General features: G+C 38.0%; 4 protein-coding genes across 6 annotated transcripts; 3 read left to right on the top strand and 1 right to left on the bottom strand.

Annotated features, from left to right (window-relative positions):
- Positions 1-10,986: 10,986 nt before the first annotated feature.
- On the bottom strand, positions 10,987-24,940 carry LOC108703043 (vacuolar protein sorting-associated protein 8 homolog). 3 transcript variants are annotated; one of them, XM_041578950.1, is made up of 7 exons: positions 24,741-24,940; positions 21,808-21,959; positions 20,922-20,989; positions 17,963-18,116; positions 16,655-16,714; positions 13,425-13,526; positions 10,987-12,334 (listed from the first exon to the last, which is right to left on the bottom strand). In XM_041578950.1, the coding sequence occupies exons 2-7, from the start codon at positions 21,838-21,840 to the stop codon at positions 12,203-12,205; spliced, it is 549 nt and encodes a 182-aa protein (XP_041434884.1). In that variant the 5' UTR covers positions 21,841-21,959; positions 24,741-24,940; the 3' UTR covers positions 10,987-12,202. The 3 variants fall into 3 exon arrangements, with proteins under 3 accessions (XP_041434884.1, XP_041434885.1, XP_041434886.1); XM_041578951.1 differs by having other exon boundaries at positions 10,987-12,165; XM_041578952.1 differs by having other exon boundaries at positions 17,963-18,071.
- Positions 24,941-25,097: 157 nt separating this feature from the next.
- Positions 25,098-29,645, top strand: rpe.S (ribulose-5-phosphate-3-epimerase S homeolog). The gene is given in 6 exon segments (NM_001094495.1): positions 25,098-25,241; positions 26,303-26,382; positions 27,869-28,008; positions 28,596-28,730; positions 28,855-28,941; positions 29,268-29,645. Coding segments are annotated over 6 exon segments (687 nt in total). The 5' UTR covers positions 25,098-25,119; the 3' UTR covers positions 29,391-29,645.
- Positions 29,646-32,704: 3,059 nt separating this feature from the next.
- Positions 32,705-44,408, top strand: dbr1.S (debranching RNA lariats 1 S homeolog; the record flags this gene model as incomplete). The annotated part of the gene is given in 9 exon segments (NM_001086899.1): positions 32,705-32,718; positions 34,534-34,791; positions 36,870-36,994; positions 37,792-37,872; positions 37,993-38,078; positions 39,872-40,096; positions 41,168-41,248; positions 41,355-41,500; positions 43,360-44,408. Coding segments are annotated over 8 exon segments (1,602 nt in total). The 3' UTR covers positions 44,021-44,408.
- Positions 44,409-55,788: 11,380 nt separating this feature from the next.
- Positions 55,789-62,127, top strand: lrrc3.S (leucine rich repeat containing 3 S homeolog). Its single transcript, XM_018237863.2, has 2 exons — positions 55,789-56,151; positions 60,954-62,127. Exon 2 carries the CDS (start codon positions 61,029-61,031, stop codon positions 61,803-61,805), a length of 777 nt encoding a protein of 258 aa, XP_018093352.1. The 5' UTR covers positions 55,789-56,151; positions 60,954-61,028; the 3' UTR covers positions 61,806-62,127.
- The last annotated feature ends 9,962 nt before the right edge of the window (positions 62,128-72,089 follow it).

Genomic DNA, 72,089 nt, shown 5'->3' with positions numbered 1-72,089 from the left:
CGCCCAGCTCCGCCCCCACATGGCTGATGACCGTTGGAGCTGCAGATCTGCTGCGTGGAGCCCTCTCTCATCGATCTGAGGCATCTACCCCAGGTAAGTGTAACATTTGCACACACAAAAACACACAAACACACCAACACACACTTATTACAGTAATATACACTTACATTCACACTTACACACACTCACACATAGATTTTTGGGGATTGGGGGGGTCACACACACTCACAGCACCCATGTACACTTGCACACGCGCACACGCGCAAATAACATGCAATTTACCCGTTGTACACACGCATATGTACATATATGGCTTTGTGGCTTTTTTTTTTTTTTTCTTATCGCATCGTCTCTTTTTGGGCTAAAAAAAATGTTTTATTGCCGTTCCGAATAGCGTATTCGCTAACCGTACTGTGCAATAGCATTTGTATGTTATTTTGGTGGTTATATTGCAATTTTGGGTATTTTGGTGCATTTTTAGCCATTTTATTGAATTTTTAGCCATTTTATTGCATTTTCAGCTCTGCATTTGTGTTGTTCACTTGTTTCTGTCCGTATAATCGATTTGGCCCAGCTAAAATATTCAAACGGTAATTCTGGTGGCCGATTACACTAGTGTGAAAAAAAAAAGCATTGATTTTTGTGGTTTTATTAGTTTTTGGTGATTTATTTGCATTTCACACTGTTCTGTGTTATTTTGTTTTGCCTATGTAAATTTTATCTACTATATATCCATTTGTGGGTCTCTGTGCGCCACATAGTTTGTTATATCTATGCATATTGGGCATCAAAGTGTTCAGTAGACCCCTGTCGTTCATATTTAGGATGTTTTATGCTGATACGTTACGAAATGTGGGGCACATAATGGGGTAAAATTCAAGCTTTGTGACGATTTTCAGAAATTTGATAAAAAACGTTATGTTCAGCATTGCTTTGCAGTTTGGCAGTTTGCAGTAGAAACACTTATTTACCCATTTTGGATTCGTCAGAATGTGTACTTTCTGAAAATATATGGTTTTCTGGGGTCTCTGTACTGTTAGGGGGGTCTAATGTCGCATATTACACACACCAGGTGCTTATATTGCAGCAGCCAGCGCGTCAGCTGTGAAAATGTCTATACATATTGTCATTTGGGGGTCTCTGTGCGCCACATACTTTGGTATATCTATGCATATTGGGCATCAAAGTGTTCAGTAGACCCCTTGCGCTCATATTTAGGATGTTTTATGCTGATAAGCTACGAAATGTGGGGCATATAATGGGGTAAATTTCAAGCTTTGTGACGATTTTCAGAAATTTGATAAAAACCGTTATGTTCAGCATTGCTTTGCAGTTTGACAGTTTGCAGTAGGAACACATATTTACCCATATTGGATTCGTCAGAATGTGTACTTTCTGAAAATATATGGTTTTCTGGGGTCTCTGTGCTGTTAGGTGGTCTAATGTTGCATAATACACACACCGGGTGCTTATATTGCAGCAGCCAGCGTGCGTCAGCCGTGAAAATGTATATACACTATTGTCATTTGGGGGTCTCTGTGCGCCACATAGTTTGGTATATCTATGCATATTGGGCATCAAAGTGTTTAGTAGACCCCTGGCGTTCATATTCAGGATGATTTATGCTGATAAGTTACGAAATGTGGGGCATATAATGGGGTAAAATTCAAGCTTTGTGACGATTTTCAGAAATTTGATAAAAACCGTTACGTTCAGCATTGCTTTGCAGTTTGACAGTTTGCAGTAGGAACACATATTTACCCATATTGGATTCGTCAGAATGTGTACTTTCCGAAAATATATGGTTTTCTGGGGTCTCTGTACTGTTAGGGGGGTCTAATGTCGCATATTACACACACCGGGTGCTTATATTGCAGCAGCCAGCGCGCGTCAGCCGTGAAAATGTATACACTATTGTCATTTGGGGGTCTCTGTGCGCCACATAGTTTGGTATATCTATGCATATTGGGCATCAAAGTGTTTAGTAGACCCCTGGCGTTCATATTCAGGATGTTTTAGGCTGATAAGTTACGAAATGTGGGGCATATAATGGGGTAAAATTCAAGCTTTGTGACGATTTTCAGAAATTTGATAAAAACCGTTATGTTCAGCATTGCTTTGCAGTTTGGCAGTTTGCAGTAGAAACGCTTATTTACCCATATTGGATTCGTCAGAATGTGTACTTTCTGAAAATATATGGTTTTCTGGGGTCTCTGTACTGTTAGGTGGTCTAATGTCGCATAATACACACACTGGGTGGTTATATTGCAGCAGCCAGCGCGTCAGCCGTGAAAATGTCTATACATATTGTCATTTGGGGGTCTCTGTGCCCCACATAGTTTGGTATATCTATGCACATTGGGCATCAAACTGTTTAGTAGACCCCTATGTTTATATTTAGGATGCTTTATGCTGGTAATGATACATGGACAATACGATGCTGGAAAGTTGAAGCTTTGAGGCAATTTTCAGATATTTCACCAAAACCGACAATTGTGGGAAAGCCTTGCGACTCAGTAGTTTGGAGCAGAAAGGCATGGGTACCCATTTTAGATTCTGTAGAATGTGTACTTTCCAAAAATATATGGGTTTGGGGGGTAAACATATATTTCTGTGTTTTTACCCCACAAAAATGCAGTCAATGTGTTGATTTTTCATTAGATGAAGTTACCCACAGGACTATTTGTATGCGCTAACTTCATTTTGAGGCCTCTAACTGCCAGATACTTTGGTAAACCTATGAACAATGGCCACCAAACTGTTTGGAGGAACCCTGGCAATCATATTTAGGGTGTTTTTTCTTGGTGCGTAACGATACATGGGTGATATGGTGCTGAGAAGTTGAAGCTTTGAGGCAATTTTCAGATATTTCACCAAAACCGACAATTGTGGGAAAGCCTTGCGACTCAGTAGTTTGGAACAGAAAGGCATGGGTACCCATTTTAGATTCTGTAGAATGTGTACTTTCCAAAAATATATGGGTTTTGGGGGGTAAACATATATTTCTGTGTTTTTACCCCACAAAAATGCAGTCAATGTGTTGATTTTTCATTAGATGAAGTTACCCACAGGACTATTTGTATGCGCTAACTTCATTTTGAGGCCTCTAAATGCCAGATACTTTGGTAAACCTATGAACAATGGCCACCAAACTGTTTGGAGGAACCCTGGCAATCATATTTAGGGTGCTTTTTCTTGGTGCGTAACGATACATGGGTGATATGGGGCTGAGAAGTTGAAGCTTTGAGGCAATTTTCAGATATTTCACCAAAACCGACAATTGTGGGAAAGCCTTGCGACTCAGTAGTTTGGAGCAGAAAGGCATGGGTACCCATTTGAGATCCGGTAGAATGTGTACTTTCCAAAAATATATGGGTTTTGGGGGGTAAACATATATTTCTGTGTTTTTACCCCACAAAAATGCAGTCAATGTGTTGATTTTTCATTAGCTGAAGTTACCCACTGGACTTTTTGTATGCACTAACTTCATTTTGGGGCCTCTAACTGCCATATACTTTGGTAAACCTATGCACAGTGGGCACCAAACTGTTTGGAGGACCCCTGGCAATCATATTTAGGGTGTTTTTTTTTGGTGCGTAACGATACATGGGTGATATGGTGCTGAGAAGTTGAAGCTTTGAGGCAATTTTCAGATATTTCACCAAAACCGACAATTGTGGGAAAGCCTTGCGACTCAGTAGTTTGGAGCAGAAAGGCATGGGTATCCATTTTAGATTCTGTAGAATGTGTACTTTCCAAAAATATATGGGTTTGGGGGGTAAACATATATTTCTGTGTTTTTACCCCACAAAAATGCAGTCAATGTGTTGATTTTTCATTAGATGAAGTTACCCACAGGACTATTTGTATGCGCTAACTTCATTTTGAGGCCTCTAACTGCCAGATACTTTGGTAAACCTATGAACAATGGCCACCAAACTGTTTGGAGGAACCCTGGCAATCATATTTAGGGTGTTTTTTCTTGGTGCGTAACGATACATGGGTGATATGGTGCTGAGAAGTTGAAGCTTTGAGGCAATTTTCAGATATTTCACCAAAACCGACAATTGTGGGAAAGCCTTGCGACTCAGTAGTTTGGAGCAGAAAGGCATGGGTACCCATTTTAGATTCGGTAGAATGTGTACTTTCCAAAAATATATGGGTTTTGGGGGGTAAACATATATTTCTGTGTTTTTACCCCACAAAAATGCAGTCAATGTGTTGATTTTTCATTAGCTGAAGTTACCCACGGGACTGTTTGTATGCGCTAACTTCATTTTGGGGCCTCTAAATGCCAGATACTTTGGTAAACTTATGAACAATGGCCACCAAAATGTTCAGAGGAACCCTGGCAATCATATTTAGGGTGCTTTTTCTTAGTACGTAATGATACATGGGTGATATGGTGCTGGGAAGTTGAAGCTTTGAGGCAATTTTCAGATATTTCACCAAAACCGACAATTGTGGGAAAGCCTTGCGACTCAGTAGTTTGGAGCAGAAAGGCATGGGTACCCATTTTAGATTCTGTAGAATGTGTTCTTTCCAAAAATATATGGGTTTGGGGGGTAAACATATATTTCTGTGTTTTTACCCCACAAAAATGCAGTCAATGTGTTGATTTCTCATTAGATGAAGTTACCCACAGGACTATTTGTATGCGCTAACTTCATTTTGAGGCCTCTAACTGCCAGATACTTTGGTAAACCTATGAACAATGGCTACCAAACTGTTTGGAGGAACCCTGGCAATCATATTTAGGGTGTTTTTTCTTGGTGCGTAACGATACATGGGTGATATGGTGCTGAGAAGTTGAAGCTTTGAGGCAATTTTCAGATATTTCACCAAAACCGACAATTGTGGGAAGGCCTTGCGACTCAGTAGTTTGGAGCAGAAAGGCATGGGTACCCATTTTAGATTCGGTAGAATGTGTACTTTCCAAAAATATATGGGTTTTGGGGGGTAAACATATATTTCTGTGTTTTTACCCCACAAAAATGCAGTCAATGTGTTGATTTTTCATTAGCTGAAGTTACCCACAGGACTGTTTGTATGCGCTAACTTCATTTTGGGGCCTCTAAATGCCAGATACTTTGGTAAACTTATGAACAATGGCCACCAAAATGTTCAGAGGAACCCTGGCAATCATATTTAGGGTGCTTTTTCTTAGTACGTAATGATACATGGGTGATATGGTGCTGGGAAGTTGAAGCTTTGAGGCAATTTTCAGATATTTCACCAAAACCGACAATTTTGGGAAAGCCTTGCGACTCAGTAGTTTGGAGCAGAAAGGCATGGGTACCCATTTTAGATTCTGTAGAATGTGTTCTTTCCAAAAATATATGGGTTTGGGGGTAAACATATATTTCTGTGTTTTTACCCCACAAAAAATGCAGTCAATGTTTTGATTTCTCAGTAGCTGAAGTAAAGTCCTGAACAATTTGGATGCGCTAACTTCATATTTGTGTCTCTAAATGCCAGATACTTTGGTAAACCTATGCATAATGGGTATCAAACTGTTCAGTGGACCCCTGGCAATCATATTTCAGGTGCTTTTTCTTGGTACGTAATATAGTTTGGGATATGCGGAGCAGCAAAATAAAACCTTTGAAATGATTTTTCAAAATTTTGAATTTTATTTTGAAAAACCGCTATGTTCAGACAAGCTTTTCTGTTTGGTAGTTGGGAGTAGAGAGACATAGTTACCCATTTTGTAATCGGCAGAATGTGTACTTTTCAAAAATGTATGGTTTTCTGGGGTAAACCTATGGTTTCAGGATTTTTTGCCTTGGAATCTAAAGCATGCCGTTTTCTGCCTTAGTGCTTTCAAAATTCAGTAATATACTGCCGGGAGTTTTTGCTGTACAGAAATCCTAAATCTCCCTAAAACTATACATATCTGGTATTGGCACGTTCGAGAGACATAAGGCTTTCCAAATACGTTGGATTTTCATCTGTAAAATGAAATATTTTTCTGGTATAAATTGATATACGATGAAAAATGGTAATTTTTCATTTTTTTTTGTTATTTAGCACTATAAATTTTTTTGCACAGGTGGAAATACATGAAAACTCAGGCAGATTTAGAAAGCTCAGTTTCTACCGAAAAAAACAATGTATAATTTTCCTAGGTAAACTATAGGTTTCCCCTCAGAAAATGCCCCTAAAGTGAGAGAGCACAAAATGCTTAAAAACGGCTGGCATTTCGCGTAACCAAAATGTGAAATTCTGCTGGCACTTAAAGGGTTAAACTTTATTTTCTTGTTTGTTGGAAATAAATAAACAGAACTTGGAAAAAAAAAAAAGTAATGAAAATACAATGTACTGTTGCCCTGCACTGTAAAGCTAGTGTGTTTGATACAGAAGTTCTACTATAGTTTATATAAACAAGCTGCTTTGCAGCCACAGAGGCAGCCATTCAATGTTGAAAAAGGAGAAAAGGCACAGGTTACACAGTAGGTAACAGAAAAGCTCTATTTATAGTAAACAGCAGGATTCTACAGGGTTTATCTGTTATTTATCGTGTATCCTATGCTAGAATGGCTGCCCCCATGGCTATGTATGTGCAAAAAGCCGCACCTCTCCTCTTTCCTTTGATGTTCCTGCTTAGGTGGTGCAGATTTCTCAAGACGGTCAGCACACGTCATAACATTCAGTGGAAAATGGAAAGAGAATCGCACAGACACCAAATATGTTGCAGGTGGGGAGCATCCCCTATTTTTTATTGTGACCACCTGTGCATCAACGTTTCGGGGGGGGATTAACCCTCCCTTCGTTAATCCCCCCCGAAAACGTTGATGCACAGGTGGTCACAATAAAAAATAGGGGATGCTCCCCACCTGCAACATATTTGGTGTCTGCACGATTCTCTTTCCATTTTCCACTGAATGCCCCCATGGCTACACAGCAACTTGTTTATATAAACTATAGTAGAGTTTCTGTATCAAACACACTAGCTTTACAGTGCAGGGCAACAGTACACTGTATTTTCATAGACTCCATTTTATCCAAATAATCCAAATTTTAAAAAAATCATTTCCATTTTCTCTGTAATAATATAACAGTACATTATACTTGATCCCAACTAAGACATAATTAATCCTGAAGCAAACCCAGTCTATTGGGTTTATTTAATGCTTACATGATTTTCAAGTAGAATTTAGGTATGCAGATCCATTATCCGGAAAACCCCAGGTCCCGAGAATTTCGGATAACAGGTCCTATACCTTTACTTTAAGTAGGGTGCAATCAGCTGTGTTTTGTTCTCCTCCCTCAGATAAAAAAAATTACCGGAGAAAACCCTGTATATCTTCCCATGTGCCATTACCAGAACAATTTTACAGGAGTTGGGCAGCAATGAAAAGGAAACAAAATGGAATTAGGGTAAAAGGGTCAGCTAACAATACGAAGGGAGTTCAAATCTTTTCTGTTTTAATGTGTGTGCGCGCGCACACACACACACACACACACGCAACACAAAAGCATTGTATGTTCTTTTTAGTATTATGCCCAAGATTGTTTTGCCACATTAACCCCCTTCAATGTTTTCAACTCACCCACAACAGCTTTAGCTTCAGCTTTTAGCTTTTTCCTTCATGAAAGGACCATGCTAATGCCAAAGCCTCATTATAACAGTCTTACTTCAGTAAATGGTCAACTCTCTAAAAGTAAAAAAAGATACAAGCTATAAATCTCACATAACAGGAACAGCTTCATTAGTATGCAGAGTTTAATTAATCTTAATTGCTGCTGAAAACAGAAACCCAGCTAATGTTGTCAGTGGTAAGAAAATATGACTCCAAAGCATATTAAAAAATCTGTGCCCTGACACTGCCTCCCTAATAAGTGTATTGTCCCAAACAAACACACAGAAAATCTATATGGCAAGCATCTCTCTAGCTCTGTAAAATACTGAAAGATTCATATCTAAAGGGTAAGGTACATCATTTCCCAGATTTCTGATTTCTTTTAACAAACTAGAGAACATAACAGGATTACAACTATACCTTTAGACTCGGGCAGCAAACGATATTATTTTCATCCTTGGGCTTCCAACCCAGCACATTTATTTTGTAAACATAACATGCATACTTGGTGCACAAAGTAAATACTGAGTTTTAGCACGGTAGCGCTATCTACCACTGAGATTGTACTGAGTTTTAGCACGGTAGCGCTATCTACCACTGAGATTGTAAACTTTATTGAGCAGGGCCCTTTTTGCCTTCCATATTTGAGGATATCTGTAGTGAATTCAATATATATATATATATATATATATATATATATATATATATATATATATATATATATATATATATATATATCTCCACAAAAACCGCACACATAGGACTTGTTAGTGCAAAAAATTAAAAAATGTTTTATTCCGACGTTTCGGTTCACATACTGGAACCTTCCTCAGGTGGGGTACACTGTGCATAGCAAACAATACTGAATTTAAACACATAAATGGCGCCAAACAATCAACATGTGACATCATTACAACGTCAGTGAGTCATAGTGGGAGTGTATAAATAGATCTATCCGTGGGGGCTACTTTCCCTTTAATGTGCAACAAAGGACCACCTCGTGCAGTGTAGGTGAGCCGTACTTAAGTGTATATAGATCCATTTTTGCATAGTGAGTGTCGTGCTTGTGATCGCTGCCTATATAGAGTGTTTAACAAAGTGATTCTCATGTGCAAGACAACCTTTCGTTACCTCTCTTAGCGAGCCGCCAATTGAGCATGGAGGAGGGAACGCTTGTGTCGCCTAGAGGGATCGGCATCGCCCAACATAGGATGTACATAGGCTCGACCCGAACATCAACCGCACCAATCATCTTGATCATTGACCCAGGTAAGTCATGCTCCAGATATAGAGCCTAGCGACTCTGACTTAAGCATCTGTCAGCACAATCTCTGAGTTTCAGATGACCTTTTACAGCAAAAACATGGAATGGAAATTATCAGGAGGAGCTTCCTCTTCAGGTAAGGGTTACATGTTCAGAGGGAATTCTGCTTCCCTGGGTACCCAGCTTTATGCAAGTTTTAATGTAAATTGTTAAACTTCTAAATTGACTATAATGGAGTCTATAAATTGGTTATAATGGAATCTATGAAAGATGGCCATTCCGTAATTCGGAGCTTTCTGGATAATGGGTTTCCGGATAACGGATCCCGTACCTGTATATATTAATGCCTGGCCAAGACAATTAGAGTCAGATTTATTATTAGTTGCAGCTTGGGTTCAGGCATCTTAATCTTGCATGTGTTTTCATACATCAATTGATATTTTTCTGTTATGTCTGTTTTTTACATCTATGATTGTGTTTTTTGTAAATAGAAAAAGCTCACTAGGTTTTGTATCAAAGGAGTGGTTCACCTTTAAATGAACTGTAACACTAAAAAAAATTTATTAAAAAATCCATTCTACCCGCACTAATAATATAACTACCCTGCATAAAGTTTATTAATAGCAATGCTTTATTAAAAAAATACTGTTAGAAAACACTGCTTCCTGTCTACTGGAAAACGGCGATAGGGCGACTCACTCTGCAGCCCAACTTCTGCCAAAACCAGAAGTTATAAGTGATGCAGCTGTGGCATGCCAGTTTCCCAGTTCCTAGAAGAATTGGTCTCTTTTAAAATCTGGTAATGGCCAGCTTCTTGTTGAGACAGCTTCGGTAATGGATCTTTAAATAACTGATACCTCTTACTGTAACAATGCCTGGGTGGCGCAAGGTCCAGAGCAGAGTGATCTCCTCGTGAAGTGGCAAGAGTGCGGCAGCCAGTGAGTTTACCATAGTGCTGCATGCATCAAGTCACATCGTTGCCCTCATTGTGCACAGATTTGAGTGCTTTACTGTAAATGAACTAATTAGCTGAGGAATGCCGAGAAGTGCCTTACAAAACATACATACAAAAACTGTGGGTCCCCAGTCCCATTATCCAATCCCACTATCCAAACATGGGCCGGCATTCCTCAGCTATGGGGCAGAGGAGAGAAAGGTCGGCAATGATGAAGCGCACTATTATCCTGTGTTCGGAGCTGCAGTCACTGTGCTCTCTCTGCTCTTCCCCCTCATCGAACCACTGACCCACAATGGGAGGCACAAATCCTTTCTGAGATCCCAGCACGAGGCCGAGCTGTACAGGGAAATCCTAGAGAGTCGCGTAAATCGGCTCTTCTTGCTCACTTCTCTTCTGGAGGGGGGTCAGGGGATGATGGGATCCCCCCAAGGAGGGCAGATGAGCTGCTGCCCAGGGAGATAATGGGTCCAACAGGGGCTTTAGACTGCGGGGATCTCACCTATGTAACTGGCCTCAAGTATGTGGGCTCCGGATTCACTAAACTTGTCCACAAGGGAACTTTGCGTAACGGGAAGGAGATCGCACCCAAATCTGTGCACATCGAGGGCAAAGATGTGACTCGATGGATGCAACGCTATGGCAACCTCACTGGCTGCCGCACACTCGCCACTTACAAACTTCACAGGGAGGTCACTCTGCTCCGGACCTTGCACCACCCAGGCATTGTTACGGTAAGAGCATATCAGTTATTTAAAGAGACGTTACCGAAGCTGTCTCAACAAGAAACTGATTTTACCAGATTTTAAAAGAGACCAATTTTTCTAGGAACTGGGAAACCGGCATGCCACAGCTGCATCGCTTAGAACTTCCGGTTTCGGCAGAAGTCGGGTTAGGGAGAAGATGCGGAGTACAGAGCTGCAGAGTGAGTCGCCCTATCGCCGTTTTCCTGTAGACAGGAAGCAGTGTTTTCTAACAGTATTTTTTTAATAAAGCATTGCTATTAATAAACTTTATGCAGGGTAGATCTATTATTAGTGTGGGTAGAATGGATTTTTTTTACGGAATTTAAGACATGGTAACAAATAATGGTGGAATGTATTTCTTTGATGCAGCATCAAAGTTCCCAGAATTGCTGCTATTGCTTCCCATGTGAGTTTAGTGAAAATAACAATACACAAGAATATCACAGAATTTTTACTTTAAGGCAGATATGAATATGTCTTCATGTAAGAATCCACCAGTACTGGTATTGACACATGATTGGAAGCTGCAATGGGGTTTGGTATTCTGATAATAATTTTTTAGTAAGGAGTATACAAAGGGCAATATTCTCACTAGGTGCCCAACTAGCAATAATTGAAACAAAATACCTCTCACTAGGTGCCCCACTAGCAATAATTGACACAAAATACCTCAAAACACTGCCTACAATGTCATTATTAACTAATGTTGGGGTGTAGGTGACTAATTAATCTAAGCATAAGCAAGACTAGGGTACAATATCCTAAACCAGGGCAATAGGGCAAATTAATTAACATGGGTAATTTGTGATAAATTTCACAGATGTACTGCACCAACAGAAAACAATAAGCATTTACCAGTCTACTGGAAGTTAGAAACTGAAGCAAAGATCTAATTGGTTGCCATAGTTAGCTGTGCAGGTACAACATAGCACCTATATTATTAAATCAGCCCCAAAATGTGTCTATACATATATTGTATTGTGATATGAATATATATATGTAATCTGCTCATACACCTCACTTATGTTGGAGCAAAACAATAAGTATCAACTTGCTGTTTTGCACAAACGATTACATTCTACACCCCTTTAAGATCTCAAAATATGCACAGACGATGAAGTGACATTGAGCCAGTTCACTGAATTCATTAGGGTTAGTGAATAGCAAAAAATACCTCTGGCATGAATGAAAAATTTAGGTTACAGCTAACCTCTGTACTGTACAGGGAGATTATAGACACATATGTTGCTTCTTAGTTTGTCATACTGGAAAGGGAAGAGCAATCTTCAAATGCAATTTCATTTACAACTTACTTTAAAACACTGACAATTATAATTAACGTGTAATCTTGTTTAGTATTACACTTCTTTTCATTATAAAAAAAGACAAAAAAACAATTGGTTAGATATTCATTTTAAAAAAAACTATACAGTCCCTTAGATCAGCTCACCAGGGCCTGATTCACATTTCCCCCAGAGACTTAAAGTGGCTGCTGTTGTATTATACAAGTTGCACATCTGATATCTCCATGGTCTTAAGTTCCTCCTGTGTCTGATGATTAATCACATGTGGCTTCTCAGCGCTGTCGAGAAGAGTCACCGTGCGAGCATTAATCCACTGCAGCAATAAAGAGATAGACCAGCTCAGACTGAATCTACCCATACAATAAAAGTGACAGATGTAATCCAAGGCAATCACTTTTTACTTGCAGTAAAGTTAATAAAGTCATAGTGCAAAGGAAGCTGTTTCGGTTTAATGATATGAATTGCTCCAGATCCCTTTTCACCTGTAGACACAAAGTTGTTTAAGGAACATTTCCTTCCTGTTTATATACAATAGGCATATTGGTGTTGTGTTAATATATGACAAACATTGTCACTTTAACACCTTGGTATGCGGTGTAAAAATCAGCACACTTATAATTTTATGGTTTTAAGGAAATATTTAGATAATCCACCAAAAGTTACTGCACACTGGTGCTTTACCCCAGCTGCCTTGGCTTTCTCTTCATTAATGCATCCCCAAACAGATAAAGTTTATGAACATAATTCTCAGTGGTAGTGGAAAAAACAATAGTTGCTTGGCACTGTATAATGCGGTAGCTGTATCAAATATAAATGTGATGCTGCATTAACAGCTTTTTCTATATCTGGATGAGTGATTCTCATTAACGCTGTGGATTGGCACAAACTATAATTATATCCCCGGCACTTAAAGAAAGCAGGGAAGAATAAATCATAGCATTATACAAGTTGAGTAAACCTCTACCATTACATTTCTATTCCACGGGACAAATAGAAATCAAAGTAAGATCTGTTTGCAGCACATATAAACCTGGGAACTTTTTTTTAATATTTATTACATTTATCTGAGCTTCATATATAAGTTTTTCATAAATTTTTAACCATGCTCAGTTTTAAAAAATGAGGTCACCACAAGACCAAATTGTGTCTTTAACCCCTTTTTTCGAGGCACATACAGAACATGTTGCTACAGGAAGGTTTACCTCAATGGATCAACTGTCATCTCATTTTCAGCTATGTTGGAGGTTGCCATGGCTACTCTATTAGTCTTCTTTGCATATCTCAATGCTTATACTTTTTAGCAGCAATAATTATATAGCCCTGGATTTTAACCACTCAAGTTTTGATTAGGTCCTACCATCCAGGCCAAAATGGCAGAACGAAAGTATATCTACAGGATTATCAGCGGCAACTGAGTGAACTATGAGTGATCCCGGTTCCATTATTAAAATTGGCTTTAGTACTTTGATATTAGTAAACAACCTGAATTTGCAAATTATATGGTATTTGGATTGCTTTAAACAATTAAATGTTTATATATGCAAAGAACTGTGGAAAATAAGCAATTCTTACCAAGAGAAAATGTACAACATCCCCCCTGCAAATGCCAGCATGGGGTTTAGGGCTCCTTGCAGGATAACATAAAGTCAGCAGTGGGACGTTGGAAGGATCTATCTGTAAGAAGACACAGCAAGTGAGTAAAATATGGTTTATTACATGGGTATCAGAGAGTATATATTTACATTTTTTATTATAACTATTCTTCTTAAATTAGGAATATGTATAAGGCCTGAAAACAATGTTTTGCAAATGAATGAACTCAGCATATAATTCTTAGTCCAAGAACATGCATCCTGTTCTAAAAGTGACAAGTACGCAACAATTTATTTTCTGATTTATAAAAATTTTATTGGGTTTTCATAAACACAACCGATTATAATTCACATATTAAGTATGTCAAGATAAACATAGAAGAAGAATATACATTGCTGCAAGACTAATCAAGGAATTGAACAATTTCTTTTCCTTACAACAATTGCTTTCTTGTTGGAAAACTCATATACAAGTATTACAAATATGTATCCGGAGTGGCTGTAAACTTGCTTAATCTCCATGAAGGTGTGGCCTGTCAGGGAGTAGGCCTCTGCTATGGTTGTCAAGATCTTGGGTAAAACAACCTGTGTATAACCTATGCAATAGGTAAAACTTATGGCAGGAGTCCTGCAGCTTTAAATTAACATGTAAATACAATACTAACAATTAGGTTTGTCAATAATCAATCATTTAAAAAGTCTTTATTTTCCAATATTAGATTTAGAGAAACTGATCCTGAAATAAGTATGTTCCAGCTAAAAATTCACAAAAAAATATGAATATGTCATGTTAACCATTTCCTTGGTAATTGCTTTAAAGAGCAGTTATATGGCAAAACAACCCAAACAGCCCCCAGAAGATGTTATTTATAGCTTGTGACCCATCCCTCCTAGGAATAAGGATATGGTTAAAATAACATATAGGCAGTTGTTTATACATATTTAATTCTATTTCGGCATCAGGGTCACTTTGAATGAAAACTTTTTACCACTAGATGATTTCTATTAAGAAGTGAATTCATTTGGAAGTATAGAATACATGACTGAGGTCAAATATCCACAGATAAAGACAGGGTTTCTATTATGTTTCATGTTTGAATGAAACAGCAAAAATATGAGATGAAAATGAAAAATGTATATAAAAATTAAATGAGGCAGAAAGTAAACCATACTTAAACAGGGAATGTTTTTTTAAGAACACAACCCTAATTAATGAACACTACATACATAAATTATATATATTTATTTTCTAATTGAATATGAAAGATATGTCCCCTGTACATTTTAAATTTCTGTATACAATAATCTCCCTTTAATGGGAATGCCCCTGTGCAGTTCTGGAGTATCACACCAAGTTCAGGCAGAACTGATAAACAACATGGTGTAAAAACGCAATAACGATGTAATAAGTGTTCATATAAGCTTTGAGCTTTAGTTATTGCTTAATATTTGTTAATCAAGAAGAGGCAGTTCACACAGTTGCTGGGAGTTGCAGGTGCCTGAATAGCTTCACAGAAGTTTCACACTTTTTGTATTTAAAGGTGCCTAGCTGAACTAAAATCACAGAAAGTGCCAGGTGAGCATTTATATAGAAAGTGTGCAAATTGCAGCTAAAGAGTAACCAAAGCAAACAAACCCTAAAAACGGTAGAACATGATTTGTAGTTTGTTTTAAACCAAGCCTTGCATAAAGGTCTGTTCATACTGTTAAATGGCATGTCAACCCAAAACGAAACATTTGCATAATAAAAGATAAATATATTTCTAAGCAACTTTCCAATATACATTTATTAAACATTTTCAGCCCCCAGGACAGAGAAAAGAAAGGGACAAACACTGCATTCAATATAAAAGTAACTTAAAAAACATAGAAAAATTGTAATGCATGTATTTTGCAATGTTGCTTAGGTTTTCTTTTATTAGGCAAATTTGTATTTGTTGGGTTAACATTCTCTTTAAGCAAGGAACGTACAAAAACAGAGTGGAATGCCAGCAGAGTGCCTTTACTAGGACGGCTGATTCTGCTGTGCTACATGAGCAATGCTCGTTTGCATATATATTAATACTGAGAGAAGGTCACAGAGGGGAACTTTCTGATAACAACTTGAAAAGGAAGACACGTTTAGTAGTTCAAATCCAATTACCAATGCAGAAAAATGTTGAATGGAGTTGATTATCATCCCCCCTGCTTTACTTGCAGATGGTTGAACAGAGCTGGGTGTGTTTCCGTAGATCAAGGCATTAGTCACACAATTTCACTTTGGTAGCATTTAATAACCCATACCCACGGACTACTCACCAAAGCCAAATGAAGAATATAAATTATATGTCTGAGATTTCTACAGTGTCATAGAGTGCTTAAGTTGTAGCGAGATGCCACATCTGTTTTGCGGTGTGGAGAAAATTGTAATGAATGGGTGGAACACCCCAATCTCACAAGAGGAGTCAATCTAAATACTAATCCATCTGCAGCCCTCATTAACGCTCATTTTTAAACACTTATTTGATGGATTAGTGCAGATCTGTGGGGTCCACATTAATATCTTTAGGAGTTTGTGTTTGTTAATATATGCTCTAACCAGCACATCATTTTAAATTGCATTTTTGAAAGTGAAATATTGCAGAGTATACATTTTAAATATAATTTTGGTATAAAAGCAATGCTTGTGTAATCCACTAAGAGTTGTAAAATTTCTGGTGAGATCGCAGGAGCCATGATTAAAAGGGTTGTTGTCCTTCCAACACTTTTTCCAATTCCAATTCAGCCGTTTTCAGATAGTTTACCAGAAATAAAGGCTTTTTCCAATTACTTTCTATTTTCTATTTGTCACTGTTTTTCTAATATTGAAGTGTAAAGTTTCAGTTTTTAAGCTTCTTCTGTCTTTCTAAAGCAGCTATGGGGGGGGAGTCGCAGACAAACTAAACTGTTCTAAATTGATACATTTAGTTGATACGTTTCTTATCTTTTTCCCTGCTGAGTAGAATCGCTGAGTTTCATTAAAGGCAGCTGTTAGAATTAATACAATAGCTGCTAATTCTCCACAGATGCTGCTGCTGAGAAATGTATTGACTAAATGTTGCAAAATTGTAACAGTTTAGATACTGGTCCTTAATTACTGAGCTAGCAGACTGAAATACATATCCTTTACCTCATCGCTGCTTTTTTTTTTTTTTTTTTAAACGGAAATACATTGAATGGAAACGTAGTTACCCGTCCATAGGCAAAGGTCATCCAAACTTTTAGTGAGAGCTTCAAACCAATCACGAGAATCTAAAAAAAGATATACACAATGTTGTCTATACGTCCATTTCACTGTATATACATTTAATGCATTATACAATGCAAGTAAAAATATGTCATTTTCTCTGAAAAGGGTTACTTTGGTATGCTGACCTCTAATGGCAATAAATCCAAAGTAACAAGTAAAAAAAACCCAGTCTGAATTTAATATTACTGTCACTAATACTCTCACACTATCTTAATTTAACTGTCTTACAGAACCCATAAGTAAGGAATAGATTATTTCTTACTGTATTTACCCTGCATGGGCAGAAAGATTGTTTTAATTAAAAAAAGAAAGCATATGTTTTAGTACTATTCCAATCGATTAATATGAAGGGTCTGGAAGTTTTATAGGTTTTTTTATAGGTTTTTATAGGTGTTTTATGAATTATAAACGTCAGTTGATAATTGTTAAACAAAAAGTCATAAGTCTTAGCTTTTTAAATTGACCATGGTTAGTTAGTATGGTCTAAAGTAAAGTGACCATGTAAAGTGTCAAAAGTTAGTAAACTGTTGAACTGTTGTAGTTTTAGCTTTATCATCAGTTATTCTAAAAAGCTTAAAGGAAAACTATACCCCCAAAATGAACACTTAAGCAAAAGATAGTTCATATCATATTAAGTGGCATATTAAAGAATCTTACGAAACGGGAATATATATTTAAGTCAATATTGCCCTTTTACATCTCTTGCCTTGAGCCACCATTTCGTGATGGTCTCTGTGCTGCCTCAGAGATCACCTGACCAGAAATACTTCAACTCTAACTGTAACAGGAAGAAGTGTGGAAGCAAAAGACACAACTCTGTCTGTTAATTGGCTCATGTGACCTAACATGTATGGTTTGTTGGTATGTTTGTGAGTACAGTGAATCCTACGATCCCAGGGGGCGGCCCTTATTTTTTAAAATGGCAATTTTCTATTTATGATTACCCAATGGTACATACTACTAGAAAAGTATATTATTATGAAAATGGTTTATTTACATGAAGCAGGATTTTACATATGAGCTGTTTTATGCAATATCTTTTTATAGAGACCTACATTGTTTGGGGGGTATAGTTTTCCTTTAATATGGTGCAGCACATTAAATATTGTTTGGTCTGCTACCATAGCATTTTATTTGTTATAATGATTGATATCCTTCTGCAGAAACTACTTCACATTTTTACATCATGTCGTTTCTACTTGTCTGCTAGAAATAAAAAATGATGTAAGAGAAGAGTAAGCTTTCTGAACCTCGGTTAGAGATGACATGGCCAGCGATGAGTAGTTGGTTATAGGGTGATCACATAGCTCAGTCTTGGTGTGCAGGGGTTCAATACAGCAAACTTCTCCCTTGTATCCACTGAAAAGGCAACGAAAGTCACAGGTTTGCACTCCTATTACTCTCCTGTGTTGGCAAAAGCAGGTCAATTTTATTGATCATACAAATTGTGTACATCATTTCAAGAACACACTTTGTATGTACGTATGCATGGCTTTATTTTTAAACTGCTACACGTATACACACCATTGTGCAATTTTACAGAGCAGAAAAGTAAACACTTGGAGGACTAGAATAATAATAAATAATACACAAGTAACACTAACAAGCATTGTAATAAATAAGACTAAATATACAGAGATTAACCACTATGTGCTAAAAGAAAGAGTAAGATGAAGCCCCAGCCAATCAACCTTCCCTACATCTCTCAAACTACAAAGATAAATATTATGCAACATTTACAATGAAAATCAGACTATATGCCATTCATATTGCTCTTCTGTAACTATACCATTGTAATATTGTCATTGTGCTTGTAACTATTGTTTCACTATGGAGATGTCATTGCACAAATAGAAATAATTAAAAAAAAAGAAAGTATGTACTATATACTGCAACACTTCAGTAATTTAAATTAAATTTTAGTTTTAAGGCTATGCAACTGTTTCAAACTGTTAATATAAAGAATAATGGAAGAACAGTGTCACCTGCTGTTCACTTTTTAAACTGAACAGTATGGAAGAGTTGTTCTGCTAATATAATTAATTTTCTAGCAGTTTAACTGTACAGTTGGGGAGAACATGTATAGAAAGAAAACAAAATTCTTCTGATAATAAAACTGCCGAGGTAAGCTATTAGTCATCTGATGTTTCTGGTCTCCCCTCATCTTTTCTGTACAGACTGTGCCGTTGAAATACTGAAATGGAAAGGTGAATAATTGTCAAATGTAAATCACAAGTATGCTTTCAAAAGCACAATGAGCAATTCTATATTTATTTTTATTGAAAGTTTTTATGTCCTTTGAGTGCTGATTATTGAAAATTCTCAGGACTACTGAATGCCCATTCAGCTGGATTTCACATTGCAAATACATCTGCATTGCACATTCAAATTACTCTTTTAAAAGATGCATCACTACAAGGGACTGTAAGACACATTTCTAGGAAAAGTATACAGCATTAGATGTAATTTTTGGAGCACAGTGGGTTTTGAGTGTGCCAGAGATGGGGGGCAGAGATTGGTCTGTTATGCATATGCTGCAGGTTGCCCAGGTCAAATTTGACTTTTTGAACCTGGATATAAGTAAAATATAAGGATGTGCTTGTGTAAATGTCAGATAATAACAACACCCTAATAGAAGGTGGGGACATAAAAAAGAACCGCTGCTACTTTGAAAACCAACAAAAAAACCCCACCAAATAAAAACATCATAACTGACCCCCATAATAAGATATCAAACATATTAAATAGACTTATTAGTCTATTTAAGTACACCTTTTGATATGGTGAGAGAGGTATCTATAGGTCATCCAAGTAATCACTGGTAAGATTAGAAAAGGCACTAACTTAAATGTCAGCTCGAATACGGATCCGCCACGGTCATTGCAGACTGTTAGAGTTGGGTCATCTGTGACCCAAGCACAATAGCAGACACCATAGAGCAGCTTATTTATAAACACTGGACTAATTTGGGTCTGGCCAGTAACCCATGGCAACCAATCAAAATTTTACTTTCATTGTTTAACCTGCAGCTGGCTGAAAAAAAATCACTGATAGGTTGTTATGGGTTGCTGCACATAGCATGAGCCCCATGTGTTATCACCCATCTTAACACTTTGCCTAGTGTAAGCAAAATAATGACAAGCCAAAGAGTACATGTTACGAATATACACTGACCACCTTACTTTTCCTGAATTACAAAGCTGGATAACAACATATACATTATAAAACCTTTGGACTGACCATGTATTGGGCTGTAGGAGAGGTTATTACTCCAAAACAATAATGCTAGCATCTGGTACCTGTGAGGAATCTAACTCTTGTCTGTTTGTTGAACCATACCTGCACTGTTCTCCTGAGCCCTAAGAGTCAGTGTGGGTTTCTTATTATGATGGACTTTATTAACATGTATTTATATAGCGCCAACATATTGCGTAGCACTGTAAAGTAAATGTGATTATACAACTACATCACATGAATTACATACATAGAATATATGGAGTAACAAACATCACAATCAATACAGGTACAAAAAGGTGAGAAAGCCCTATGCATAGGCATACAGTCTAAAGGGAAGGGAGTAATACACAAGGTGTTTTATGCTATTTCTCTGCTGCTGTCTTGCCCCTCCTTCCTTATTAACTTCAACTGTTGCCCCTTTTATAAGCCTGTTACAAGCAACTCCCATTTGCTTGATCATTAAGCTCCCCAGCCAGATCTACCCTGCGATTCCATGCCTTGTTCCTTGTCCTCTCCCTGTTCCTGTACCCTTGTCCATGGTTCCCTTCCTGCTTCGTGTGGATTCCCTGGTACTGACCTCAGCCTGCTTTCTGGACATTCTCATTAACCCCTTGCTACTTCATGTGGATCTCCTGTTATTGACCTTGGATTGCTCTCTGGACTTTCCCTCTGGATTTCTGCCTGTCTCAACCTCAGTTTGTTTATCGGACCTTCGCAGTAAGCTGCCTGTCCCAATGTTTGGACTGGACTTTGTTTTGCCTGCCGGTATCCCAGGTTTATTGTCTGGTTACTGTTTTGCAACTTGTTTATTTAAATCTTTACTTTTTCATGGCATCCAAATTCCATTCTCCTATTTATGGTAATACCCCGGGTTATCGAGTATACCAATTCCCTTCTTCCTATCTGTCCTCAGTGACAGAACGTGACAGTACCTTTCTCATTAGCATAAGCAGAACCTACAAAATACCAAACTCATTCAAGATGCTCTCAAGTGTAGGTGGTGTGTCCGCTTCGCGAATGTTAAACTCCTTGTCATCTATCTGAGGGGACAAAAAAAACAACATACATTTAGATGATCATTGCGAGGAAAAAACTTGCAATTCACACATTTTATTAGTATTTACAAAATTTCTTCTAATAACAACCTTTTCAGTGTGAGAAATTCATATGTAATCAAACTCTGACATGTTTTGTGCTAAGAAAAATTATTTACCAACTCATTCATCCACATTACTTCCTAACCTTGGTTATCTCCTGGCCAGATCAGTCAAAGTTTTTATGTCATAGCAATTGTTCATTTAGCCTGTGGAACTTTGACTGCATGTATTGATTTAAATGCCTTCTCTAGTGCTATAGTATTAGGACAGGCAGCGTGTCACAACTTTCTCAGGCAACCGAAAGACAAGAAAATATTATTCTACATAAAGTATAGAGGAAAATTCCATATAAGTGTTATTGTATTTCCCAAATTAAAATGACCACCCCCTGCTGCTTATACACTGGTGCAATTTGAAGTGCAGAAAGCTATACTGAATGGAAAACTTAAATACGTCAAGCAACAACTACACCCTATATACAATGCGCTTTTTTTTTTTAATTTGAATATGCAGTGTATTTGAAGCACACACCAATATACAATGCATTTGCCATTCTGTATTTTGGCACATATTGCAGCATAATCCCGCTTTGATTGGCCTGACACTTTGAAACAGCAGAAACTACTATGTGTTTTTTTTTTTTGCTATGAGAATTTAATCCAAATGAAGCTGCATTAAAATGACATGTAATTTTGTGATACCAGTAGTTGCATACAGTTTTTTAACTTTTAACTAAAACAGGACACATGGAAGAGACTTACCTGGTCTGGTTTTGCCTCCACCTCCTTGTACATATCTAGGGAACCAAACGACTCTGAGATCTATTTAGATCATCTGCCATGCTACCAATTTATCCACTAGATTGGCTAGCAAGCATCCCAGGCTACATCTTCCTCTCCTAGTTCAGACTCCACTGAAAAACAAATGTAGAAAAGAAGTGAACTTTAAGTCAGGTTCAAGTTTCAGGAATACTAACTGAATAATACTGATACAGATAGTTTTTAGGGCGACACGCTAAAGATGTTTGAAAGCAAAAATGTATAGGTTATTGGATACATAATTGGCCGCAATGGCCTTGGAAAGGGAAGCAACTAGATAGCAAAAGTCATTAGAACTTCTATTTAGAAACTGTTGAAGACTGCACATTTATCAGCATTTTACAAAAACTTATTAGTAGACTATTTCTCCTACCACTAACATCACCAAAGATGAAAGCAGACAAGAAAATGTTTCTGCAGACTTCAGGTACTAGAGGATAATTTTTAAAAATATAAACCTTAAAACAAATGAATGTAAAATTGATCAGAGCGCTCTTCTAGGCACTTTTGCATCAATTAAGCTATATATAAACTGTTGATATAGTGATTTTTTTTTAACAGCAGTGCCACCTGGTTGGCCTTCTGTCTGCACAGTTGGAAAAACATATTCAAAAGTAAAACAAAGAGCTTTTCTGATGCTGCTTTGCACAGGAAAACAAGAAATTCATCTTTGTTTTCCGACTCCTTTCCAAATCAGTGAAACAACCTTGATTTCCTAATGATCATGCTCTCCCTGACTAAACAGCAGGATAACTGACCAGCAGGTGTCTCTGTTGTTACAAAATTAATTATATTAGCAGATAATAATCAGCCTAATAGCTTCGAAACAAAAAGAATTGCTAACGTGCTTGGAAGAGTTCTCTAAGCAATTTTACATTTATTTCTCATGGAATAGATTTCCTTTAATGAATCAGTATGATAACCAGTGAGAAAACTTTTTTTGACAAACATTCTCCAAAAAAAAAATCAATTTTAAATGTAGAAAATGAACATCTGCCATTCTCTTCTTCCATTAAAAAATGGATTGTGAACTAAGATTTCATATTAGTGGGATGGGGGAAACATTATCTTGGATTTTGAAGATTACATGTTGCCCTTCAAACCTTATTATGATTTATATAGTAAAGCTTCATGTGAATGAAGCCTGTGTGATTACTGTCTAGAAGAAGAAAATATAAATCAACTGAACTGTACCATCAAGGCATCTAGCTGTGGCCACAGCAAGACAAACAGCAACACTAGGACTTAAAAGCGTTGTTCACCTTTGAGATAACGTTTCGTATGATGTGGGGAGTGATATTCTGAAACAATTTGCAATTTGTTCTCATTTTTTATTATTTGTGGTTTTTGAGTTATTTAGCTTTTTATTCAGCAGCTCTTCAATTTGCATCTTAAGCAATCTGGTAACTAGGGTCCAAATTACCATAGCAACCATGCATTGATTTGAATAAGAGACTGGAATATGAATAGGAGAGAGACTAAATAGAAAGAGGAGTAATACAAAGTAACAATACATTTGTAGTCTAACAGAGCATTTGATTTTTAGAAGGGAGTCAGCGACGCTCATTTGAAAGCTGCAAAGTGTCAGAAGAAAAAGGCAAATAACTATAAAACAATAAAAAATAAATAATGAAAACAAATAGAAATGTTTCTTAGAATTGACTGTTCTAGAACATAATAAAAGTTACATTAAAGGTGAACCAACCCTTTAACATTATTTATTTTTTTATTAAAACATGAGAAGCTGTATTTAAACAACTAATATACTTCTGGTCAATTTTCCAACTCTACAGTTGGGGTAAACATGTTCAGAAACAACAGTAGAGTTCTCTGCTTTCCTTGTTGACATATTCTTCCCAACTGTACAGTAAGATAACGGACCATCAGGTGTTGATGTTGTTACAAAATTATGTTTTCAGTCTAAAAACAACTTAATAGAGTAATGCAAATTGCAAAAAGTTTTTTTTTGTGAATTTTACATTAATTTTTAAGTTTTACATTTCCTTTAAGCAGAAGTATCAATGTCATGAAATTAGCTACTTTACTGACAAGCTTTATGACAAAAGTGTAAAACACTGGGGGTGCAAATTATTAGGAACCCTCCCCACAACAACAGATGAAATTGCACTGCAATGCAAGTCTTTCATTCTCATAAGTATGCGAGCAAAACAAAAGATAAAGAGCACATGAGATCTATCAATAATCACAAGTTCTGAACAGAACAAAAAATGACAGACAAATGACTTCTGAAACCGTTGATGTGAGATAGTGATTTGCAGTTATTTACAGATCCAAATTTAAAGAACAGCTAAATGCAAAACTCCCAGTTACGCCCACAACCAAGCAGCTCAGAGTGGAAGATGTGGGCTTCTTTGGAATAAAAATAACAATTAAAGTGGAGCCACACAAATCCTCAATGTTTTGGATGCAGAATGTAAAGGTGCATAATTAAAAAATACATCAAGTTAAATTAATGCCAATTTTTTTATTTAGTTACTTTACTATTTAATATAAAGATTATATGTATTTATTATATTATATATATTTACTACAGTAATATAAAAATGTAATGACAAACATGAAACCATGATCTGCCTCAGAGCACACCAGAACACCAACATTATTCCAATCACAGACAGTGATGTAAGAATTGAAAGTCTAGATCTAGAGGGAAGTTACACTGCTTTGGTCACTATGAACTGGCAACTGGACATGAATAGGATAAAAGCCACACAGGTCGAAAATAAGAATTCTACAGGTACAGCTATGAGATTATTGTTGTAACATGGTTGGGACAGGCCCTAACAATTAATATATTAGGTATTCACCAGGACAGCCTAACAACTACCAGCCCGAATTCAGATTGCACCACTTACTGTTCCCCAGGATAGGGATGGAGCTCTCCTTTAGCACATCAGGCGCTGACAACTACTTGGGGAGGAGCAAGTACTTTTCCGCTTCCGACTCCAAAGTGTTTGCGTTCCAAACCTCGTATTCGTAGCAATGGAGAATTAATCCGTAGTTTATCCATAAATATATTAGTTAGTTATTTTATTGCAATACACCATCCGCTAATTAAAGGGCGAGAAGACAATATATGAACTTGAACTAATACGTATTCAATCGCAGAAGAAATGCCACTAGTAAACATGGCGAAAGTATAACACGATAAACTTCTTCCATAACTTCCTGCATTGGTGATGACACTTCCTGTGTTCGCCGGAGTCCCAATACGTGAACCACGCTTTTACAGTCATGTCGTCTGGGTGCAAGATCGGTCCTTCCATCCTGAATAGCGATCTGTCTCGTCTGGCGGCGGAATGCGATCGCATGTTGCAGAGTGGTGCAGATTATCTACATCTGGATGTAATGGACGGGTGAGAAACCTTGCTGCTAATGTACTGGCACTCGAATAATAGTGCGCTATCCAGTGACTCTGCTTCTCTGACCTCATCGGGCAGCGCTTCAGTCAGTTTATACATGGGGCAGATTTCAACATTTTCAAAAAAACATAGCTATGAATTTTTGCACAGAAGGCAGCAGTTCAGCCTATTCTCCATTGGCATTTTTACGCCAAGTGTACCTAGGAATCGCACAAACACGGGGGTCATTTATCAACACTGGGCAAATTTGCCCATGGGCAGTAGCCCATGGCAACCAATCAAATTGCTGCATTCATTGTTCTACTTGCAGCTGGCTTTAAAAAGCTAATCACTGATTGGTTGCAATAGGTAACAGCCCATGGGCAAATTTGCCCAGTGTTGATAAATGAGCCTCACTGAGTTGTTAAAGGAAATCTACAGTCTTAATAAATGTGAGACTTAAATGCATTCTCAAGCTGTGTATAGGTGGGCTGTGTGCTTTAGCCCAGTGGTCTTTCATATCGCCATGCCACGTGGTGCCAAAATACATGCAGCACAGCTTAGATCAATTGGAACATGACATTTACAGTCCTTGACAGCTGGCACTATAGATTTTACAATCAATACAAGGTAAGGCATTAAACATGCCAGTATTGGATAGCACTATATTTCACTTACCTTTTTATTATTAATATATGAACTCGAACAACTTTTTAACCTCTAAAGCAAAAGATTGTTTTTACGTTATTGTGGCATGGAGAACCTATGGTTTATGCAGTAGTCTTTAGCTAGGGAATATCCTGGTATCCCCATAAGCCTATATATAGAAGGAAGCCATATTTATGGATTCCATCTTAGTTTGCTGGGAAGTAATAAAGCAAACATGGTTTCTGCACACTACACATTTTTAGCAGCTACCAAACTGTATAGTCAAAACTCATTTGCAAAATTTTTTACATCAGATAGGGTAATGTTAATTGGCTTAGTGGGAAGTGCTCTGTTCTTGGCCAATGTGACTTCTGCTCACTTTGCTAAACTTGTTTTGTTTTCTAATTTTTTGTTAATTCTGTTTATAGGCATTTTGTTCCTAATATCACTTTTGGTCATCCTGTCGTAGAATGTCTGCGGAAGCAACTTGGCAGTAACCCATTCTTTGGTAAGGATTGCCCAAGAGTATTTTGGCAATGCCAAATTGTTATTAGCTGCCAAATGAAACTATATGTGAACAAACATTTGTCTCATTTCTTGCTCAGTTCACATCTGTTTTTTTAGATTAGCACTAAGAATTCAGTAGAATCTTTAAAGTGGAACTTGAAAATGAAATTTTAATATAAGCTTCCTCATACTGAAGTAAGAAACTTTCTAAATACAATAAATTAAAAATTCTGCATTGTTTCTGAAATAATCAAGTTTATAGTCACTATTCCTCTCTCAGTATCAGTTTTTCTTCATCTGTCTTCATGCAACAGCTGGGTGTCAGATGAATGATCTAATATATCTTATAGAGGGGCTTCTTTTCCTAGCAGATGTATTGGAGCTCCAGTACTGATTCCAGTACAAATAAAATCTAACAAAATAACTGCCTTTTGCATAAATTCTGCATGTAGAGAGACACAATGTCTGGTGATTTTAATAGAGTGAGCTCTAATGCCTCTTCTAGGCAAAAGGAACCACCCCCCTATAAGATATATTGGATCATTCATCTGAGACCCAACTCCCGAATGAAGACAGAATGAGGAGAAACAGATGCTGAGAGAAGAATAGTAAAGATAAACTTGATTATTTCAGGTATAGAATTTTAATTGCTTGTACTTAGAGAGTTTAATTCAGTATGCTGAAGCTAATATAAAATTTTCATTTTCGCGATAGTTCCCCTTCAAAAAATGCTTGGCATGATGCAAAGCTAAATAATTGATTTAGTGCACTCTTAATATTGGGTATGTAGGGTATGTTTCCTTTTTGCAGTGTTTGCTTTATTGTTTACATGTTCTGCTGCTGGTTCCTAAAAAGATCTATCAAACGAACTACAGCCTATCTATTTTAGCAATGTAATTTTCCTGTATGCACCTCAAGTAGTCAGTGCTAATGTACATTTATTGATGTCCAATGTAGCACATGGCCAATCTGTTTCTATGCAGAATGGGAAGGAAATCTTGTGAAATATTATTCAACCCTTGTTACGCAAAGGAAGTTGGGCCATTGACATGGCATGTTACATTTACTTTGCTAATACTAAAGAAAATGTAAACTCTTAAAACAGATAAATGTAGAATTGGTCAGCGTGCTCTTCTAAGCACTTTTGAAATTACATTTTTTCTAGATTCCAAGATATTAGCATTTTTTTACATTGCTAATATAATTAAATTAAACCAACAGCATCACCTGCTGGTTTGTTCTGACAGCTTTTGCGAGAACATTTCAGAAGAAGAAGAGAATACTTGATGTTAAACACCAGAAAAAAGTAATCTGATTTTTCTCTGGTTATTTCTAAGCAACATCAGGAGCAGGGGACTATAGGTGATTTTAGAAAAGGGTAATTTTAATAAAACTGCATCCATTCTAATAAACCTACCAATAATTCTGTCTGCGCCTTGTTGTGCCTCTAGCAATAAGAACTCTCTTAACTGTGTATCTCCCAACAGATATGCACATGATGGTTGCTCAACCAGAGCAGTGGGTGAAACCAATGGCAACTGCTGGTGCTAATCAGTATACGTTTCACCTGGAGGCCACAAATAACACTGGGGCCCTAATCAAAGACATTCGAGAGAGTGGCATGAAGGTCAGTGGAGGGGTAAAGCTTCATAGTGCAATGTAGTAGTTGAGGAATTCTGAGTTGTGCCTTCTGTTGAATCAGACCCATCACTTGGTATTTTGCTATACACTACAGCCTGCTTTGGAAGAAAAAGAAATGTTCCTTATAAAATGGAAACAAAATACACGAAGATCTGCTTACGGAGTTGCATTGTAGGTGCAGCCATTCTTAGTGAGTTTTGCAGGTTGAAGATACATGAACTACAGTCTACAAAAGTTTTCACACTCATTGGTTCGACACCTCTTTTGTTCTGATACAAACATCTGAAGTTTTAAAGGTTGCCTGACCCTATATAAAATCATTGTTCAGCTTAAACGTGTTTCATTTAAATAAAGTAATAGAATTGACACGAATTGTACTGCCTAACCGGATATTTTATATACAGTAAATATAATCTTTATTGATTTAATGACTTGTAACTGCATATTTACTTAAATATTTCAATACAAATAATGAAAAAGAAAATGGAAACGGCTCAAATAAAATAATTTTTTTAAAAAAATACACACGCTTTAAGTCTTCTTCTTAAGTCTATTTCCCCTATTATCTTCCAGGTGGGGCTGGCTATTAAGCCAAATACTACAGTGGAGTACCTTGCACCATGGGCCAACCAAATAGATATGGCTCTGGTTATGACTGTGGAACCTGGCTTTGGTGGGCAGAAGTTCATGGAAGATATGATGCCAAAGGTAATAGAGCTATATTATGCAAATTGTAGAATACCATCACGTTTGTATCTCCTCTGGGACCAACATAACCATTTGGGGGCATGTAGGCTTTTTCAATGGATTAATATTTCTCTCTGCTTTGCAGGTGCATTGGCTTAGGTCACAGTTCCCTTCTTTGGATATTGAAGTTGATGGGGGTGTGGGACCAGACAACATTCACAGATGTGCTGAGGTGAGACAAAAACGCTGCACATGCCCATAATAAGCTTCTCTAGGTGTTGGCCAATTTGGTTGTGTGTTTATAAACCTTATATGTCTGTTGCATAATTGTAATGTGAATTACTGTGGGTTGGGACCACCAATATTAGTACAAAACTGTCCCTACTGATGTCTGATGTTGGCTTTGCAAACACCATTTGTGTAACATTTCCTTAGCTCATGTGTAGCTAAGCCTAAGCTAAAGAAGTGGCTTATGGCAGTGTAGTGCAGCCTGTAACGGTTTCCTACAACCCGAATTACGTGGATTTATTTGGAGTCATTATTATGTTTATATTACAGGCTGGTGCAAATATGATTGTGTCTGGCAGTGCAATTATGAAGAGTGAAGACCCGCGTTCAGTGATTAACTTACTTCGTACTGCATGCTGTGAAGCTGCCCAAAAACGCTCATTAGATCGGTGAAGATGGGAAAGAATGGATGTTCTGGTCCAGACAATTTCCAGATTCAGCTGAACTGAGGAGGAGGCTGGGGCCAAAAATCAGGATGGCACTGTACTGGCCTTTGAGGCTGTAACAAAAATATTCCATGAAGACTCTGATAAAGACAATATTACAGTTTTTTTTTTTGTTTTTTTAACTCTTGTCAGTGGTTGACAAATCAGCAAAGTAGTCATTATTCTTTGGGAAAGGATAATAAATGTTCCATAGTTATCATCATTTACATACAAGCTTGTCATTCAATCAACTGTTGTATGTATGTATGTATAACTTTATTTGTAAAGCGCTGTTAAGGAGCCGCATCACTGTACAGTGCATAAAAGTACAATATAAATATATAAAAGTATACACGGAAGACAAATAACATAATTATACACAGAAATCATATCAGGACAAAGAGCTTAGTGTTATGACTATTATACAGCTGGGAAACTTACAATGTGGCCTTGAGATAATTTTGTTTATATCTGGTAAACAATAAATATTTAAATATCATTTCAAATAGAAATAGCTGTATTGGTAAAATAACATTTTCAATTAAATAAAAAAATCAGGAAATATAATTACAGAAAGAGACCAGATTGGTCCAAATTCTGGAGAGAGGGTTAAAGGGGATGTGAAGGCAAAACATATGGCATTTACTGCTTCTCAACTTAAAAAGAAGCATATTTCGAATATACTTATTGTTCGTTTCCTCTCTTCTCTAAGCTGCCTGCAGAAATCCTCTGACTGCTGCCAGCTGGAATATTGTGAAACTATCATTGCTGCTCTGCATTCCAAGAGGCAGAACAACTGATAAGCAACTGCCATGGCTGTGCTTTCAACCTAGTGGGTGAATTTAAGCCTACAGGGTAATCCATTAAGTGGAAATTTTAGGAGTAAAACTGAGTTTCCTTCCCAAGATTCCCTCTGCTGAGAGAGACCTAACAATGCTAACAAGAAACAGAAAATGCAATATAAATCACGTATTTCCTTTAAAGGGGTTTTTCACCTTCCAAGGTGGCCCTTTAACCATTTCACTAAACAAAAAGGTGTTACCCTCCCCCCCCATCTGTATCACACTAATGCAAAGCCACTAACAGAAAAATCCAGGGCCAACTCTCCATTTTGTATGGCCAAAGGAGCCTTTCTACCGAAGATTCTTTAATTTCACCTAGTCCTTGTTTGCATAAAATGCTTTAATTTATGCATACCTCCCAACATTTTGGAAGTAAAAAGAGGGACTAAAAATTTTTTACCGCACGTAGCGCAGCAATTTTTTGACCACACCTCTTTCTGTGGCCCCCTAATTACCATGTTTGTTTTACAAAATTTGGCAGGTTATGAAAGTTTGAAAATATTTCTCCTTATCTAAACTGTGTTTTTGTGTCTCAAAATTGTTACAAAGTATCTTATTTGCACCTGTTAACTGTTCTGGGCTCTCTGCTAAAAGCCAATTAAGTGAGAAACTTTGTTTCTTTTTCTGGCTGTTCAGTGCATAGAAAAGAGGGACTTTCCAGTACAAATGAGACACTGCAGGTTGAGCTGTCAAAAGTGGGACTGTCCCTCCGAAAAAGGGACAGTTGGGAGGTATGATTTATGGTAAAATTAGGAGGAACCCTGAGACCACCATAACAATAAGCACAGAAATGTAAGAATAATGTTGGCACCCATTAGATTATCCTGAATTAGCCCGTATGTTAACCCTAAACTGAGAAAAATATTCTCGTAAAACACTGGACCAGAATTCAAAATAACTTAAAAGCCTGTTTATGGGTAGCCGTCGGCAGGGGCGATCCTGAATATTGTGCCACCCTGAGGCAACTCTGTAGATACCGCCCCCCATGGCTTACATTGCCTTCTCAGGAGGGGGGTCTGAGGGGCCACATCACTTGTACAGAGAGTGCAATAGTGCTGCTGCGTGAGCCAAGTTACTCAAGTCGCACAGTGCCCCTGGCCATGGGTGACAACCGCTGTGGTGTAACTCCTCTGTGAAAATTTGTTTTTTTACAGACACCCTTCAGCTTTAAATGACTGTCCCCATGGCTACACAGTAGCTTGTATATATAAACTATAGATTCTCAAGTGAACACACTAGTTTCATACCTTCCAACTTTTCCCTTTTTCGTGGGACAGTCCCAATTTTAGAAAAGAAAGTATTGCCAATACCTGTATTTGATTTCAACGGGGTGCTCCCACTTTTATTCAAGGTGCTTCCAGACACTTAACAATGGATCAAACAGTCCCAATTTTGACAGCTCAACCCGCAGTCCCGGATTGTTAAAGAAATGTCCCGACTTTCTTTTTGATCTCTTGCACTGAACAGCCAGAAAAAGATACAAAGTTTCTGAAACTTAATTGGCCCAGAATACATGGCAGGTGCACTTAGATACATTTGTTACAATTTAAGATAAGCAAAGAAACAATTGTAACCATTAAAGATAAGCAGGTCTCTTGGGGAAACTGCAACTAGGGGGTGAGCCACAAACATGGGTTTGGTCAAAAATTTTCGCTGTGACTTTTGGCGGCAAGTGTGTTTTTGTCTCTATTTCCAAAATGTTGGGAGGTATGCAGTTTTACTAGTGCGGGTCAACTGTACATTATATTTTCATTACTTTAAAATGCGATCTGTTATCCAGAATGCTTGGGATGTAGGGTTTTTTCTGGATAAGGGGGTCTCTCTGTAATTTGGATCTCCATAGCTTAAAGATAGGATTGTTTTGACTCCAGTAAGGGTTAATTATATCTTAGTTGTGATCAAGTACAAGGTATTGTTTTATTATTACAGACAAAAAGTAAAACCTTTTCAAAAATTTGGATTGATTATAATAGGAGTCTATGGGAGACGGCCTTTCCTTTATTTTGAGCTTTCTGGATAATGGGTTTCCAGATAACAGATCCCATACCTACTTTGAATTTATTTACTTTGAATTTTTGGGGTTACTGTTCCTTTTAGTTCAAAGGCACAAATCAGAGTTATTAAAATAAATTAGAAATAAATACTCTGAGAAGACATTTAGGGCTGAAGTGATGGAGGACAACTAACAGTAAAGTTTTTTCTTTGTTATTCGTTCTCTAACAAGAGGAAAAACACACTGTAAGCAGACCGGCCGTCACTGTCTAGCTGCTGTGAAACGCAACGTGACTGCGCTGTGAAACGCTATGTTACGCCGGCTCTATCGTCACTCTCACACGTCATGCGTAGCTGCGCTTACGTCTAGTCGTGACCCTAACTCGCGCGATGAGACTTAAGGGGCGGGATTTTCTGAAAGACAGAAGGAGGAGGCTTGCAGTTTGTAGCTGTGGCGAAGGTGTAAGTAGTGATCCGGAACTACGTTCTGTGTTAGTAGGAGATGCGATTGCACTGTTCATTTACTTGGATTAGAGACTCTTGATATCCCCACTCCAGCCTGTGTAGGCCCCATACGGCTCTACCGGGACTGAAACGGTGACCAAACTAGCAGCAGTACAGATAGATATGTAGGGGAAAGACGATGCAGGCATCCTAGTAATCGCCCCTACCTGCTAAAGTCTGACTGCAGCTCACTGAAAGCAGGGGGGTAATCCAAGTAATTACAACACAGCTGCCCTCTAAACACCCCAAACCCTTGTGACCCTGCACAGCTGTCCCTCCTTGTTGTCGTCTGTGGCTTTCTGCTTGTTACAATCATTGATAATTGGAATGTTACATTAGCTTTTACTTCAGTCCCCCTGTTATACCGGTAACAGGGATCAATGATCATATAACGGTATAAGGTTTATGATTCAGGACCTGGAGTTTTACAGGTAAGGCATCTTTCTGCTATTTAAATCTCCATACCATAACTTCTTAAAAAAAGAGGAACTTGCTTAAAGTGATACTGACACTAGTTATGTGCGATACCTGCGGGTTTGGGCCAACCTCGCATGCTTTTTCGCAGGTGGCGGACGAGTATGGGTTGAGCTCTTCTCCTGCTCTCCCCGCCCACCACCGTCAAATGCAGACTTCCGGGTTCGTTTTTTATAGACGCTGTGCCTGCTCGCCCCGCCCCTTTTGTGATGTCGGCGCAGGTCTTTAAAAGCAACCCGGAAGCGCGGATGTGGACGGGTTAAGGGCAGGTCGGGGAAATCCCAATCCGCACATCACTGACACATTTCTATAAAAATCATAGGAACGTGTCAGTATCAAGTAGTTACGGCACCCGGAATAGCTCCCTCAAACGGCCCCCACAAAAACGCTCCCCCCTGCCCCACAATCCTATGTGCAGCTGACTCGCTGACACAGCTAACTGATCTTCCGTGATGCAGGCTGAAGTCCTGGTTTTATTAGTAATTAGCCTATGGAAGGATCACACTGCTCCCCCAGCTAGGGTTGCCACCTTTTCCGGAAAAAAAATACCGGCTTTCCTATATATTTATCTTTTTTCCCTATTCATAACATTGAGATCAGCCATCATTTTTACCGGCCAGGCCAGTAAAATACCAGCCGGCAACCCTACCCCCAGCCCAGAGTCAATGGAACAGCACAGAAGATCTTTTAGCAGTGTCCGAGGGTCTGGTCAACGCAGGTTTGCGGGCCTTGGGGCGGCTTTGAGGGGGGCTTTGAGGGAAACTATTCCGGGTGCAGCAACTTCTTAATACTGACATGTTCTTATGATTTTTATAGAAACATGTCAGTATTGCTTTAATATGTTGTCTATGGAAGATGGCCTTCCTGTAATTCAGAGATTTCTGGTTAATAGGTTTCCAGATAAGGGATCCCATACCTGTACACCCAAGTGACACATTTAGTAGTACCGTAGTTTAAATATCAACTGCATGCCAGAAAGGAAAACGTATTAAAAAAATCTCAAATTATTGTAATAAAACCGAGTAAACACTGTATAAGAAGAAGGAAAGTAAATATAACCCATCCAATTATCATCAGAGCCCTTAGCCCAGAGTCTAATATGCAAACTTCGCAAAAGTAAAGATAAGAAATGTTATTTTATGAAAAATAGATTTGTGAAGGAACTAAAACAGAATAGGCAATTAAAGCATGCATAACAAAATATTTTGATATCAAATACATTATATAAATTTATCAAAATTCAGGAAACTTTTTAAATTCTGCTCAGGTTAGTGTTTAATAATAATCGTCTTTTTTCAGATGACTTTTTAAGAAGACGTCCCTCTTCTGAGTTAAGCTTTTTAACACCAAAGCTGCAGCCATGAAAATTGCAGTGGAAGGGTGCTGCCATGGAGAACTGGATAAAATCTATGAAACTATCCAGTTTCTTGAGAAGAAAGAGAACACAAAAGTAGAACTGCTGCTGTGCTGTGGAGATTTTCAAGCTGTGAGAAATGAGGGGGACATGAAATGTATGGCTGTACCAGTGAAGTATCGTCAAATGCAGACTTTCTACAAGTAATCATGCATTATACATATATTTTAATAGAAGCACTTCTCTTAAACTGTATACTGAATTTATTTATTTTTTTGTTTAATGTACAGTTGATGGTAATTAGTTGTTTCATCATTCGTTTAACTGGTAACTAAGGGATGCTGAGCTGCCCTTTTTATTACAGAATGTTGGTGTACAGGGTGATATAAGCTGCTGATTTTGTCTTTCCAGACTCGTCAATCTGTTGACTTGTGTATGGTTCCTACCTGACCCCTACCTGTCCAGAAATAAGCAAGAATTATTTTTCAAGCAGATTAGAAAATCTTGTTGAGTTAGGGCCAAATTTGCCCAGAGATGTTGCCCTCTCCTTATGGGTTTGCATAGGTGCAGATTATCATCTCATTATTATTCAATGGGCCAAACCATTGGTCCAGCACAAGAGCGGCCAGATGAGGCAAATATTGTGTTGCTGGCTAATTGTGTGTCTCATCTTTAAATGAAAGAAAGGTTAATGTACCCCAGTGTATTTAATTACTTCCAAATTTCCCCAGACCTCCACTTCTGTGGTGCAACAGAGCTTTTTTTCTTTTTTAAGCACCACACCACCATTTTTGTAGTATTTCTCAATGTGCATAAGCCTGACAAAAACACAGTGTGCCTTTGGAAATGGTGGTGCAGTGTCAAGTGAGAAAGATCACTGAATTGGTGCTGTTTTTGATGAACAGGAGAACCTGTCTGAGGGGAAAAAAACGTAATTAAGCAATTTAAAGGAGAATTCCTCTTCTCCTAAAGAGTCCCCATGTAATAGCTCCCATTCACCCGCTTCCTCCCTGCATAGTCCACTTCTATGTCGTAGAAAGTCACACAGATCTTCCCATGCAGAGTAGCACATCGTAGCTCACAAGCGCCATCTTCAGATACTGTTTTCACACATGCGCAGTTAAAGATGTTTCCTATACATGTCTACTGCGTATGCACCGGAACCCTCCGTAAATAGCCAAAGGGAAGAAGGGGATTCGAAGACGGTGAAGGTTTCCCCAAATGAGCGGATCTTTCACCTGATATGCTCAACAAAGGCAGGACGATTTAGGACTAATCTGATCGTTCGACCCAGTGCCAAACAATCTGATTACAATGATGGGAATGGGCACCGACAAGGACCGTATCAACTAGCCAATGTGCTCCTCAATCACAGGGAAAATTAAGCCTGCCCAATCCATATCTAGCCTAATTTTTGCCACATATTGGTCGGGAGGCCCGTCAGAAGTCCCCACACATGGGCAGATATGCTATACCCTCCGAACATTGTAGGTCTCTATAAAAAATTATATTCCATAAAACAGCTCACATGTAAATCCCTGCTTCATGTAAACCCCGCCTAATGATTTTAAAAATTACTGGTGAGCACAAGTTTCCCTTGTTTGTTATACTTTTTTAGTAGTCTGTACCATTGGATAATAAATAGAAAATTGTCATTTGATAAAATAAGGGCCACCCCCTGGGATTCTAGAATTCACGGTGCACACAAAAAATGGTTTCCAGCCAACATGATCATATCACAAAGATAATACTCCAAAAACATATGCAACAATGCAGGTTCCGGGGCACTTCATACATACATACATACATACATACATACAGCAAGTAGAAAACCATACATCAATTTAAATGGACTGTATTTTGATCGAGGCAACATGGACGCTATTTATTATAATTCTTCTTTAAATTAACAGGTGTTGTGCATGTCATATTTATTTAACTCCTGATCATAGGTGATTATTAGATCTTAAATAATACTGCATTATTTTTTCATTAGTAAATAATCCATTGTTCTGTACAGTGGTTGTGCACGTGTTTGAGTGTTAAGTAACATAAACCAAATGCACTTTTTCTTTACACATTCATGTACATTTGCATGAAAAATAAAAGGACAGAGATTCTACTCTTACTTAGGAAAAATTGAATAAAGCACTGCTCTTCTTAAATGAATAGTTTTTGCCATACAATAAACATAGTTAAACTTGGTTCCAAGGCCATAAATATTAGCAGGCAACTTATAATGTTTTCATGTTATTATATCATTTGTTTCCCAATATTAAAGATATTACTCTGGTGAGAAAAAGGCCCCTATTCTAACAATCTTTATTGGAGGAAACCATGAGGCATCAAACTACCTCCAAGAGCTACCTTATGGAGGCTGGGTTGCACCAAATATTTACTACATGGGTAAGTCTGATATGCACTCTAGGTAGCTTCCATTGGTGCAGCTACATTTAACATCCCTTTTTGCACATACAATTTTCCCCATTATATTCCCCTTCAAGCTATTTAAATAATTATCCCTAAAACTCCTCCCCCTAATTAAAGAAAAAATAGGCTTTAAGAGTAATTTGTGGTATATGGTTGAATTGACTATTCAACAATATCTTCCACTAGATGTTTAAAAGGAAGTTATGTTATATCCAGGTCCGTGCATTTCTCTAAATTAAAGGTAAAAATGTATCCTGTTTAATATCAAAATATAGCTTTCTTTTACAGACAGTAACAAATCAGACTAGTTTATCGTGCACACACATTTCAGCTCTGCATATTTGAATTTATATTTATGAGATGGCGCTGTTGTGTGGCTTGCTGTGGTATCTGTATAGAAATCTTTTGTAAAATCAGCTGTTAGTGCTGTCTATGAATGTCTCTGCAGAAGGAAATGATATTGCCACACAGTCATATGTGTAAATGCAAATGTGCAGAGAAGTAATCTTCTGTGTGCACCTTCATGTTTAAATTAGGCTAAAAACCATACATAGATGTCTTCTTGTTGTCTTAAGGCCTTTTTCACACTACTGTGTCAATTGCATCTTGCAGTGTTGGACCAAGTACTCATATTTCATACGCTGTTAATGGGGTGAGTAATAGATTGTAAGATCGGAATCACACTCCTCAGTAGTTTGAACTAGGCCTTAAGATGATGGAACTGGAAAATCTTTGTCTGTCTTTTTTAATTTGCACTAATTCCATTTTGGCAGGCTATGCAGGGGTGGTAAAATATCGTGGAGTAAGAATTGGAGGAATATCTGGAATATTTAAGTCACATGACTATCGAAAAGGTAACATTTACATTGTGGTTTTGACAGTAAGGTTGTTTAGTTTATCCAAACAGTTGAAGCTGCTCTTGATACTCCAGCTTTTTGTTATTTCATTTGTCATATAATTACTCGTATATTTAGGTCACTTTGAGCGACTACCTTACGGCAAGGACACTATGAGAAGTGCCTACCATGTGAGGAGCATCGAGGTCTTCAAGCTGAAGCAGGTAAGGTTTTTCAGTTGGTTTTGTAATACAGGAATGGGACCTGTTATCCAGAATGTTTGGGACCTTGGGTTTTCCATAATTTGGCTCTTCATACGTTAAAGTCATGGTAAATTTTTTTTTTCTTCAAAATGCATCAGTTAATAGTGCTACTCAGTGACTCTTTACTGCTGCTCTGCAAGTTGGCGTGATATCACCCTCTCCCTTCCCCCCCCAGCTGCTCCAGCAGAATTCTGCGCTGAAATCCGTTTCTCTGATAAACTTCAGTCACTCTTTACTGCTGCACTGCAAGTTGGCGTGATATCACCCCCCCTCCCCCCCCCCCCCCAGCAGCCCACCAGCAGAACAATGGGAAGGTAACCAGATAGCAGCTCCTTAACACAAGATAACAGCTGCCTGGTAGATCTAAGAACATAACTCGATAGTAAAATCCAGATCCCACTGCTACACATTCAGTTACATTGAGTAGGAGAAACAACAGCCTGCCAGAAAGCAGTTGCATCCTAAAGTGCTGGCTCTTTCTGAGAGCACATGACCAGGCAAAATGACCTGAGACTGCTGCCTACACACCAATACTACAACTAAAAAAAAAAATACACTTGCCGGTTCAGGAATGAAATTTTATATTGTAGAGTGAATTATTTGCAGTGTAAACAGTGTAATTTAGAAATAAAAATCATGACAGAATCTCTTAGTCTACTTGAAAATCATGTAAAAATTAAATAAATCCAATAGGCTGGTTTTGCTTCCAATAAGGATTAATTATATCTTGGGATCAAGTACAAGGTACTGTTTTATTACAGAGAAAGGGAAATCATTTTTAAAAATGTTAATTATTTGGATAAAATGGAGTCTATGGTAGATGGCCTTTCCATAATTCGGACCTTTCTGAATAAATAGTTTCCTGATAACGGATCCCATACCTGTATCACAATTAAGCAAAAGCACCTTTTTACACAATAACTTGCACTTTACATATAATGTAAATTTGTCCTTTTTGGTTGTATACATTTATGAATTGTTTACGGTTTATTAAACTGTTTTAAAACAACAGCACCACTTGTCATTTTTCTGACTGTTCAAACCCAGGAGGTTATGTTCAGAAGGAAATGGGGGAACTCTTCTGATGATGTTCTGCTCAAAAAAAAGAGATCCGATACATTTAATGACCTTTAGCGTGTCTTTCCTTTACATCAGAAACTTCCCTTTATTCCTCATAAACATGTTCTTCTCAACCGAACAGTCAAGAAAACTGACCAGCAGGTGGCATCATTATTAAAAATTTCATTATATTTACGTTTCTTTAAGGATTCTGAAAATAACAAGGGGGATTTGTAAAATGAGCAGAATTTGTTTCACTTAGTAATGAATGTGTACTTTGCTGTGGGTTACTGGACTGTGCGGAAACCTGCTTTGCATCATAGCAGCGCTTAAAGGCATCCTGCTGACAGAGGAAACCATATGGCAACTTGCTCTTGTGTTGAAAATACAAATGTTTGGCGAAAATAAAGCATTAAACTTATGGTTTATGGTTCACTTATAAACATTACACTCTATTACACCATACACTATTTTATCCATTTAAAAGAAACAGCCAGTAAAAGTTTCCATAAGTACTAAGAAATATCTTATCTAATAATATAAGCTTACTGCATGTTCTTTGATTTCCATTTCCCCTGTAGAGTTCAGTTTGTGTGTGGCATGTTGTGTTTCTGAATTGTCTATATGGCTACCACAATTCCCACTGAGATATTATTAATGTATTTTAGTTCTTCTAAATTCATTTGTTTTTACAGCTAAAAGAGCCCATGGACATTTTCCTGTCACACGACTGGCCACGAAGCATCTATCACTATGGAAACAAAAAACAGCTTCTAAAGAAGAAGGATTTCTTTAGGCAGGAGGTAGAGGACAACACTCTGGGGAGTCCAGCAGCTTCAGAACTTCTGTTACACATCCAGCCATCATACTGGTTTTCTGCTCACCTTCACGTGAAGTTTGCTGCTTTCATGCAGCATCAGGTAAGAAAATGAAAGGGAATAAGTATATTGTTATATTTTCTTTTCTGCTCTAAAACCTATATTTGGGGTCTTGATATCCTAACATGTAGGTACATAAGGATTATTTGGTAGGAAGTGTACAAATGACCTGGAATTGCAATAACCTAATTGTGTTGGTGGTTAACAGGGAACAACAAACTGTAAATAAATGTCAGGATCAGTATATCCCATATATAGACCTTTGAAGTTAAACAGTGAATTTCATTTTGCTTAATGTGTGGCTTTTCATGAGACGTTTAGGGTGGTGGTAGACAGGGAGATTTGTCGCTCAGTGTCAAATCTCCTCTATGGCTGGCAAATAATTGCGTAAATATGCTAGCGATTTCAACCGTCTGCAATGCACACAACGGTAGCATTTAAGCTTCCTTAAAACCACGGTGGTGGATTGCGCTGAAAACGCTACAACTATCCCTATGTGTGTCCGGGCCTAAACTGTGTATTCCATTGGGGCAGGGAATAATGTGAATGATGTACAATCTCTGTAAAGCTCTGTGAAAATGTGTTAGTGCTATATAAACACAGAAAATAAAAATAAACAGTCACCAGAGCCAGGCGCCCTAGACAACCTGGCAGGCCGCGGCGCCTACCGGGTGTGTGCATATGTGAAAAGTCGCACGCAGACGCTGGCGCGCATAGTTGCGCGCACGCACAAATCAACATGGAAACGCAACAGTCAGACAGTCCAGAGAGAAGAGCGGTTAACGGACTAGGGATAGGAACCAGAGAAGGTACGTGCCTGGTGCCCCCCAGCTTTGCGCCCTAGGCACGTGCCTACTCTGCCTACCCTTAGTTCCGGCCCTGCACCAGAGTTCCTAAACAAGAGCAAAGTACCTGTGTCTCCATTCCTAATCTCCTTTGAAATTTCTTGTTTCGCATCAATCAAAATGGACCTGCTATAGTGCATGATTATATTAGCCCACAGTCTGTCACAGGACTCCAGGAACAGTGTAAAACTCTGATTTCATGATTATTAGAATAAAAAAATTCATGTCTTTGTGATCAAATAAACTTTTTTTTTTTTTCTTTTAACAGACTAATGTAGACGGAGAGATACCCAAAGCCACAAAGTTTTTAGCATTGGATAAATGCCTGCCACGTCGAGAATTTTTGCAGGTAAGGACCTGTTTTTTTGTTTGTTTTTGTTTTTTAACTTTGCATACTATTTGTTTTAACATTTTTGGATTTCATAGATGCCTCTATTCCTTATTTCTTTGTCCAGATTGTGGATGTGGAACATGATTCTGCTAAGTCTGAGTGCCTTGAATATGACCTGGAATGGTTATCTGTACTTAAAGCCACCAAGGATCTTCTAAACATAACCCCAAATACATGGAACATGCCAGAGAATAATGGTCTCCATTCCAGGTAAGTCATTAGCTAAACGAGTATCTCAATATAAGCTGTCCAATGAATTTCACATTTTATTTGCATCTATTTAGTGATTGTAGTTGACTCTAGGTTTAACATGAAACTGTAAATGCAAGTAGCTATATGAGGTGCATTAAAAACACTAGGGTCAACTAAGCAACCAAGGGAAGGCATATAAGATGTCAGTAGGGGAACAATACAAGGATATGTAATGTTGTAGTAAACCTATTGCTATATAATGTTTAGTTGTAGCATACATCCTATTCCATGTAAACTTGTAATTATTGCTTAATCTGTTTTCTCTTGTGTTTTTGTCACTTTTCAACAAATACTCATACTGGCACTTTTCACATATTTGAACATGCATTTTCCAAGGATACAATTAATATTAAAAGGGATTTAAAGTCACTCCATTGAAGTGATGGATTTGTTTAAAACTAAAAAAAATCCAGTTTCCAGTATACATTTTATAACTTATTCTTATAGTTCTAAGGATAAAGCAAAGTTCTCGAGACAGATTGTTCTCTCCACAGCCTTAAGTAGCCCTACCTAAGATACTCAAGAAATCTGTGTGTCCACGCTGTCTTTTCGGATGCAGCGGGAGCCAATTAAACATGTGGCGCCTAAGAGTGATGTCACATATAGTTGCCCTTTATAGTTCTTGTTGAAAGAAAGTGTCGTGGAGATTAATTTAAAGGGATACTGTCATGGGAAAAAACATTTTTTTCAAAATGAATCAGTTAATAGTGCTGCTCCAGCAGAATTCTGCCCTGAAATTCATTTCTCAAAAAAGCAAACAGATTTTTTTTATATTCAATTTTGAAATCTGACATGGGGCTAGACATTTTGTCAATTTCCCAGCTGCCCCAAGTCATGTGACTTGTGCTCTGATAATTCCAATCACTCTTTACTACTGTACTGCAAGTTGGAGTGATACCCCCCAGCAGCCAAACAAAAGAACAATGGGAAGGTAACCAGATAGCAGCTCCCTAACACAAGATAACAGCTGCCTCAATCTAAGCACAGCACTCAATAGTAAAAACCCATATCCCACTGAGACACATTCAGTTACATTGAGAAGGAAAAACAGCAGCCTGCCAGAAAGCATTTCTCTCCTAAAGTGCAGGCACAAGTCACATGACCAGGGGCAGCTGGGAAATTGACAAAATGTCTAGCCCCATGTCAGATTTCAAAATTGAATATAAAAAAATCTGTTTGCTCTTTTGAGAAATGGATTTCAGTGCAGAATTCTGCTGGAGCAGCACTATTAACTGATTCATTTTGAAATTTTTTTTTTTCCCATGACAGTATCCCTTTAATTTCTTGAGCATTGTAGACCATGTTCAGTAAGGCTTTGGAGGTTACCTCTATCTTTATACTGGTAACAATAAAATAAATAAAAATAAGTCAGTTTCCATTATGTATTAGGAATTCTAATAGAATCCCTTAACTTAATAGAACTTTCCTTATAAAAAGCAGTATCTTTATTTTACACACACAATTGCCCTCATTTTTCTTCTCTGGAACCCTAACCTGGGTTTCTCAATGGTGGATAGATGGCAAACTTACTAGAATACATTCATTGCTGACCCCAAGCGACCCGTATACTTTAAGGATACTTGTTTTTATTACTTCCACTATCCTTAAAGTTGATACTGTACTTATCAAGCTTCTCAGATTATACATTTTTTTTTAGCTCTTTTTGTAATATATCGGACTCTCCGTTTCAATTTTCGTTCTTTTTTGATTGATTCAAATTGTTTTGTAGTGCCACTTTAGTTTAAAATGACTTGATATGATTGAGAAGTAGGAAGAAGTTATTCTGTGTTTTAACAGAAGCATACATTTGATTTCAGGTGGGATTTTAGCGCCTCTGAGGAAACTAAGAGAGAAGTTGTGAGTGATCTAGGGCATGACCTAAAGATCCCATGCAATTTCAGTATGACGACGGCATGCTATGACCCCAACAACCCACAGTATAAGAGGGTGGCCACCCACATTGTAAACCCACAAACAACAGAATTCTGTGCTAGATTGGGACTTGTTGACCTGAATGCCAAAATTTGTCAGAACGAGGAAGAGAACTTTGATATTGCAGAGGATAATGAAGCAGACAGCATCGGGTCCGCAGAAGACCCTGGTGAATACAGCACAGACACTTCCGTTCTCTCAACTTCTGTCAATCCTGATGAGATTACACTGGAAGATGACGACGATCAAGAGGATGAAGGTATGGAAGACAAGTTAGGTGAACCTTCTCCTGAATACACCCCTGACCTCTCAATAAACTTTTCCAAGATTCGGGTGCTGCCTGATTCTATGGCTGTATCTTCAGATGATGCTACAGATTCCACTAATGATGAGCTTGATCGTTCAGAGAGTAGCCAGACTGAGGGAGAGGGGAAACCGTCCAACAGACCATTAAAGAGGATCAGTGATGAGAATGGGAGTGGTGGAGTGAAGATTAAAAGGCGAAATCAAGCCATTTACCAGGCTAAAGATGATGAAGATGAGTAAAGGAAGCAAGATTGATTTCCTGTTTTCTTGAAAATTGTTCATTTATTATTCCTCATTTGCTGACAGCCATGTGTTTATAGTAAGCTGAGGATTAATTGCTTATTGGTTTGTGGGGCAAAAGGTGAATTATTTACACTTTTGTGCCTGTTTTACATTTCTTTTTAACAATGAATTGCTACATTTAAAGTGGCATCACTATAATTTCATGTGGTTTTATATTTTAATTTCTGTTCCCATGTTATTTCTTCCCTGTACAGTCCTGTGCATTAGCAACTTAAGATGTTTTTATTTTGTTTTATTTTAATTTGCCGTTTCTTAGTGCACATGCTCTGTAAGTAAAAGGAAATAATGTGAAATAAAGAGGGACTGTTTTAGCAAATACTAGTTATTTGGTTTATTTCCTTATTTAGGCTCGTCCACACAGTGACCGCAAACTGAACCAAATTTGTTTGTGCACAGACAACATGGATACTTGTTATTGCTATTGTAGCTTTAAGACACCGAGAGTTCCTTCCTTTGCATCCTTGAAATGTATGCACATTTAATTTAGTTGACCAGGGCCACAAAGCGGTAATCCAGAAGAGGAAACATACTCCGCTTTATAATATAAACTACTTTAGTTGGGCTTATGTACAAAAACTAAACTGCCAAACAGCTTTCCATGGTGGGCAGTGCTCAAAATCTCTGTAAAGCAGAGGGACTTATAAGTACCAGAATCCATCACTGCAACATGGAACAAGGTGTGACTTTTTGTTAAATACTTTTGTTAGAAGTCATTTGAAAGTTTTGTGAGCTTATTGCTTACAGTACATCGTAATATTTACCTCCGCCCTTCAGCACCTCCAGTCTAGGTAATACATCACAGACATTCCATGTCAGAAGATGCATAGCGCTGGGATTTTGACCTGACTGGCATTTCCTCAGATAAATGTGCTACCTACTGTAGAATGTCCAATTAAACTATAGATAAATGTTTTTTTTTGTTCCTGTTGGAGCACTGCATTTTGGGTGTTTTGTATCAGACCCCTAATTCTCCTTTGTTTTGATGTTCCTGGCAAAAATTGACACCTTGTCATTTACATCTTCTGCCTGTTGTACATCTCTCGTTACCCACAGCAGTTTTATGTGTACTAGTTTTATATACAGCACTAGGTGCACAATTAGTGCTATAAAAATCTATACAGGCATACATACAGTGGAAACCTATTTGAATATGATTAATCACTTTGCTACTAAACACTTGAACAATATGTGGTAATTTAACCTTTTACATTATTTAAGGTGCCCAACTTTGGGCCATTTATCATGTAATATACACATGTAATATATAATCACATAGGCCAAACAGCTAGAGGTGCACCAAATGCACTTTTTTTTTAGATCCTACTAAATCCTGAATGCTACAGGAAGGATTTGGCCAAATCTGTAACCAAATCAAACACCTAATATGCATTTGCAAAATGACATATGGCTAGAGATAAAATGCACCTGCAGTACGCAGCAAGAATTTAAATGGATACAGTATCGAGAAAACATGATTTTTTTTTCCAAACGCATCAGTGCTGCTCCAGCAGAATTCTGCACTGAAATCGTTTGTTTTTTTTAATTTTGAAATTTAACATTGGGCTAGACATATTGTCAGTTTCCAAGGTGCCCTCAGGTCATGTGACTTGTGCTCTATAAACATCAGTCACTCTTTGCTGCTTCACTGCAAGTTGGAGGGATACCACCCCCCTTCCTTGCCTCCACAGCAGCCTATCAACAAACGAATAGGCAACTAACCAGCTAGTACCTCCCTGACACCTCTGCTGAAGAATTTATTTGCATTGTGAACGGTTCTCCCTAGCCCCACCTAATGGTAGACATGAAAATAGCACCCACGCTTGAAAACCCCTGCTTTTCCTGCTTGTGTGCTATTCCCATGTCTACTACTAGGAAGAAAGACCTAGGACGTGGTGAATTACAATGGGAAGAGGAGTAAACAAAGCAGTTCTATCCTGAAGTGCTGGCTCCTTCTCAAAGCTCAGAATCGGGCACAATGGTTGCCTCTACACCGCTAAAAAAAATAATTTGTTGGTTCAAGAATAACATTTTAAATGGTAGGGTGACTTATTTGCAATGTAAACTGTAATTTAGAAACAAAAAGTAAACCATACAAATCATGACAGAATCCCTTTAACAATTTCTTTATTCATCACATGATTTAAATGGTTGAGATAGGATTCAGCCAAGTCCAGAACCGAACCTGCGATTTGGTGCATCCCTACCAACATCGGTTTATGTGATTTAACCTCCAATCAATTTTAGGAGCTCTGAAGACACTGAGAGCTATAAGCCTTCTACTTCAGGGTGATGTAAATGGTTATATTATCAATTACAATTGACTATGCACTAAATCTGGGATTTCCTTTGACAGACAGATGAATAATAGATTTAGGTAAATCCATGTGTTTAGCCACATCATGGCCACTGCCTTTAACACTCTGGACAATGGAATTCAGCCAAATGTATTTTTCTATATTCGGATTTATCTTAAATCTGCATATGGCAATCAACATTCAGATTCAGTTTTGGTATTCGTCCAAATCCTTTGTGGAGGACTCCATAATTGGTCAAATCTAAAAATGATTCATTCAGTGCACTGTGAATTTCAATAGCGCATTGTCACTAGTATGTTGTGCTACTCTGATAAAATCAGAATGTATTCAAATATATTCAGTGTTATCATCTGTTTCATCCGTGTATGTATCTTTTTCTAGAATGTTTTGGTCCATAAAGAACATGTTCCTTTCTCTGCTCATTTAACTTTTATTGCCTGTATCAAAGGAAGTATTATTCAAGGAATTATCCATATAGATTAATACTCTGGCACCCACCCTGCAGTAGCCTTGTATCTAGCCTTGCCTCAGAACTAAATTAGACTATAAAACAATGATTGTGACACTCTGCTTGGCTTAATGGGTGTCTGAAATATAATTATAATTGACCCTACAGATTTTTACTCTGCACCTCAAACTGCCCCTCCCCCAAATACACACAGAAAGTTTCTTTTAATGCTCACTAGATGGCAGTAGGCATAAACAGGCAATATAGTTAAAGTCCCTATGTTGGAGTTATCGCTTCCATACTTAAGTTTCGGCATTTGAGGTTTTTCAGGAGGGGAATTGCTCATCACAAGTTGGTTTCTATAAATGGTAATAACAGGAAGAGAAGGTGGGAAGTGTACCATTAGCCTGATGGTTGATTCTTCAACATGCAGCTCAAAATCTGGAATCTCATTGGTTTAATATCTTATGTTATCCCCTGAATAAGGTGCCTGATACAACATACCCCTCTAACTGTCATATAGTTCCATCTGTAACTCTTTTGCTCCAATATTCTTTTAAGTATAAAGGTTACACTTGCAATGTACCCCCCATGGTGCTATTTTTCTGCTTATTACAAGCTGGAAATGGACATTATAAGGCATATTTACTAAAATATGTATTCTTCTCATTGAAACAAATTTACCTAACGCACAACCACAATGTGGCTTATTTTACTAAAAATTAAGAGCGACAATTTTACATGCGGGAAAAGTCACGGCAAAATCTAGCGACCGTTCAACTTACATATTGAAACAAATTTGTCCTAATTTGTAACCACGATGTGGCTTGATTTAATAAAAATTCGGAGCGACAATTGTACGTGCAGGCAAAAGTCACTAAAAAATTGAGCGACTATTAGAATTGTGCTGAATTGTCGCATTATCAACTGAAAGCAATTGTCCGTTGTCAACTGGAAACTTCAAATCATTCGGATTATTATCATGAAGGCAAAAACATCTTCCAACTGTTAAATGAACCATTTGCCATTGACTTTTACATTACATTGACAGGTTTTAGTTGGAGTATTTTCAGATTTGGATTTTTAGCAGCTTCAGAGCATAATAAATCTAAAAAAAAAAAATTAGTTTTTCTAAAGTCTGGACCAGAAAAATGTGAGACTTCATAAAGAGATAAATAAATGGCAAAGGACGGAAAATTCAAAATAGGAAGAAACCAACTATTAGTGAAGCAGTAGCCCAAGTATTTATAAAGTTAAAAGGACATGCATAAGCTTAACGCATTTTGTGCCAAGTATTTATAAGTTAAAAATACTTTATTAGGACATGCAAAAGCCTAACGCATTTCGTGGGGGAGGGCATTCATAATTTAGGGACTGAGATATGAAAGCTGAGCAGCAGCTACTGTATGACGGATTAACTTACTCCAAGCAGGAGAGAAACATATAGAAATTATTTCATAGGATATACTGTACATAGTCTTAGCAAAACTGAACAACAAATAAAAGGACAATGTTTTCTACAGAGCTGCACAATATGTTGGCGCTCTATAAATACATGTTAATAATACAAAGGGTCTGTTTCAGCTTCACTGCACCATCCAAATGTGTCTGCAATTTAAATTTCCAAGGCTTTTGCCACTGTCTATTACAGAGCTGCATAACTGGAGGCCTGCAAGACAAACTAGGCCCTCATAGGCATTTTATGGCCATAGACTTTCCAAAGGGTCTATGCACTGATTCATATGACATGATTTCATTATATAATTTAGCCCACAAATCCATGCAACAATGAATAGTTAGCTCACTGTGCAGAAAATTTTAGTCCTGGTTTAATATTTAATTTTACATTCATCCACAGTAAGGATGGAGAACCAATATAAAGGGCCTATTTATCAAGCCTCAAATTTTTCTGGTTCAGTTTTAAACAGATCTGAATTTTTGGAGGGGAAAAAAGCTTGATTTTTTATACATTTATTATGCTGCTAAACTGCTAAAAATCTGAAATACAACAACTAAAACCTGTTGAAATCATGTAGAAGTCAATGACAGATGGTCCCTTTAAAAATTGGAACATGTTTTTACCCTTCAGGGTTCTCAGTAGTTTCCGGCTCTTTGTGCTTGTTTTTGTTCGATAATCCGAATAATTGGAGTTTTTTGAGAATTTTCGGAGCCACAATTCACAAAAGTCACACAATTTCAACACTTCAACAGACGCTCGATTTTGTCAAGACTTTTTCTTGCACTGATTTTAAACAGAATAATTATTGGTAAATTAACGTCATTCAGATTTGGTCTAATTTTGTTTTTTAATTAAGTGAGAAAAAGTTGAGTTTTAGTAAACAACCCCCCAAAGAGAGAGAAATGTTAAGGCAGTTGTTTTCAGACTACTAGGACTTAACTTAAATTGTGTCCAGTGCATCAAAACAAACACAATTGCAAGTGAGAGTTTTGACGCAATTGCATCCAAAGTGGGAGAGGAGTGGGCATGGGGTCTTTTCTGTGACTTGCCTGTTATTATGACTTCTGCCATGATTCACTGTCCTATTGGCGCAGGCCACAGAGCAAACTATAGAACTACCACCCGCTTGAAGGTGGTGGTAGCTCCAGGGATCCCTGTGTCAGTAGGCACACAATTCATAAGTAGAGGAGGGATGGACACAGTGGTGCTGAGTACAAGTATAGGGAAGTGCTAGAAACATCTTTGGACCCAACCAATATGAATGGTGTCAACTCACACAACAAGTTGCATCTATGTTGCATGACAGTCATTGTGGTTGTGTTCATAAACAAACCTTATCCCTCTTTCTGATTGAGAACTGTCTTTCTTTACTCACTGACCTATGGACTCTGCTCATAATCTGCAGCAGTTAACAAGGAGGACAAGGACAGGTGCTGAGGCAAGGACATGGTGCTTCACAGCCCTAGCTCCCTCGAGACAGCAGGGCTCTGGACAGCTGCAGAGGATATTTTGTGACACAATAGCACCTGTTGGGGATACCTAACATAACCCTGAAGTAATGCAGAAGGTTTCCCTTGTGTATGACGGGTTACATCTCACATAGAGCAAAAAAAAAAAGTAAATTATACTTCAAATAAGCTTGGTCAATGTCAGGGTCAGCAAGTGGACTCGCAAAACAAAGTGTAGCTTGAAAGCCAATAATTAATCTTCCTCTGCAATTTGTGAGCATTAACTCTTTAAACAACTGCATGGCTTAGATACTGTGGTTTGCCATAACTGTTGATCATATTTGTAACCATAATGACCATCATCCTTAGATTGTGAATTTACTTTAGCCACTACAGGCACTATGCACCTGTCGCCTATCCCTAGTCTGTCCCCCCCACCGCCCACTTATTTACCACCCCCTACCCTCGTCATCAACACATTTGTTCATGCATGCATGCAGGGGCACTACAGAACTGTATTTATATATAGGCACCTGAGGGCTTTACAAAGAGTGGCAGCTAGTGCCGAAAAAATTCTCGAAACTCCGAAAAAATTCAAAGAATTTGTGAAATGAAGTCAATGGACATCCGAATAATTTTGACGTGCAACAATTTTGATACGTGACTTTTTTGACACAGCTAGTTTTTCCATAGCGAAATTTCGCTATATGGGAGAATTTATTCACCATGCATGGATTCGTGGTAAATTTCGCACTTTGCCAACTGCAAATGTAATAAATTCACCCATAGTGGCAGCCTATTTATTGAATTTAAATGTTTTTAAGAAAAAAATGTCCCCAGCCACCAGGAAATTACAGTCCAAATCCAGCAGCGGGGCTTGGGAGGGTGAGGGGGTACATGCACTTTCGTAGAGTGTCACTGGTGGAAATGCAACAGGAAGTGATGTCACACATTGTCTCTGCACATGCACAGTTGCTGAGGGGGAGCACTTAGGTCCAGTGGCACCAGACCAAAATACAGCACTGGGGATCTAGTAATATCCCCAACAAGTATGTAGTTTCCAACAGTCAGACACGGCTCTCTGATATAAGAAAACAATCAGGCAGGATCCTTTGAGCACTTTTGTAATTTACATATATCTTTTATTTTAAGGGATTTTTGAGGTTTTAGCAATTTAGCAATTTTAGACTACTAATAACTTGAAGCTTAACAGCTCTCTTTAAATGTCAGCTTGTCCATGATCCTTACTGAGGGGCACATTTACTTAGCTCGAGTGAAGGATTAGAATAAAAAATACTTTGAATTTCGAAGTATTTTTTTGGATACTTCGACCTTCGAATACGACTTCGAATCAAACGATTTGAACTAAAAATCGTTCGACTATTCGACCATTCGATAGTCGAAGTACTGTCTCTTTAAAAAAACTTCGACCGCCTTCTTCGCCACCTAAAACCTACCGAGCATCAATGTTAGCCTATGGGAAAGGTCCCCATAGGCTTTCTAGCCAATTTGGGATCGAAGGAAAATCGTTCGATAAATGGATTAAAATCGTTCGATCGATGGATTAAAATCCTTCGAATGGTTCAATTCGAAGAATTTAATTGTTCGATCGAATGATTTTTCCTTCGATCCCAAATTGGCTGGAAAGCCTTTTGTTCGATCGCAGGAAATGCGGTAAATCCTTCGACTTCGAAGTCGAAGGATTTTACTTTGACGGTCGAATATCGAGGGTTAATTAACCCTCGATATTTGACCCATAGTAATGTGCCCCTATGTGTGCTGACTCTTATTGAGCCTAAAGTCTGCTATTAGCAAGATATAAATGCAAATATCTCAGAAACTGCTAAGAATAAAATATGAATGTAAATTGCAAAAGTGCTCAGAGAAAACACCATTGTTTTTGCATCATTTAATTTCCTCAGAGTGCTGTTATTGTAGGCTTGATTCCTATTATTGTTTTTTTATTATTTGCAATTACAGTACCCAAATGGTATATTGTAGAGGTAATATATACAAAATAATAAGTACATGTACATAGTGTTGTATGGGCAGCCTTTGGAGCTGTGGCAAATAAACACCTTGCCTTGGGCCTTATAAAATCATAATTCAGCACAGAACTCAAAATCGTCCAATAAAAATTGTTGTAGAATAAACCTATCACTGCTTGAGCTCTAGTCGTTTTATTGATTTTTTTTGCACTAATATGTCACTTTGTCAATACATTTCTCCCCATGGAGTTAGCGTGTAGGGAAAAATCGATAAATGATGTTTTCCAGCATAGTTTCAGATGTTGACTTGTTTGTGCATGTGATCATTCTAAAATGCTTTAAAAAAAGCTCTGTCAAGTCTTAGGTAGTCTAATAGTTAGTAATAACTTAATTTTAAAATATAGTATTTAGAGTATTCGGGTGTGAGGTGTGTGCGGGTGTTTTACAGAGCTAAGCAGTCTACAGCTTGTGTGTGTGTGTGTGTACACACGTACACATATGACCATTTAATTATCCTTCCTGATATTCTATTATAACCCGTCATTATCATTCCCATTAACCAACACTGTAGGGAAACCCATTTTGTACAGCTTTAATGAAATATCGATGATGAAATGTCTACAAGATGTACTTGTTCCAAGGTTCTCAGCTGGTCTCATACAAATCTCTATTTTCTATCTGAAGACAATCGGAGCCACTGCTGGTATAGAAGAGTACATATAACTTTGCATTTACATTCAGAGGTCTCAGTCATTGACTTCTGCCATATGGATTCAAGAGTGCAAATGCACGTGTTTCCACATTCACATCACACTTGCAGCATAAAGGCCATACAAGAATAATCTTAATAGATTTAAGCAGAGTTCAGAATAACTGTTCAGCGAGTTTGCAATTGATCCTCAGCATTCAGCTCAGATTCAGCTGCAAACAGTTATGACCCATGTGCCCTCCCTTAAGTCACTGATTGGTTACTGTCTGGTAACCAATGAGTGGAAACCAAGAGAGCTGCAAAACAGGAAGTAGTGTTCTGGCCATTATGTTAGACATCAATCATTCCAGCCTTGATATATGACATTTTTGGCTAACTAACTATATTGGAAACAGTTTTTATTTTGCACATACTATCTATTTACCCAGTTTATATTCTTATACTGAACAATTTGTTCAAATGCTACAATAGGATAATTGTTATATATCAAATGACATGGGTTAGTTGCCAACCCTGACAATTTAAAAAACAGAAAAATCTTCAAGACTAGATATTCCTGTATTACTTCATATACTTAGATACTCTCAAATTCTTCTTCCAGAGGGACCATTTAAACAATTGACTGCTTGCAAAGGTAATTAGTAAGGTCCCAAGCAAAAAAAATTACATACTAAAGAGGTATAGAACAAAAGGTTGAATAAACACACAAGAAATAAAAAATGACTGCAAATTATTTTAAAATACACGTATGGGGCCTGTGATCCAGAATGCTCGGGACCTGGGATTTTCCAGATAACAGATCTTTCTGTAATTTAGATCTCCATCACCTTAATTCTACTAGAAAATCATGTACATATGAAATAGGCTGGTTTTGTTTCCAATAAGGATTGATTATATCTTAGTTGGGATTAAAGTACAAGGTTATGTTTTATAATTACAGAGAAAATGGAAATCATTTTTAACAATTTTAATTATTTGGATAAAATTGAGTCTATGGGAGAAGGCCTTTCGGAGCTTTCTGGTGAACAGGTTTCCAGATGATGTATCCCATACCTGCACCATTGTCCATATCATGCAGAAATAACAACAATTAGTAGGATGTAAAATATAAAATTCTTAGGGAATTTAGAAATATTTGAATATAAAGAATCTATTTCCCTTAATGTCAATAATAAAGAGAAAACAGAATTTTAAAATTGGACTCGACCTGCTAAAATGTACAGGATCCCACATTGAGACAGAAGGATGTGTTAATGGTATTCAGACACTCGGGCCAGAATGTGGTTCAGTAGATGACAGAGAACATGACAGAGTGTGAACCCTACAGCTCAACAAGGGCATATTCTCAGCAAGCGTGTGTGTTGCTTTTTTAAAAAAGATCAAAACCAAAACTGGTCTCAGCTGAAAGAAAATAGTGGAACATTCCCAATGTCTAAAACGCTCTGTGATCTGATCAGTCACTAACCAACAGTGTGGAATCACAGATTCTGATGCCTGCTCTGGGAAACATACCTACAATATAATGAGCTCAGTTTTATTCTGAGCATTGTTTTGACTTGGGAAATAAATATTCTCTGACACAGCTCCCTATATGACATTTACTTTGTGAATTGTAGGTAGCGGTTGACTGCACTTTGGCCTTAAATGGGGCACTGGAATCTAAAAGAAATGTATTTTTTTCTTCCTTTTTTTTACATTAACAGGCAATGTGCATACCTGATCAGTAAATATTAATAAAAAAAAAACAAAAAAGCAACTGTGCATCATGTGCATTAAAAATGTTGCCACTCACAGACATATTTCAGCAAACGAACTGCAGAGGTTTTATCCAACACACAGCTGTTTTTAAAATGTGTACTCTTTCAAGAAGGACTTGGTGAGACATCCCAGTTCTTCTGAGGCAAATGGCCTTCATTAAGTCTCAACTGAATGGAAGCAGTAAGGTACAGAACAGATGCCATCCTTCTTTTGGGCCATGACTTGGAATGATGTTGAGTTTGGCAGCAGGGAACATTGTGACTTTATCCAGGTTAACACAGAAGCGTCTTGCCACTTACAGTACCTTTACCCAACACCTGTGGACTTGACAAGGTCCCGTAGCTATTATTTTTAATATTTTTCCTTTAAGAAAGAAAGAGAGTAGGGCTGAAAGGGGTTTCTTAATCCCAAATTAAACTACCACACCACCCACAGCACTGGGCAGAGGTATAGCAACCCTTTTTGTTTTTCAAGAAATATATTAATGCTAAACCTCATAGTAAAGGAGAAGTGGGATGTGTAGACTCCATTTATCTACAGCTTTAGCTTGGAGAAAAGGTAGCCTACCCACTAAAGAGAGACTATTTGTAGCACCCTTCTCCAGTATCAAATGGGGATTATATTGAGAATGAAAAAAATATTTATTATGCCTTCAAGGTACTGGTTTATAAACTTTTTGTATATGACTCTTTACAATCCCATTATTAATTCGGACATTCCATTCTACCTTTTTTTTTTTTTTATTGTAGAAGCCCTCTGTTGTAGTTCTATGAGTGTCAAGTATATCTAATTAGCAAACCCTAAATAATAACCCTTCAGAGTGGGATCTCCCTTGCAATTTGGAAATCACTGATTTTTTTTCTTTGAATACTTCTATAAACACAGAGAACCTTATGTATTTATATTACTGCTGACCCATAATTTTAACATATGACTGTGAGCTGTTAGATAAAGCAGTTCTGTAAGTACAGGGAATTTCTTCCTATATATGTGCAACGTACCTTGACTTTTTTTTTTACAGATTACTGGTGAGAGAGGTTTATGCCTTTGTTAAGCAGAATGTTTGTTATGACTGTGATTTGTAAGTAGAAGTGATGGCTTAATGGGGAATTAAAAATCATAATAACAGGATTATGATATGCATCACTTCACTTGTTTGCTGCCGGCTCTGCCTGGGAATTCTCATGGGAATTCTCTGAGCAAAATCGTCTGATGTGCAAAAACCAATAACTAAGCATCATCCACTCAGCCTGGAACTATCACAGTCTGTGGTTATAAAGGAGTTCTAATATCCAAATGAGCAATCACGTCACATTTAAAGTAACTTTTGCCTTTAGAGTAAAATGTTTACGCTCTCCTTATAGAATCCATTAGGTGATATAGACATGATCATTAGTCATTCATTTATTCTAAGAAAAAAGTGCCTTACTCTCTTTTATACTTTCCTGCAAAGTAACAGAGCACCATCCTTAATGTGTTAATCCAATAGGAATCTGCAAGATGCCATCAACTTGAGTTAGAATGAGTGCCCCCCTTTCCTCAGCCTTTGTCTGATTCTACATTAAATAAAAGAAAAGATTTTTAGTAAGGATTCCACTGACAGGCAATAGGCACACGATACAGTGACAGCCCCTGGGAAGCCTGATTGGTCTGTGTGTGCACTGATGTTACAAGCAAAACAGAGTGGCTTCTGTGAGCTCTGAAAATAGCAACAAGTGCTGCCCAGTTCAGCTCAGCTGTAGTCCCACTGCCCTCGTGCCTCAGCCAAAGCCCCCTTGCAGCACAAACTTCAGTGGAGCTGAGGGTCAGCTCAGCAGCATTTTTGGGCTTCATGATGTTGGAAGTTTATTTTAAGATGTCACTTGATTTTATCCAGGACTCTACATTCAGCTTTAACAGGGAAGAAACAAGAAGTGGATATTAAGCACTTGGTTACCCTCATGGTGAGTAGAATATCCTTGCACATTTTACATTTAAATACAATTGCCTCCTGTTGGATAAAACAAGAATTCCAGTGGGGAACACCCTCTTCTGCTCTCTACAATTACAACTTTGCATTTTCATATATGAAATTCATTCAACAAAACCCCTGTCTTCTGTTAAAGCTTGTTTTTATTATATGGAACAATCATCCATGACACTTTACTTTTATACATAGTACCTTGATTGATGTTCTGCAGCATGTTGTGCATCTAAATGTACAATATACAATATAAACTTGATAATAGTACTGTGGATGAAATTTGACAAACAGCAGTTCATCACTGTGAATCTTTCCTTGTCCTGCATAAGTTGCAGCACTGGGGTTTTTTTTTTATTACAGGGCACTTTAAAAAGACCTGCCATACTGCCACTGCATTCTGAATGTGCAACACTGCAACAGACACACAATGCAAGCAACACCACTGTTCTTCTTGCAGGTTTCTGCACTTAGATAGTTCAGCCCTTATTGTTTTGCATATCCGCTAACCATAATGAAAAGTGTATTTGTATTGTAGTTATAATGGTATACAGTGTCAGTAAACAGTTGACAACAACGCCTGTTTCATTTATAAACCAAAACTAAACTCCAGCATGCACTACTGTAATACACACCTAACATTAAATTTGGGTAACCATTTTAACATTGCTATCTACCCTTTAATTGCATTATATTTCTATGTTCAGCTGTTTTATTTTGATTGTATTTGCTGTATGTACTGAAATGTAATGCTGAAAAAAGTAAGAAAACGCAGAAGCCTGGCAGCTCCAACCTTACTCATAAGTATAAATACAACAATGAAGGGATCCAGTAAAAAGAATCTTTGCTCAGTGAAAATGCTGTTGTTGTCAAGTTTGATCACATGCATTCTGTATGGTGCTAAGCCCTATTAACACACATTTACAAATGCAATTCACCATTTTTTTACCAACCGTTACAGTATCATTGCAGCCACAAGGGGTGGCTGTGTATGACACAACTGCACCCCATACATCAAAATTAATGCAATCTATACGCATCTTGATGAATGTGATTGCCATCATTTCCATATCTCCGAGTCAATGAAGTCTGCTTGATTCTTTAGGCATAATTCTGCTGCACATAATGAAAAAGCCGATAGTGAGAAACGTTGCATTACCGCCAGCTCGAAGGTGGCAGAAGCTCCAGGGTTCCTCCGCATCAGTAGGTGCAATTGCGCATGATTCAGGAACAGAGTTGCATTAAGTGGGTACCAGAAAAGTTGTGGAGCTCCAGACATACATGCAATACCTATTTCTGGGGAGCCCTGTGCCATTGATTTATTTCATAGCATTCATTTTTTATACCTACGATTATAATTCTTGACCCTTGATTTCACATTTGTGTAGAAAAGCTGGAGGATGCAGTAACTTTATTTCTCATGTACCACCACAACAGTAAGACAGATGATACTTAACCTTCTGACTTTGAAATGACTGCAGCAATGTCCACAGCACTTTTATTGCAGCCAAAATTAGAGAAGCTGATGCTTTTGTTATTCTTTCTATTTTCAACCCTTTTTAAAGGGTCACTGTGCATCTAGGATAGAGAGTAGCAGTTGAACAACAAGCATTCATTAAGCACTCTTCACTTGCCCTTGTGATCTTAAATGAGTCCTTGGATGTCTAGCAAACTCATATTTTAGTAAAATAAAGAATTGAATTGACTATTGTGTTTTAAAATGGGAGTGAAGTCTACAAAAAAATCAACCACTGTGCACTACAGATCTCCAAAAACGTGGCCCAAATGTAATTATACATACGTATAACATGCCCACCAGCCTTATATTTGTCATTTTGCTGTTTTTTAACATTGGAAGATTACTGTGCAATTATTTTGGCTTGCCAATAATTCAAAAGTTTAATGCCTCTTTTTCTAGTGAAGAAAGGACAGATGAATTGCCCTCTTGCATAGGAATACTGCAATGGTAGTATTGACAATGACACAACGCAAGTGCTTTCTGTCTAGCATCTTTTTATGAACACATTCAGTTTTGCTTCTTGTGCTGCTCCTACTCTCTGAGGCCCATGATTTATATCTCAAAAATATTTTCAGGACTCCATGTCATGATTTACCATATAAGATTACCAGATTTTCAATAGGTCACACCTATAAAAATCCAGTGCTCTGCGAAAATAAGGGTACTTCTACCTTTTGTGAGACAGAAAATAGGGACACTCTTGAGCAAATACCAGCAGGTGGGGACCTGGGGAACAAGATCCTGAAATGATGACTGATAGGAACTCTAACCCAGTATCTAGTAGTGGTAAATTAAAAGAAACTAAACTTGTTGAAATGTTTTCCCACTCAACCAATTTGCTTCTTTAAGTCAGCTGTTTTTCTGTAAAGATATGCTCTAGGCTGGAGGAGAGCTGACAATTGCAACATTGTTTCAAGAATCGGAACCAGCAGTGCAGAAAACTGCATACAGTAACAATTACATTTGCAAATTACTTTAAAACCACTGAAATGTTTAATAAACACATAGCAGAAAATTACTTAGGAAGTTTATTTAATTGTGAACACACACAAAAAGTCATTTTTGGATGGGCAATAGGGATGGGCGAATTTGACTAGTTTCGCCAAAAATTTGTTGCCGGCGAAATGTCGCTGACGCCCATTAAAGTCTATGGGCAACAAAACTTTTTTGACGCGCGTCTTTTTTTTTTTTGACGCATGCCGCCATACAAGTGTATGGGCGTCTATTCCGTGGCGAAACAAGGTGAAATAATTCGCCCATCCCTAATAGGCAACAACAACGACCATTTCATAATTGTTGGTTCCAGGTAAAGTTTTTCGTACCGTGTTAGCCAGTTGAAAAAGTTATAACTTTTGATATAAAGCATAACAAAAGTGGTGTAAAGGGGATTCCTTTATTAACTGACCAAAGGTGGCCGTACACTATTAGATCCATTTGTTTGGCAAAGTCGCCAAATGAGCGGATCTTAACCTGATATGCCCACCAACGGCTGGGCAATATTGGTTTAATCCGAGCGTTTGGCCCTGGGGCCGAACAATTGAGTTGCAATGCTGTGAATGGGTGCCGATGGGTTGCAGGACCACATCAACTAGCCGACGCAGTCCTGGATCGAAGAAAAAATCAAACTTTCCTGATCGATATTTGCCTGATTTTTTGGCCTGATATTGATCGGGGGCCTGTCGGGAGCCCCCACACACGGGCAGATAAGATGCCGAATCGGTCTAAAGGACAGATATCAGCAGCTTTAATCTGCCCGTGTTTGGCCACCTTAAGATTGTGTTGGTTATTGGCTAACTACGATTGGTGTTGGTTCTGATCTATGGGCCAAGCTAATTTACTGTCCAGATTTACAAATTGCTGATATTTTATGCACTAGACTAGAAGCCTGCTTCTGAATTCTTCTTCCATGACCACTATATGTCTCTGGCTTATTCAAACAGGCCCACTATAACCAGGCATGCTAGGTAGAAACAGAGAACCCCAGGACTATAGTATAAAGAGTTAACCATCCAACATGTGTATTATAGGCAATAAACATTCCCAGGCATCTCATATATCATCCACCCTCCCTCTGTATAAAGTCTGTCCTCCACTTTACAATCCAACAAATGCATTTTATGTATGGTGCGTGAGTAGGTAGTTGCCTTCATTTTGTTCTATATGACAAGAAAAGTCTGATAAATGCAATTCACAATTGTAATGAAAGTAGTAATGACTGTTACATTTAAGATGTATGTTTATTATTCTGGGATTTCACAGTAAAGCCATGAATAGGGGATGATGGACCATATTAAGCAGTTTATAATGAGCTTGTTTAAATAGCCGCTGATAGAAGATTTCTTTTTTAATGAGTCTTTCAGCCCTGTGATTTGCTGTCCTAACATGTGAGCTCCACATCACAGCCACCATGGGGTTCTTTTCATGAAAAAGGCTTTTGCAGCAGATGTAAAAGACACAGTGCACTTATACAAATCTGATTAAATAGAAAGGCCCAGATGCCTCACATTTCCCCTGCAGTTGCTATAAAAAGGAACATTTTTAGTCATCTTAAATTAGCTCATGTTTACAATACAATATAAATATCTGGTTCTTCTCTTTTGATGGTTAGAAAGGGCGAATGCAGTCATATCCTCCTCCTTCTAATACAACACTGTTACAGACTGTTCCATATATTTGTAGGGTTCCCAGATTATTTCATGATTTATGAAATGTGCCATGTTTATTTTAGGCATGAATATTCATATCTGGGTTAAGCTTAATTCATGTGTATGTGCAAACCATAATCCTTTATTATATCAAACCTTAATTTACAGTCTGAATAAAAAAATCCATTCTGAATAATCAATTTCTTCTTACAATACACAAAAGCCATGAATATCCTGTAAATGATATCCTTATAAATGGCTCTTCATGATGTCATCAGTTATAAACAGAGGTTAGTGACGTCATTTTGGTCACATGGCTCAGTAAAACGTGTATATTGAAATAAATAAAATACCCCTTGATGGGAAATATGAGGATAATAGAAGTAACCTTTGAGTTCCATGACCTGTATACTGTCATGGAACTCCTTGGTGACTTATCCATGTGTTTTACATTAGGGGGTACTTTATTCACTATTTAATTGTTTTACACACTCAAAGCTTCCATCACATTTCATTGGAGATGTTGCATTATGACGTGCATGAAAATACCTTGATTGAATCATTAATTAGGCCAGGGCAATATAAATCACAGCTAAATCATATCTTCAATTCTTGTTTTAGAGTGAATTCCTCTTGGCTTCCAGAAAAAAAGGAGTCTCATGCATGATGAAGAGCTGGGAAGTGTAAACATCCAGAATGCATCTAGAAGACCATTTGAACAGATTTTTGGAATTTCTGCTCAAAAGAGGACTTTTGCTATTACTGGTCCATCTCAAAACTATTGCTGCTTGCCCAAAGAGCTGCCAGTGCTCTGACACTAATGGAGCCACAGTTGTTCACTGTAGCTCCAGAGATCTGGAAGAAATCCCCATAGACTTCCCAATGGACACAGTGTCCCTCAAACTGGATGCCAATAAGATCCATCAAGTGCCAAACAATGCATTTAAGGACCTGAATTATCTCCAAGAGTTGGACCTGTCTAGGAATTCAATTGAGAAAATAGAGTTGGCGGCTTTTAAAGGGGTGTCAGAGGGTCTAAAGCTTTTGGATTTATCTGGAAATCAGATTCACACTATTCCTAAGGAAGCCTTGGCTAAACTTAGAGCCAAAGTTCGGCTTTCCAATAACCCATGGCACTGCGATTGCAACCTTCAAGAGATGCTGAGGGAACTCATATTAGACCCAGGCACAGTAAATGAAATTTTCTGTCATACATCTGTTAGGGAGGAATATGTTGGGAAGCCCTTAATCCAGGTTTTAGACTCTGGCATAAACTTTTGCAACATTCATAACAAAACCACAGATATTGCTATGTTTATTACCATGTTTGGTTGGTTTGCAATGGTGATAACCTATGTAGTGTACTATGTGAGACACAACCAAGAGGATGCTAGGAGGCACCTGGAGTACCTCAAGTCATTGCCCAGTACACAGATAGCCAAAGACTTTGATACTATTAGCACTGTGCTTTAAAAATGGATAACTTCACAGGCAGTGAACATATATAAATATATATATATTCTTCTGGAATCTGTGTCAGTACTCTGAAATGGGAAAAAATTTATAATAGGCTAACTATAACAGAACTAAATATCGAATACATTATTTCTAACATCTGTTAATGAGTAAAAGTCGTCAAGGTTAAACTCACTGCATTCATATGATGTTAAAGAAACTAGATTTATAGACCTATAAAAACATGTTATTCCACTTTTAAATCTAAATTACTTGAGTACAGGGGTGCTTCGCCAATGAGGCGAGTTGAGGCTGTCGCCTCAGGCGGCAGCGCCCCTCTAGGTACCAGGGGCAGCAAAAATGCTGCTCCTGGTACTTTAAGAGCGAATTTCCGGGGGAGGGGGGGCAGCAGCAATTGCTGCTGCCTCAGGCGGCAGAGGGGCCAGGATCGCCCCTGCTTGAGTATGACATTGGATTAGGACATTGGGAATTCATGGGTTTCATTATTGTTTTTTGATGCCTGAATCAGTTGCCAGGTGCATTCTTAGGATTTGTCTTGGCTCCAAATATCTACCTGGACCTGAGATATTGGTATTGCATATTGCAAGAGAAATATGGGTGTAATCTGTCCACCTGTTCACCCCATTGTTAAAACTTTTGTGTATTGTACAGAGAATATATGCTACAGTACAAAGTAAAAATGTTACCTGGGTGAGCATGTTCATGGTTAAAATTCTATTTCCTTTGAGAAACAGATATGTGTAATTCTACGAAGTAAATACATGAGTGAAAATAAATCTCTGTCCCAGGAGAGTCTTCACTGACCTAAAGTCATAACCCGATTGCCAGAGAACAGAAACAGTTTGGGTCCTTTATAAGAAATGTGTTTCTAAGGTATAATGCATAAACATATGAATTTCTAACGCTTCACTAGAATTTTGTATTAAGAGAGGTTAGGTTGTAAAGAGAAATTTGCATTTCTTGGAATACTTGTCCGCAAATGGCAGCACTACCCCATCTGTAGGGTGCAACATTAAATGCCTTTTGTATGGCCAGTCCACCCTGACTCATTACATATTTCAGGGAAGTGAATAGGAGGTGTAGTCTGAAGAACTACCATCCTAATGAATTTCAAGCAGTTGTAAGATTGCACAATATTCAGTGGAAAATGACCCTCTCTAGACATAGGATAATGGTTGAACAGCAACTAAACTGAACAACCAAATTCGTTGTGCATGGCTGGCAAAACTGAGAGACTGATAATGTTTGTTTGCTATGGGATAGTCTGCACTGGAGCTTTAGTCCATGGATATGATACAACTGTCCTTTTTTGTGTGCTCACTGGCCTATGCACCACTACTGTATATTCAAGATACATGGAGTGATTTAGCTGGAGGTCGTCGCCTTCCCGCAGTGATGATTTTCAGCTAAGTTGTTTAGGACACCTTATTTTTTTTAATGTGAATCTATATTCTAAACCTCTGCCACGAGTTAGCGACAATTACCCTGAGCAGTTAAAATAAGCACTACTATAACTGCATTTTTAAATCAGAATTTGTATTGATTTTACAGAGCAAATAACAGTCCATGTCAACACACGTAAAAAACGCATAATTTTATCAGTACTATGCTTTCTGGGTTGTATTTGCCAGATCAATAAGGTACAATTACCGTACAGTTATTGATTTCCCTTAAAGCAGTGGTAACAATTAGGAGAATCATACTCAAAGCACCAGGTTGCCATATTATGCTGACTGGACATGATTAATTAATAAAACCAAACTTTATGATGTGGAGATATAAAAGAAAGAAGTGAAAGTAGTGAGAACTTAGTAAGAAAGTAAAGTGGGAATAGAGAGAGGCGAGAGGAAAAGACCTGAAAGCTTTGAGAAGTTCTGTAAAGCAATTCTATTACAGTGATGGCTATGAGAGATCTATTAACCTGATATCGAAGTAAGATTTTATTCCAGGGCAACATTGCTAGTAGAAAAGTGCTATGACCAATATTCATTTACCAGAGTTTGGGGGATGCGAGCAGCGAGTAATTCCTATGATGTGATATCAGCTGGAGGTAGAGTTTTTAAGGCGATCTGTGCGGGGGACACTACTCTAGGCCTGCCACTAGGGTTGCCAACTTTTTTAAAATTCTTTACCGGCTGGTGGTGGACGGAGACATAAAGGGGGGGCTGTGGCGTCAAAATGGGTGGGCCGTGACGTCGAAAGGGCGCCACGGACGTTAAAAGAAGGAAAAGAAAAGCTAATTCCAGGGGATTGGGGGCAGGACAAGGGCTCTTTTTAATCGTATTACAAATTTACCGGCAGCTACATTGCCGGTAAATTTGTAATACCGGCCCCGGCCTTGGCAGGTATTATACCGGCTAGGCCGGTAAAATACCGGCCGGGTGGCAACCCTACCTACCACTTAAAGGGATTCTGTCATGATTTTTATGATGTATTTTTTATTTCAAAATTACACTGTTTACACTGCAAATAATTCACTCTACAATATAAAATGTAATTCCTGAACCAGCAAGTGTATTTTTTTTAGTTGTAATATTGGTGTGTAGGCAGCCATATTATGCCAGGACTTGGCTAGGGTGAAACTGCTTTCTGGCAGGCTGTTGTTTCTCCTACTCAATATAACAATGTGTTGCAGTGGGACCTGGATTTTAATATTGAGTGCTGTTCTCAGATCTACCAGGCAGCTGTTATATTGTGTTGGGTGCTGCTACCTGGTTACCTTCCCATTGATCTGTTGTTAGGCTGCTGGGGGGGGGGTGATATCACTTCACCTTGTAGTACAGCAGTAAAGAGTGACTGAAGTTTATCAGAGCACAAGTCACATGACTTGGGGCAGCTGGGAAACTGCCAGTATGCCTAGCCCCATTTCAGATTTCAAAATTAAATATAAAAAAATCTGACTATGAAGATTTTCATTCATCCAGGTCATGGTATATCTAATGTAAGTAATTCTAAAACAACTAGACTTACTGAGTAATCATTTTAGACGTTTCACTACTCATCCGAGCAGCTTCTTCAGTTCAACTGACTGGTGTGGGAAGTCCTCGGCATATAAACTCTTCCACTAATCCAATAAGCAAGTCCAGTTGTTTAAGAATTACTTTTATTAGATGTAAAAAACATCTATTTGCTCTTTTGAGAAACAGATTTCAGTGCAGAATTCTGCTGGAGCAGCATTATTATCTGATGCGTTTTGGAAAAAACATTTTTTCCCATGACAGTATCCCTTTAAGACAGGATGGCACACACATTTGCAAACGTGCTTAAATTAAAGTGCTTTTATTGTGATCTCAATGTGTTCTTCACTTGGCATGGTAGCAAGGAAGAACTGACTAAGATGAGTGAAATTGTAAATACTTTACACCCAACTTTGAAATTTACTTTGCAGTGTCACCCAAATAGGATACATTTTTTGGATGTAACAGTGATCAAACACGGTCAGGTTTTAAAGTCAGACATTTATAGAAAACCTACAGATAAGAATAATTTATTACACAGCAGTTTTCACCCTGATAGTATGAAAAAAGGATTACCTTACAGCCAACTATTAAGGGTGAGAAGAATTGTCTCTGATGAGGATACATGCAGAGTTAGAATAGATGAAATGGCAGAATGCTTTATCCAAAGGGGTTACAATAGAGCAGTGGTGGAATCGCAGATAAGTAAGGTTATGTCATTGAAACGTGAGGAGTTATTGGTGAATAAAGCACCTAATAGAAAAATCAATAGAGTACCATTTATGTCTACATTTAATGCCAACTCTAAACATATTAAAAGAATTATCCACAAACATTGGGAGATAATACAAAAAGATAATGAATTTGGAAAAAACTTTTCGGAAATACCTTTGTGCTCTTATAAGAGATCATGCAATATTGGGGATATGCTCACCAAAGCTGATTTGTTACAACCCACAGTGAGACAACCAACATTTTTTGGTACTCCAAGAGTGGGTACATTCCCATCTCTGTCATGTGGGTGCTGCAACAGTATCATTAAGGGTGATTGTGTCAACCATCCCTCAAAGGGTTATGTGGTCAAGCTGCACCATTTTGCCACATGCACCACTAAGGGTGTAATTTATCTGCTAAAATGTCCTTGTGGCAAAGCATATGTAGGTAAAACTAAACGGGAAGTCAGAACCAGAATTGGAGAACACAAAAGAGCAATCAGTAACTGTAATTTGGAAAAAGAGAAGTATGTCACCCCGGTGAGCAGACATTTTTTACTACATGGGCATAATAGCAACCAGCTAAGATGGATGGTGCTGCAGGTTGTTAGTGAACCTACTAAAGGTGGGGACTTTGATCGGATGCTAATGCAGAAAGAGGTCATGTGGATTGATAAGTTAAACTCCATGGCCCCTGTGGGATTCAACGAAGATTTTAGTTATTCTTGTTTCTTCTAATGTTTTCGGTATGTTTTAGATAAGAGTGTGGCATATTTCTGAGTAAATTGAATCAATGGTGACATAAAATGATTTTAAGTCGAGACATCGTATTTATTTCATCACGTTTATTATTTCACAGCTATGAAGAAAATCTAAGAAATACATGGACATTGATTTGGACTGTTTTTTATGATATATCACATTGAGACACACAATGCACTGTTTGTCACTATTCAGGTATTTTTAATATATTTATATATTGAGATGTTTTAAAGCAATAATATATACTATTCAGGTATTATTAATATATTTATATATTGAGATGTTTTAAAGCAATAATATATTGTATTACATATAATATAGTAATTATGTAAATGCACTTCATGATGTCACTTAATTAGAAGGGCGGAGCACCTCACCCTTATATACCTGTGGATTGATTTACACATTTGAGAACACTTGATAAAGGAGGTTGTGCCTCCGAAACGTTGTGTTTGAGATCACAATAAAAGCACTTTAATTTAAGCACGTTTGCAAATGTGTGTGCCATCCTATTTTTCTAACGTATGGATATTGGAACCCAGTCGAGCAGCAAGGTTTCTGGATAGAGCACCACAGCGATACAGCCGCAGTTTTTTGAACTATTGTATGTTCCCTTTAAGATAGGCTCAGCTGTTAGTATTAGACACAGCCCATGAATTGGATCCAATAATACACATTTTTGGGAACCTTCTTGGTTCCATTTCAGAAGCTGATTTTAATCTCTGCAGATCTCTGACAGCTTGCTTAACCAATCAATAGTGGGTTAGTGGTTTGTCTCCATTTCATTGCAATTAAGGCATTACTGGAACAAGTGAATTTTTGTAGGTGCATCTGCAGATAAAATCATTATAAAAATATTAGAGTTTTGAGAAAGTTGGATAATACTAAACAGTATATTAGTATTATCTCTGGCACGGGACAAAACCAACCTGTTCGGGAAATATCAGTTTCAGTAGTATTAGTATGGGATTGGTTAACCGGGAATCCTTTATCCAGCAATGTTGATCAGAAATCAGAATTTTTGTCTTCTTTGGAGGTCTTTATGGTCAGTAGGAGTTCTTCTTTAGTTATCAGGGTGTTGAGTACATTCTTTTATTTCATTAGCACTTCTAGGGATGGATGTAGTTTATACAGATGTCCTTTCTCTTCAGGTGTCTGGCCTCAGGTAGTTGGTACATGTATTGCTCTGGTCTAAATACCTCTGCTATATCCTTTATATCCCTAGGGTGATTTGATCTGTGTGATATGATATATTTTTTGAGAGCAACTGCCAGTAGATGGCCACATGTATTACCATGTTTGAAAAAGAGGGTTTTTTTTTGTGTATTTCTGTGGCTCTGGATACAAATACGGAGTATGTTTCTCTTTCCTCACTTGAGTGAGGGAGTCTAAAATATGTGCAAATTTAGAATTGTATTGGGGCTCAAAAGTGCTGTATGTATTTTGGAGATTAGTTGTTGCTCCTGCTTTACTTAGTTTGACTCTTGTAACACATTTGTGCACATGCACCATCTTGTTACACATTTGTGCACCATAATGGCCAGGGCAGCCATCAGGGGGGGACAGGGGGGAGAGTTGTAGGGGGCCCGAGGGTAAGGGGGGCCTGGCCACGCCACACTTTCTTGATTAGCCGGGCCCCCCTGCTTTCTGAGAGCTGCTGACTTCGGGAAGGCAGGGCGGGAGCGCAAGGGGAGGTATCTTCTGTCCATTACTTCCCCTTATTGGTCACTGAGTTTAAGTCCCGGTTGAGCTGCTCAGGAATTGGATAGCTGAGGTTTGAACTTCTCCTCCAGCTCATCCAATCACCATGCAGCTTTACCAGGACTTAAAATTCTTTGACCAATAAGGGAAGAAAATGCTGTCACTGGAAGAAGATGCTGCCACCTGTGCTCCCCTCCTCCCTTCTGTAGTTGGCAGCTCACTGACAGCAGGTGGGCCACACTAATGAAGTAAGTGTAACATGGCAGGGCCCCCCTAAAGGTAACCCTTTGTGGTCCCTGTTGTGTGGTGGGGCCCTGGGCACCAAATTTTTTTTAAACTTCTTGTGGGGGGCAAGTTTTTTTACATGGATGTTTAAGAGGGGCACTGGCCACCAATTTTCTTATAACGTGGGGGGGGGGGGCTGGACACCAATTTTTTTTTCCCATGTGGTGTCCTAGCCACCAATATTTTTTTAATTGGGGGCCTTGACCACAAATGTTTTTTTTAATGGGGGGGCCTGACCACAAATGTTTTTTTTCAATGGGGGGGCCCTGACCACCAATATTTTTTTATTAACATGTTGGAACCATAGCCACCAATTTTTTTAGTGTGTTGTGGGGGGTGGACCTGTGGGTGGGGCTAGTGGTGGGCGCAGCCCAGGAAATTGTTTCATATGGGGCCCTGTGATTTCTGATGGTGGCCCTGATAATAGCCACGGGTTTAATTTTAATTTTTAGCATTATATCTTGTTTTACTGACTGGTCGCATAAGAAGAAATTGTTTAGTCTTCAGTAGTGGGGTTGATGAGAGTTGTATTTGCATATCAGGATAAAAGTTATGGGGGTGTGGTTATGTTAATAATATCTGCATTTTACAGTAGGGTGATGTCTGTATGTTGGATAAAGATATACTTGGGAACAGAATGGTATAGTAACAAATTGTGGGGCGAATAAGATATGTCAATAAAGGTATCAAATCAGTAATGTCCTAAATGATTACATTTTCCTGTGGCATAAGATAGACCGCCCTATTGAGTAGTCTACTTGTGGGTCTAGAATTACATATAAGTCACCCCAACTATCAACATGCCATCTGCAAATTCTGCCAGGGCTTGTAAAGTGTTGACCAGTAATACATGTTGCTCTATGTGGGGATACACAGAAGCTAGCATATATATTTTACGTTATTTATCATCCCTTTGAGAAAAATTTATTAGCTACCATATCTGATTTTGCCTGTGTTAGAGTAAAGCCTAGTGAGTCGACAATTAGGATCATTGTACCCCTGCTAATGTATTCCGTCAAGAAACCCCTAAACCAGAGGAGCGACACCTTAGTAGTCTTAAAATGCATTCCTCTACCAACATAACTTGTTCCTTAAGACATTTTATTTTCTTCAGTAGATTGTATCGCTTGAGTCGTGTGTTTAACCCTAAGGCTTTGACTGATACAGTGTGTAGCTTGCAGTTGGCCACTACACATTATGCCCAGGCTCCAGCAGGGCTAGTGTTTGAAAAAATAAGAGAAAAAACATTAAATGCACTCTGAGAGTTAGTTTGGCACGTTTGCTCAATTTTTCTATGGTGCTCCCCCATATTTCTGACACTCATTAGGCCTTGCCGTAGTCATTTTAGCTAGCTCAGGTTAGGAGATAACGAGAGGTGTGTCCTCTCTGTATGCCAGTATGCCACAACCCTTCCTATTACTGCATTCCTTCATTTTAACAGGTTTACCGTTTTAGAGACATCTAGCCTCTAAATCTGTGTGAATCTCTATAGATGCTTCTCAGTAAAAGCAATTTTGCCAGCAACAGCTTGTTATAGCAGCTTAACCCCACACACTTCACAAGCTTTGCCTGATTTATTCATATTGCACATGCACAGAATAAAAAAGCCCAGAAATACATTAATTAATAGGTCTTTATTATTAAAAATGTAGGTTGTGTATAGACACACATGGTTAATCCTTATTGGTTGAGGCCCAGAAGATCTATCCATTCCTGGGCCCCATATGGATGAAGCCTGGTTGCTGTGGATGTGGGTGATTTGTGAAATGTTTGTGCTGGCTTCGCTATATTGTATATCATCATGGGGCATGCAATGAGCTCACCTGTTACTGACAGTATGACCTATGAGCAAGCTAATACTTTGACCTTCTTTTTCCCAATCCAATTATTTGATCTGATAGCTGATAAGAGAGGAGTGGGCCAGTTACCCAGTACATATGCTTGTGGAGATATCTGGGTAAGTAAAACGTTGATTGCTCAAAACAATTGTGCTAGGGCCCCATAAAGTTGCCAGTGATCTACAAATTAAACAGAAAATCACCATATTGGGTGACCTAGCTGCTGTGTATAAAAAAGAGGGCAAAAACACAAGTACCTGTTTATTCTGCATTTAATGACTTTTGCTTTACTTAGGAAGCACTATATAAAAATAAACATTCAGTGCATTGTCCTGCTCATCAATACTGTTCTCTCATCTCCTTTTCTCTTTAGTTTAAGCTGTTCTAGAATGTATGTCACTGTCGTGCTCTTTGAACAAAGAAGATCACAGGACACTGGAGAAATGGCAATGTATTTAAAAATACAAGTCAACTTCAGAAGAAAGAATTGAAAAAACTTTCATGTGCCCTTAAGTCAAACATGATGAAATGCCTTAACTTATGCTTTGTTTTTGACAAAAATAAAAAAAAAGTGATTAACTATTTGATTTATTTTTTGCGCTTACTAAACTGAACCACAGTTCTTTGTTAAATCACCATAATAATAGGTAGCTGAGATAATAAAACACCCAATAACATATTTTTCTACTTTTTGTAATGTTCCACATTTTTGCCAGTGGTTTCTAAAGTTACATAAACTTGCTATTAGACTAGGCATTATTAAGTGTTTATAAACAGGTTTTATCACTGTCAACACTGGAACATTGACCATCAGGGCTGTAACTAGCTCCACCTTTGCAATTTTTTTCTGGGCCCCCATAGGTTACCCGTTGTTACCTGGGTCAACTGTGACCCCCTCCCTTATGGGGCCCTTATAAAGGAAGTCAACCCTGATGGTATTTTTAGTAGTACCATTTTGACCTTGTGTAAGACAAAACTCAGTAAAGTAAAACCTTTAGTAATAGTCAGGCAATTTGTTCATACAGAATACAACATAACAGTTTTGTCTGGGTAAACTGTTGGAGTAACACACAGAATGTCAGCCAAGGACTTACCAAAGACCCACCTCTTGGTCCATGCGTTATATAGCTTTCAGAAGGTATTTACAGTAATTGTGACAAGGGGTTCACGGAAATACCATACCTGGTCTGGCGAGGAGATTACTGGCATATACATTTATACATTCCTGTAAAATGTGCAGTTTTGCAACATAACAGTTTTCTGGTTCCAACTGTCCACAGTCTAGCAATCAGCTATTGGCTAATCATAGCCATTTTGGTATTTCCAGTAATTTGAGCAACACTTCTGCAAAAAGGGCATAAGAGACATGCTGACACTATGCTGACACTCTTCTAAGTAACAGAGTGGAGATCATTTATTTGTATGGCCTAGTATAAGTTATATGAGTGACCATTGTCCACAGTTGACCATTAGCCCTTATAGTCCATCCTGCCTTGGGCCCTATAGCATTATGGCGTCATAGAGGGCGGGGGTAACAAATATCGACCCTCTGACACTAGCCATTCGTCCGTCATAGGAATTAGACCGTTCCAGATATATTTTATATTTACAACCCCCCCCCCCCAGGGCTGCGGGGTCTATTTGCTCTTTAGTTACGCCACTAATGACCAGAAATTGAGTGTAAAGCATTTGGAAATGCTCACTAGACCTCACCTCAGATGTTAATTACGTTTTTCAATAAATACAGATATACTGTAAATACAATAGATGGCACATGCACAAGAGAACAAAGAATATCAGGAAAGGTTTCAACACCTTAATGTGTTAGAGAAATAGAGAGAGTGAGAGCTTGGTGGAAACACTCAAACAAATCAAGAGCAGTGCTGTATTTCTGTATGGTGCCCACCTAGGCACTGGACCTTCAACTGTGTATCTTTCCATCAACTCCACCCTCTATATTTAGGTTTAAAAATCCAAGGATACGTCTAGAAGGGCTGCACTGAATGCAATGCAATTTTCATGAGC

The sequence above is a fragment of the Xenopus laevis genome, chromosome 9_10S (assembly GCF_017654675.1).
Source record: "Xenopus laevis strain J_2021 chromosome 9_10S, Xenopus_laevis_v10.1, whole genome shotgun sequence".
In the NCBI taxonomy this organism is placed as follows: Eukaryota; Metazoa; Chordata; class Amphibia; order Anura; family Pipidae; genus Xenopus; species Xenopus laevis.
The sequence above is the reverse complement of the archived record's forward strand: the minus strand, read 5'-3'. Positions and strand labels throughout refer to the sequence as shown.

Excerpts from the sequence above, each read along its gene's own strand:
- lrrc3.S (XM_018237863.2), top strand. The coding sequence starts at position 61,029 with ATGCATCTAGAAGACCATTTGAACAGATTTTTGGAATTTCTGCTCAAA.
- LOC108703043 (XM_041578950.1), bottom strand. The coding sequence starts at position 21,840 with ATGTACAAGGAGGTGGAGGCAAAACCAGACCAG. Across the intron at positions 18,117-20,921 it reads CTTGAGAGCATCTTGAATGA|GAGAGTAATAGGAGTGCAAA; the intron begins GTTTGGTATTTT and ends TTGCCAACACAG. Across the intron at positions 13,527-16,654 it reads TGACCTTTGCCTATGGACGG|ATAGATCCTTCCAACGTCCC; the intron begins GTAACTACGTTT and ends GTCTTCTTACAG.